General features: G+C 48.6%; 2 protein-coding genes across 2 annotated transcripts; both read left to right on the top strand.

Annotated features, from left to right (window-relative positions):
- The first annotated feature begins 34,855 nt into the window (after window positions 1-34,855).
- TEKT4 (tektin 4) lies at window positions 34,856-41,383 on the top strand. The gene is made up of 6 exons (XM_050317539.1): window positions 34,856-35,374; window positions 36,272-36,342; window positions 37,867-38,010; window positions 38,912-39,134; window positions 39,624-39,778; window positions 41,057-41,383. The coding sequence occupies exons 1-6, from the start codon at window positions 34,856-34,858 to the stop codon at window positions 41,274-41,276; spliced, it is 1,332 nt and encodes a 443-aa protein (XP_050173496.1). The 3' UTR covers window positions 41,277-41,383.
- Window positions 41,384-57,007: 15,624 nt separating this feature from the next.
- C1QTNF8 (C1q and TNF related 8) lies at window positions 57,008-58,510 on the top strand. Its single transcript, XM_050317588.1, has 2 exons — window positions 57,008-57,287; window positions 57,960-58,510. The coding sequence occupies exons 1-2, from the start codon at window positions 57,008-57,010 to the stop codon at window positions 58,508-58,510; spliced, it is 831 nt and encodes a 276-aa protein (XP_050173545.1).
- Window positions 58,511-70,368: the final 11,858 nt, after the last annotated feature.

The following is a 70,368-nucleotide window of genomic DNA, read 5'->3' as shown; positions in this document are numbered from 1 at the left end:
ACATTGTCCTGAGTGAACTGGAGTAAAGTAACATTTCAAGGGATATTTAGGAGGAAAATAGATCCACGGCTTCTTTTGGCTGGTTCCTAAACTAAACCCCTGGCCTGGCTGTGCCAGAGCTGTTGCTTCTCTTCCCCACAAAAAAATCCAGAGTGGCTCTTCAGCCCTTCCCAGGCTCAAACACGAAATTTGGGAAGGGCCAATCCTGCAAACCGAGAAGCTCTGGATGCCAGAGGGGAAGAAACAGCTTTAGTGACTTGTCAACTGAAAGAAAATATCCAAATAGCACCTTCTAAAAATATCCAAATAGCACCTTCTTCAAAAATATCCTCTTGCAATTAAAGCAGAGATTTTTCATGGCCTGAGAATGAAAACAAATGTTATATAAATAATTTGGGGCTCTGAAAAAGCTGTGTGTAAGCAATGTGAAAACACGGCTCACTTTGATGTGGATGCTTTTGTCACTTCTTTATTTAAGCTAAAATTGACTCTTTCCTTTGCCCTACATATTTTCAACTTGTTTTGAACCCTAAACCAAACCGTTTTGTGTTTAAAAAATACAAACCTGTTACAACAGTTTCAGTGCTTTCCCCCTGAAGGAAATGGTTTTGAACTGAGAAATTTGTCAGCTCAGCTCCTACCAACAGTCTGGGCTTCAATAGATCAGCTTTCCTACGGGGAAAGAAACCACAACTAGTAATTCCCTAAAAAAGAAAGAAAGAAAGAAAGAAAAAAAAAAAAGCAGAGCAGTTATTCACCTGGGGAACATGAAGGGGCACACCTTGGGTTGGAGTGACCATGGATTTGACAAAAAGATGAGGAACATGACTGGAAATGCTGCAGGGATCTGGATGGAGACTCCCTTGGCCTCATTCCATATGCTTTGGTCTCCCAAAAGCAGCAACAGCCAGCAGGGCTGGGACCAGCCCTGGTGAGGATGGGAAAGAGGAGGGAGAAGTTGGGATGAAGAAGATGAGCCCTCAGAGGATGAGGAGCAGGGGGTGGATTCAGCTGGATGTTGGAGGAGCAGCTCTTGGAGGCACAAGAGTCTGGAGTCTCTCCTTCCCCAGAAACTCTGCTCTTGTTGTCATTGCAAGCAGAACAAACCCACTCTGAGATCCCTGAATCCTCCAGCAGTGGAAGGGCTGGGCTGCTTCCAGCCCCACTTCTCAGCCCTTTTATGTTTTGCTGGCTGTGAGAAGAACAAATAAATATTCAGGTTGGAAATTCCAAGGTCTGACCTGCCCAGAGGTGCACAGAGATCATCACAGCTCAGGGAAGGGCAGGAAAACAGGGAGCCTGGAGAGGGAAGCATCTCTTCCAGCCCTGCCTGCACAGCCCTGGGCTCTGCATCCTAAATATTCCATGGAAGGGATTCCAGCCCTGCCCAAGGAATGAAAAAAAAAATCTGTTTACTCAGAAAAAACAAGCTGGTGTTGGGTGGAGCTAAGACAAGGTGTCACTGCTTGGGGATCAGGACACACAGGGAAGTCCCCAGCAGCCTCCACAGGCTTATCCTGGAGGGATTCCCTCAGGAAAAACTACTGGTGAGGAGAGGGAGGGACTGCTCTGAGATACAGGCTGTGCTCAGGGGGGGCAAAATGCTGGGCTGAGGTTGGAAAGGTGCCCCAAAGCAGCATGTGGCACATGTGATGGTGTCATTAGTAAAAGAACATCAGGACAACAATTAAGAGAAACACTCTCCATCTGCCTCCTCTGCAGGAGCAGCTTGGTCAGACCTTCCCAAGAGATGGAGCCAAAGGTTGGACTCGATGGCCTTGGAGATCTTTTCCATCCCAAAGGATCCTGTGATGAGATCCAGAAGTGGGACCTGGGGCAGCCTCCAGCAGGACCTGCTGGGCTGGAAACCTGCCCCAATCCAGGTGGGACGGTGCAGGGTGGCTCTGCTGCTGCAAGGCCAGCACTGTCCTGCTCTTGGCTCCATCCCGGGCCCAGCCTGAAAGCTCTGCCCTTGGTTCTTCACCTTGGGCGATTTGCAGGTGGCAGAGAGGCCCCACATTCCCAGTTCACAGGGCTGAGCTCTCCCAGAGTGGCTGCAGAGCTTTTGTTTCATCGACACACCATCCATCAGCTCCTGCTTCTCTGCTCTGGTGGCGAGCGGGGTGACGGGGGTCTCAATTCTGGGAATTAACGGCTTCACAAAATTAATTTCTTGGATCCACAAGCGGGTTTGCAGGTTTGTGGGGTTATTTTTCACCTAAATCAGGTCATATTTGGGCAACAGCGTTGCTGCAGCAGAATAATTCCTGTGAGTGCCCCAAATTGCTGCCTCAGTGGGGGACACAGTCTGTTCAAAATGGGAACCATGAACAAACAGCCCTGGAAAACAGCACATTCCTGGGAATATCAGCCACAAAGTAAGAAGGATGTAAAGCTGTTGTATTTTCCCGGTTTTACATCCCATTAGCAGAAATCCTGAGCAGGGCACTCACCCCCTGTGCAGCTCTGAGCTGCAGTTCCCCTCCACTCTGTGCTTTTCCCTGACCTCCATCTGTGCTCATTTGAGTCCAGGAGCTGCTGGAAATGCCAGTCAGGCTCTGCTGAGATTGCTGAGCTCGTCAGGGCCGTCCTGATGCCGAGGATAACCTTCCTCCCCATCTCTGGGAGTGCTCCTGGGGAACAGGAGACACCAGCACAGCCTGGAAATCTCATTTGGCCCAACCCTCCATATTTGGTAAAGTCATTTTATAAAATTAAAGAGAGGAGAAATCTGGAAACCAAATCTTCCCTTCTCTTGAGGGAAGGTCAGCTCGGAGCCTGAGCAGATGGAGCCCCGTTCCAGCTAAAAGGGAGTAAACAGATAAGGGCAACAGGCCTGAACTGATTGTGCATCTCTGAGCTTGTACCTGACAGGATTTCCTGCAAACTCCTCCCTCAGGCAGGGGCTGAGGAAGGTTGAAGTTGCTCAAAGTGATTTTCCAATTTTCGGTGTTATTTTTTTTTTTTCCCCTCCTGAACTCAGACACCTCCATCCTGATGGATGTGTTCTCATTTTCTGATTTCTCCTTCAGATATTTCCTCCCCCTCCCCCTCTCTCCTGTATTTTCTCTCTCCGCTGTTTGCAGAGGACAAAAAAAAAATTTAAAAAAAAATCCACGATTAAATCCAAATGAAGAAATAACTCTGGAATAAGATGTCCCCAACACCTTTTACCTGTAAATTATCACCAGCCTTGACAGCTCCACTGTGACAGGGAGATCTGCTGGACAAACACTGGGTTCGATGCTCAAGATCATCTTTACCCCCTTCTTTATTTCCTTATATCTTTAAAGCTTCTGCTCTTTGGCTGAAGGGGATCACCTGAGCACAAGCCTAAATTCCCAAGGAGCCTGGAAAACCTTGCTCAGAGTGCTGGAGCTGGAGGCCAGTTGGGAAAGGGCTGGAGGGATCAGTGTGAGAGCTCCCTCCAGGGCAGGGGAAATGACCCCAGGCTGCCCCAGGGGAACTTTAAATTGGGTGTCAGGAAAATGCCTTCATGGAAAGGCTTGTGGAGCACTGGAACGGTGTTCAGGGAAGGGATGGAGTCCCTCACCATCCCTGGAAGTGTTCAAAAACCACGTGGATGTGGTGCTTGAGAAGGTGGTTTAGTGGTGGTGGGTTGGGGGTTGGACTTGATGATCTTGGAGGTCTTTTCCAACCTCGAACCATTCTGTGATTCCATGGAATTCCTCACTGTGGTGGTGGGGGGGGGAAACTGAGGAATCCCAGTTCCCAAGGAGGTATTTCATAAATCCCAACTTTCCCAGCTCCTTTGGAGTTATGCTGGAAATAAAGCAGTGGATTTTTGGAGGAAGAACCCTCCGAACCCGACGTGTTTTTGGGAATCCAGAGTGATCTGAGCCAATCCAGTGGTCACAGCTGGCAGTGCCAAGGCCACCTTCCCACCCCCCTGTGCTGGGCTCGGCCTGTCCTGTCCCAGCCAGGCACTAATGGGGCTGACTTTGGGCTTTGGGGTTTGCTCCACACGTCACCAGGTTTCCCATAAGATCCCCACAGCCACTGTGCCTGATAATTGCAGGGATGAGGCTTTACTGGAATGATGAAATATTGCTTTAGAGAGCGGTGCTTCCACAAATAACAGCAATTGTGTCCAAAAGAGCAATTCTGAGGCTGCTGGGCAGGTAAATTACCCGAAATACCTGCCCAGACAGTCAGATCAAATAACTGCAGCAGCACCAGGGCTGCCACGAGGCTCTGGGGGCACCTAAAAACCCTTTTTCCCATAAATCCTTTAAGTCCAACTTAATGACTTCCTCGAGGAGCTGACAGCCCTCCCCCACAAGGAGTTTTGCTTTAAATGTGCAAAAGAGAACACTTGATTTGGGCTGACAAGCACAAGACAGATGTTTTACTTAGGGCTGGGGATGAAATCAGGGAGGGCCTCCTTGCAACCTGTCCTTGGCTCCTTATTAGAGGAGGAACAGGTCAGCTGGAGTTTGGGGGGCACTCAGGAGAAGGATCCAGGGAGGTGATGATCCCTGTGGGTCCCTTCCAGCTCAGATTTTCTTTTCTGCCTTTGTTTTTATCCAGGGGCAGGAGGAATTTTTGCTGCCTGCACTTTTCTGGGATCTAAACACCTCACACACTTCATTCAGCCCTCAAAGATTGGTGCTCCCCCAAATCAATGCTATTTATTCTGGGCCAGAGTCCATTTCTGCCCTGGACTTTGCTGTTGTTTCTCTTGGAGCTGCCTGGCATTGCAGAGCTTTTCTAAGGATAAGATCACAGGCTGTGCACTGGGAAGATTAAGGGACTTTTTGGTGGGGATACTGTGGTTTTGTTAATGGACAAAAAAGGAGATTTTTGGGAGCTCAACTTACACACAAAATGAATGTACATTACTGGGCTCTAATTGCAAAGAGCTTGGCTGGGGCTTTAAAAGCCTTTCATTCCAAGTCCAGTGTTTGTCAAACGTCTTTAATGCTGCCCATGGTTAGAAAGTGCCCATTATTATTGTTAGTCCTTGCAGTGATTGCCCTGCTCCTGCCCAGTCCAGCACAAACACTCCCCTCAGCACGAGGGACTGGAAACAGGAATTAAAAGGGACCCAGATAAGAGGAAAATAACTGGTTTTTGTAAAGACTGTGAAGCCTGAGAGGACTTTTAAAAGGCTGCAGACCCAGAACTGCCTGATCTGGGGGCAGACACCCCCTTTAGCCCCATCCCACGACGCTGAGCTGGCAGAACTTCACCCTCACCCTTCATTTTCTCTAATTCCTGTGCTTTGTTCTGTATTTTAGATTCAATTTTCACAGGAGAAGTAGCCTCTCTTCGTTTCTCTCTCTGCTTTTCATGCACCAGAAGCGCAGGGGAGGGTTTGGCTCCTCGGGGAAGATTTGGCTTGTCCTGCCTGGCCAAGGGGGGGGCACAAGACTGGATGGATCTGCAAACCCCTGTGGAATTTGGACAGTGAGATCCCCCCAGCCAGGGATAAGACAGAAACCTGGAGGAAATTCAGCTGTCTCAGTCTGTGAAGGATCAGGGTAATGAATCCCACTGACTTCCAGGGAGACTCCAGTGAGCTCCTCAGCACTGACATCACTCTTGAACACACTCCCAAACTGCTGCAGGGCTTTGCAGCGGGAGTGACTTCAGCAAGTTCCGTGGCACGTCCAGGTCCTCTCCAAACCTCCTTTAGACCCTAAAGAGCTCGTTAGTGCCGTGCCCCGAGGTCTGCAGCTCTTTTTCTTAGCACCAGGTTAAGCCTCAGCCCACTGATATCTCCTTAGGAATCATTATCCACCACCAAACAAAGGCAGGAAAGGATTAAACCCCCTCATTTTTATGGGGGTTAATTAGTTTTACAGACAAAAAAAGCGCCCCAAACTTTGATTATCAAAGATTTACCTGGAGAGGGTCGTGTGGACACACAGGAGGAGCTGGGGAGGGACAGAGGGTGAAGGAAAAGCCACTCAGTGATTGCAAACACGGCAGAAAAACACCCACAGTCCCTGTTTGCTCCTGGAACTCCAGCACAGCAAAATTAGGGATGGAGCTGCAATTAAACATGGAATGCTATTCAGTGAGTGTGATAAAATGCACTGGGACAGCCTGATTTTGTCTATCAGCCCTGGGAATCAGGAACTAAAACGCCCAGAACACAACACCAGTTCTGTAGGGTTGGGAGAAAAGAGCAGAGAAGAAGGTTCCTTGTTATGCAGAGCCATCATCTGCTCCTGCTGCAAGAGGCTTGGAGAGAAGAGAGCCCAGGAGAGGATGTCAGTCCTATCTCCATACATTAAATGTGATTTCCATAAATTCCACGCTGGGAAGGATCAATACATGATCTTGTCCCTGCTCCTCCTGTCACCCCAGGAGTGAGCAGGGGGTGAGCTGTGTGGCAGTGCCACGTGGGCTCAGCTGGTGTCACCCCCTCAGCTCTGCCCCTGCCAAGCTGGCCAGGCTCCAATCCAGGTTTGGTTTTGTTTTGTTTTGTTTTTTTCGCCTCTGGGCATTTCCAGACCCTTCTGACCAAATTAAAAAGTCTGAATTTGTGCTTACACCACGCTCTGACACCGGAATCAGGGCCAGAGAGCCCACGAGCTCCTCCTCAGCTGCACAAGGGCAGCAGGGCCAGCTGGAGTTTTCATCTGTTTGCTTTAAGTCAGGAAAAAACAAAACAAACCAAAACCAAACCACCAAAAACAATTGTCTGGGAAATGTGAAACAATGCCAGAAAGTCTGTGATTGGGTTATAAATGCCTCAAAATGTTTGCATGATGTTCCCAAGGGGGGGTTGGACCAGGTGACCCCACTGTGGTTCCAGCCTCACCCATTCCCTGGGATTCTGTAAAACTCCATTCCAGCTTTTTTTTTTTTTTTTTTCCAGCTAAAAACTCCTCCTAATTGGAAGTGGCCTCTGCAAGGCTTGTCCAAGCCCTAAGGAGGGCTGATGAATGCAGCAGGAGCAGAGGGAAAGCTCCAAGCCAGCAAATCCAGTTCTCTCCCAGCAGCCTCACTCAAAACAACCTTAAACCATCAGGGGTTGTGGGGACAGAGGGACTTCAAACTTCCTTCCAGTCCTTCAGATGGACAATCTTGCCTGTCTGAATATTCCCTGCTCTCTGGAGAGATGAACAGACCATTAACCTGCCTGTCAGCAGCTCCTTTGTGCAGAGTGAGAGGGTTTTTTACCTGTTCCAGAACCGACCCACCTTTCACACATGTGGAGATTTCCTCTCCTTTCTGCCAGAATTGAAACCTCTCCTTGAAAAAAGGACTCCCTTGGCCAATTATTTCCCCTCTGTTCCCTTTGTCAGCTGGTCTGGCAACACAAACCCTCAATTTTTCATCCCCCAGCCCCTCAAAAAAAAAAAAAAAAAAAGAAAAAGAAAAAAAAAAAACCACCCCAGATGGCACTGAAATGTCAGTGCTGGTTTAATGGCAAATGTGAGAAGGAAAACAGAAGAGGGAAAAGCAAAGAAATTTTGCAGGCAGTCCCTCTCCACCCAAAGCAGCCCAAGGAAGCAGGTTCTCCAGGGATGCAGCTCTTCTGGAATGGGACATATGGCAAAGAGATTTTTCTCTTTTAAATTCACAAGCAAATGCTGGGAATTCCAAGCCAAAACCAACACGGGGTATTTTTTTCTTTCCACCCAGCAGTACTTTGGGCCTTCTGCTGTGTTTTGCTTCAATGACTGGAAGGGCCAGGAGTGAAAAATGTGGCCTCAGTGAAATCAGTGGAAAAAAAACCCTCCTGTTCAACAGAAACAGGGATCCAGTTTGACCCTGGCAGACCTTCACACTTGGAGCTGCTGCTCATGTTGAGCAGGAAAACAAAGAATCCAATAAAGGACTGACATTGCCACCACATTCCATGACCCCACACCCTCCTCTGGCAAGAAGGAAATGGCAGGTTACTCTGATTTTCGAATGGTTTATTTACTGAATGGATATTCTTGGGATTCAGGAGTAAAACCTTCCCACCTTCAGCAAATGTGCCTCTGCTGCTCCTCCCAAACTGGCCCCAGCCAGGAGAGCTGGAGAGGGACCTGGGACAAGGGATGGAGGGACAGGACACAGGGAATGGCTTCCAAGTGACAGAGGGCAGGGTTAGGTGGGATATTGGGAAGGAATCCTTCCCTGGGAGGGTGGGCAGGCCCTGGCACAGGTTGTCCAGAGAAGCTGTGGCTGCCCCATCTCTGGAAGTGTCCCAGGCCAGCCTGGAGGAACCTGGGACAGTGGAAAGTGTCCCTGCCCATGGCAGGGGTGGGATGAGATGACCTTTAAGGCCCCTTCCAACCCAAACCGTTCCATGATTTTATGCAAAGCCAATTTTTGAGAGACTTTGAAGGAGAAGGAGCTTTAGCAATCCAGAGGGAAAGGAGGTAACCCAACCCTGAGTGAAGCCAGGTCTTGAAGTGTCCCTGCAAAATGCCCTCAGTCCCCCTCAGAGCTGACCATCAGCCCCCAACCCAAAGCCAGGAGCAATGGAATAATATCCGAGAGAAATCAGGAAGATTTGGCAAGTGCTTCCAGCAGTTCCAATCCTGCCCATCTCTGGATCACCAAAGGGGAAAAAAAAATGGTCCAAAGAGGGGTTAAGGCTGAGGAGACTCCTAATGATCCGTGTTTACTGCAGGAGGAGAGCTGAGCCTGTGGAGAGAGCCAGGATTACGTTCCTTGGTGAGGTCACGGACGTGCAGCACAGAGGTCACTGTTAATGGGGTTAATCCTTCTGTTGGGGGGGAAAAAAAGTCAGATGGCAGCACCTTTAAATTGGCTCTTGGCAAGTGCTCAATTATTGCAAGAGAGCAATTAAATCAAATGGGGGTCAGAGTGTCTGGGAAAGGAGGAGAAACAGTTCCCAGCCACGTCTGGCTCGTCGGGAGGTGAGGGGGGTTGGAGGCTGCTGTGAATGAGGGTCGAGTCAATAAACTCCTGCTAATCAGATTCACTCCAGTGTTTTGTTTTCCCTAAAATACATATAATTAAATGAAGGAGAGAGAAAAAAAGAAAAAAAAAAAGTGTGAGGAGAAAAAGCATCCCCTGAAAGCAGAAATGAGGGAGGCGGGGAGGAAGGAGCAGACTGGGAACGCTGCTCTCCTCAGGGATAGATCCCACCCTGGGACACTCAGAGCTGCAGCGAGCTGGGCATGGAATTCAGGCTCTGTCCAAAGCCCTCTGCATCACCTGGACACCTTTGGAAGCCTCGTGGTGGGGCTTTGCAATTGCTCCAAGCCACAGAGGGATCTTTGGACGTGCAGGTTGTGAGTGAGGCTGCCCTGGGAGGCCACTTGAAGGTTGGCTCTGCTGAACACTCCCTGAACCTGAGAGCAAATGAGACCTGAGGGGAGCTCTTTACACTGAGAACACCAGAACTGCCTTGTTTGCATCCAGTCCAAGCATTGCCAAGCACTGCCAGACCCACCAGTAATCCCTAAGTGCCACATCCACAGGGCTTTCAGACCCTTCCAGGGATGGGGACTGCCCTGGGCAGCTGTGCCAGTTCTTATCCACCCTTTCCATGAAGAAATTTCCCCCCAACATCCAACTCAAACCTCCTCTGGTGCAACTTGGGGCCATTTCCTCCTGCCCTGCTGATTGTTCCCTGCTGTGACTGCAGCTCCAAAGCCCAGGGTGGACCTTTGGCCAGTGACCACAGTGATTTGGGCATTGACAGCTCAGGACCCACCTCGTGCTTCAGCTCTTCAGTGGCTGCAAAGCCAGCCCAGAGAGCAGGACAGAGCTGAGAACTCCTGAGAACTGCTCACTTCACTCTCCCAAAGGCTTGTCTTCATCACCTGCTCTCAGACACCTGAAGCTCCTCCAGGTGCCCATTGAGCTGGATTTTATTCTCTAATAGCTCAGGACAATTTCTCCTGGATTGCCTTCACATCATCTCTCTTCATCATCCACATCACCACACATCATCATCATCATCATCATCATCATCATCAGCCACATCACCTCTTCATCAATCCCATCCTGCTGATAGTGCTGCTGCCTTTGTTCCCCCCTCTCCTCTTTTACATCTCCAGGTAAAGAAAATTGGAAATAGCATCTCTCAAGATCCTGGGGAGGGAGGGGGGAAGTAAGATATCCAGGATTAATATTCTTAGCCATTATCTCAGCATCTCAGTGGGGATTGTCTTCACCTGAGTCTTAATTTAGTGCTTTAATCCTTTTCCACATCAGATTTCATAATTCTCTATAATAAATTCTCTCTGTTACAGGGAATTTTACTGTGCTGAAGAACATCCCAATAAACCAGCCTTCTATTTATTTTTTTAAATAGAAAATAAATATCTCAATAAAAACACCGCCCTTCAATAGAAGAAATGCCACTCACATAAACTTTGCAGGACTTTTACGGGTCTGTTGCTTTTCCAATGATAATTGGGATCATTAACAGGATCTGTGCAATCCCAGAGCACTGGGAAAAAGCAGAATAATGACAACTCTTATAACAAATGATAAATAATTGCACCTTCTAATGGATTGCACCAGTGTTTGCAAAGGTGCTTATAAATAGTTTATAATATGCTAATCAGAGATGAAGAGATCTTTTAATAAATAGTTAATCAGGGAGAGCTCTCTGTACACATTCATAAAGTCCCAGCTTTTTACCTTTTCTGCCTCTTTACAGGATGGTTTGTGATCTCCAGGACTAAGCAGGAATATGGTGGGGTTTAATTTATACTATTTATTAAAAGGTACCTTTCAATTTATTAACAGTTTACAAAATAGTCCTGCCATGAGATGAGTTCCCTCTTTCTCCTGCAAACAGAACTAGGGGTTTGTGCCACATATTTCTCATTTCTCATTCCAGTTGCAACAAGAGGCAGTGATTTCAGGTTGGCCATTTTTGTCACCACCTTTCTCAGCTGGGTCTGTGTGGAATGAGACAAACTGAGATAAAAGTGGCAGCTCTGCCAAAGATTGATCAGTACCAGCACATGTTAATTGCTGAGACTGGAAGTTTGGGCTGTTTGGCCTTTGTTTTAAGAGGTAATGAGGGGTTTTTTTTAATATATATCCAGGGCAGGCCACCTGCACTGACCTCCTGCCATGACAAAGCACATTTGAGGCCCAGCCAGAAGAGCCCAGCGAGGTCCCAGCCACGGCCAGGGCTCGAGATCTGCCTTCTGTGGCTGTAATTCCCAAATTAACTGCACAGCCATCAGGCTGCAGAGGTGGTTTATAAGGAACTCAGCCTTTCTGGCCTCTGCACTCCCACTCCAAGACACAATTGCTCTTGGCACCGGCTCATCCCTCTGCCCGCTGCAGTTCCGAGCTCCCGGAGCAGCGGGAGGAACTCGATGGGATGATGATGAAGTTCAGCTGGCACAGACTCGTTCCCTGCTCTGCTCCACCAGCAGCTGAGGATGCAGAGAGCCCAGGCTGGCACTGCCTGCTCCATGAGCTGCCCCTGCAGGCTGGGATGGTTGGGTTGGCTCGCAGAGGCCACCCTGGAGAGCCACTGCTGGTCACAGCTGGCCAACTCCACACGCTCTTTTTGCTGGTGTTGTTCCCCTCAGGGGGTGTTTCACATTTATCTGTGTCCCACAGACATCCTGAGCTCCACCAGGAGAGATCCTGAACCTCACAACCCCCTTTTCATGGACCCTGCAGGTCCTCTCTGGGGTAGAACCCCCCTCTCATCACCTCTGCAAATGGACCTTCTGATCCCACTGAGGTTGTTTTGGTCTCTCAATCCCCATCCCCACCTTTATTTTGTTGTTTTTTTTTTTTTTTAACGTTGCAAAGATGTTGTTTCTCATTTCAGAACCAGAGCTGGCCCTGCTGCAGGTGGGAGTTTTCTCTTATCTTGCACGGAGCTCTTTCTGGTGTCAGTGGGAGGTTTGAGACGCATTTAATATCAAACCCTTGTATTTAAAAAACAAACAAACAAAGAAAAATCCGCCCGAAAAACAAACCCTGGTGATTGTTGTTGCCCGGCTTTGAGGCACATCAAAGGAGCCTGATTTTGGAGCCACGCTGAGCCCCGAAAATCAGCGACCAACACGCTCAAACCAGTTGTTTGTTTTTACAAAACCAGCTGAAACACGGCAAAAAGTTTTTAGGGAAGCAAATGCCCCAAATATTTGTTATCTCTGCGCTGTTTGTAGTGGCAGTTCCTTCTGCTGTCCCTCATTGCTTCCACTTTACACGTAAATAGGACGTTGTGTCACTGGGTGGGTTTATTTCTCCAGAACACACTCAAGGATGTTGACAAAGTTTTGGGGCTCTGGAGCTAAATATTTTCAGTAAACATATCAACCAACACTGGGGAAAACCCTCATTTTGCCACACCAAAGGAAACGTTTGAGGCAACCTGTGCAGGATGAGAGAACTGATGAGGGACAGAAGATTTTTGGTGCAGTTTTGCTGCAAAGAACCCCCCCCCCCCCAACACCAAACCTATCCCAGAGCTCCACGGGCAGCAGGAGAAACAAAGACCTGGGATCCATGAAAAGCAAATGATGGGGGAAAATCCTCCAGTTGTGGGATTAATAAAGCACTTCTTGCCATCAAAGCTGGATTATTTCGACACTAAATCAGCTTTGGAGCACAAAGGGACTCGGGAGCAGGAGGGATTGACGGCTGGAATTCTCCCAGCGCTGTTGTAACGAGGAGGGAGCTCTGTAATCCTTCCTAAAACTGCCCTGAAAACTCGGAGGTGCTGGAAGAAGCCGGGACAGGCAGCAAGGAGGAGTCTGAGCAACAATTATCTGTGCAGAGCTCAGAATCCTCCTTTCTTTTCCGTATGTTCTGTGGTGTCACAAAAACGGGAATAATCCTCCAATCTCCTCTGGGTGAGGCTGAGAGTCAGGGATGGGAGAGGAGAGGGAGGTGCTTTGAAATTCCCACCGAGTCTCTGACTCTGTCAGTGCTTGTGGAATTCCCAAATCCTGCCTTAACATCACCTGCCAGCTTCTTCCTTCAATTCTGCTGCCTGGAATTCCGGCATCTCTCCCACAGAGCTAACACAGATCAACAACTCCCGAAGGAGACCCAAACCCTCAATCCTGGACACCTTCCAGGGGGCAAATGAGTGATTCCAGGGATCTGTTTCTCCCTGCAAACACTCTGGAAGGAGCCTTGTGGGCAGGTTTTAAGGGGGATATGAGCCCATCCAGGGCATGGTGGCTCCAACAGGCAATTCCCAGGGAACAGCTGGGACTTCCCACCTGCACTGGGGGATGGTTTTTTTCCAGAGCAGGAAGCCAGGGAAGGTGGTTTGGTGGCCCAGGCAGCATTCCCAGGCAGAAGTGTGGGGCTGGCAGTGAGGGATTTGCAGGTTCACGCTGTGGAACAACTGCCTTTCCACAGGGGAGCTGAGCCTGGAGGCACAGGGTGAGGAAAACGTGGAGTTCAAACAGCTTCCCAACTTTGCTCTGCATAAATCAGCAATATCCTGATGTAGCATTGCTGATACACCTTCCTGGCAGCTTTTAATGCCTGGTTCTTGCTACTTACATGTTTTCTTTTACTCATATTTCTATTTGAGTCACTTAAATGCTTCCCCTTCTCCATCCTGTCTCGATTTCCTTCTGCATTCCACAGAAATGGAGCTGTATCCCAACCAGAGGGGCACAAAAGCAGTGCCAGAATGCTCACACAAACCAGTTGCTGATGAATCCAAGCTGATTTATTCCCTATTGCCAGATCTGGAGGTGCAAGATGGTGTTAAAACCCAATTTACCGAGACACCTAAAGCTGTGAAAGAGAAATCAGGGATGTTCTGCCAAATCCAGGTACCATCATCCACCCTTTGTCAGGCTGATCCAGTCAATCATCTCACTTAATTCACTGCCTTTGTAAAGGCAATTATTACTTTAACATCTAAATGCCACATCTCTATAAAATGAATATCCATGTTTCAGTGTTGGGCTGGATAAGCAATTCCAGGAGGATTATTTTCCCCACTTCTTTTACCAGGCCACAGCATCAAATTCCATCAGTTTGGCCCAGGAATGAAGTGTAAATAAATGACCTCAGGCTATATAATATTTAGAGAAGGAATGGGAGCTCGGAAGCCGCTGCAGCTGAAGCAGAAACACCAGGCTGGAAAGCGTTTCTGCAGCCAGGCTGGGAGGAGATAATGAATCCAGCCATTAATTAAGTGTGACTGTCGAACACAGGGGCTGGAGGAGCTCAGAGCATCCCCAGCTGAACTTCCCAGGGCACTGAGATTTCCCTCCTCACTGGAATTTTGACAGGGAGGGAAGGGGAAGCATCTGATTTTATGCAAATGCTGGCTCTGAAATGTTTCCCTGGTGTTTGTTGTGGGTATAAGGCAAAGCAGGGGCAAATCCTGGCTTAAAATAGAATTATCTCCTGCTGGTTCCTGGGTGTCCCATGAAAAGGCAGGACCCTCAGTGCTGTTCCACCTCTCACAGTTTGTTTTGGAGACACATTTGGGTTTGATCCACTGGGATCACCAAGAGATTCAGGGAGTGCTGGGTGTTGAGGGAGGCAGAACAAGCCTTTCCCTGAAGATTTTATATTCTGAATAGAAAAGATTAAAAAAAAAAAAAAAAGGAAATGCAGGAAAAGTCTTTTAAAGGGACAATGAATGAACCAGCAGGACCAGGAAAAAACCCCACATATCAGAACACACCTGCCCCTTAAACCCACCACTCACACAGGTAAATCCCACCCACACTGACCAGGAAAATCTGACTTTTACCTTCCTTTGTAATAAATGCTCAATGGCAGATTTTTTGCCAAATGCTCGATGAGTTTGCAGAGGCAAAAACCCCCAACTCTTTTCAAAGGACTGGAGCTGCTCCTCCCACCCCAAAGCCAAACCCCAAGGTGCAAACAAACCTCCCCTGGAAGCTGGAACGTGACGTTGTTCTTGGAGCTCCCCCATCCCCCCAGACCCAGGGTGTTCATTTATTCCCAGGGTTTTCCTCCAGGGAAGGATTCCTGGCCGTGCAGATGGGAATTGCAGCAGACCTTGCAAGGATAAAGCTGCCTTGGTGCTCCTGCAGGAGAAGAAAATCCCCAGCCAGTGATTTCCACCTGGTTGGGACATTTTAACTGGCTTGGAGCACTTTCCAGCTGTGCACAAACCAGCTAGTTGGGATTACCTGGGAATACTGCCTTTAGCTCCTAAAGGGAATGTCAAACATGAATTCAGTGCTATTTAGCAAAGCTGAGCTCAGGGCAATGCACTGGGAAGTTTTTATGTGTGGAGATATATATATATATATTTATGAGTATTTTCATGCCCTCTATACATGCACAGCATTCATTTTAAAGGGATTCATCTCTTCTGGAAAATCTCCAAGCATTGCAGGCTGGCTTTGCAAAGAGTCAGCTCCAGTACCTTGTATTTTAAATAATCCCTTGGCTCTGAGTCCAGGGATGAATCACAGAGCAGTGGGCAAAGGGAGGATTTTTAAAGCACGAATTTCATTGCAGCTGAAGCAAAGAGAAAGGATTTTCCCTTCCCTGTTATCCAGAGTGGTCTTGGAAAGGCTTTCAGCCTCTTGAGTGCAGAGGTTGGGATGGACTGACTGGTTTGGGGCCCTTTCAGGGATAAAGGATGAGGAGCAGAGACTCATGGAATGGGTTGGGTGGGAAGGGACCTTAAAGCTCATCCAGTGCCACCCCCTGCCATGGGCAGGGACACCTTCCAGAGCCCCATCCAGCACTTCCAGGGATGGGGCATCCACAGCTGTTCTGGGCAAAAGAACTTCCAGAGCATTTGAAAGAGGTTATTATTGAGTTTTCCCAACCCAGGTGGGATCCAGAGGAGACTCTGGGCACAGTTATCCCATGGGAATGGGCAGGAATGGCACTTGCTTTGATGCCCAGAATGGTTCAAGTTGGAAGGGACCCCAGTGGATCACCTGGTCAAGCAGTTCCATCCCAGGGTTTCCTGCAGATGAGGAATTTGAGATGCCACAGGGATACACTGCTATGATCCCAAATCCACCTCAATGCCAGAAAAAGACCCAATTCCTCTCCCTTCTGGCCCAGCCTCCTGCCCTGGGACCAGCAGTTGCAGGTTTAACCTTTGTCCCCTCAGCCACCAAGTCATCCAACCCTTTTTTATCCCAATTTAGCTTTAAATACCTGAGCCTTTGTGAGGAATGAGCTGCCCATTCTTTCTCTACATTGTTCTTTGGGCATTAATTAATGCAATTCCAGCAGAACATTTCTCCAAAGTCCCAAAGCCAGTGAGACAATTACTGGATTTAATGGAAATAGCTTGTCCTGGTACTATTTGTTCTACAGGGGGGTAAAAAAAATATATATATTTGAATAATAATAGTAATTTTTCTTGAGTGAAAAACCTGCAGAGCAGAGCTGATATCCAGCTTTGCCAGCAAAAGAATCCCCTTTGTCTGGCTGGATGTGTGAGGATAAAGCCTTTTTCCAGAGCATCCACTGTTTTGGGTGGTTCCCTATTGGATCAGACACCCTGAGGGGGGGTGGCTGTGTCAGAGCAGCCCTGGGAGGGTGCTGGGAGGGGGGTCAGGATCCCTCAGGGGACTGAATCATCCTGGGTGGGATAAAGTTGATGCCACTAAGAGGAATGAGAGGCTGAGAGAGCTGGGGGTGCTCAGCCTGGACAAAAAAAAAGGTGCAGAGAGACCTTGGAGCCCCTTCCAGTGCCTGAAGAGGCACCAAAAGAGACTTTGGGTGAGGACATGGAGTTCTGTTGGCTCCATAAAACCACCCCTGGGACTGGGAGCTTTTCCATGGCTGTAAATCCCAAATCCAACACCCTGGAGTGTGTCAGTGCCCAGGCCCACCTTGTGCCCTCATGTATTGGGGTGCTACCAATCCTTAAAATCTGGACTGGAATTTGAAATCAGGAGTGGTCTGTCCCTCCTGGGAGCTGGGAGTGCCTCCCTCATTCCAGCTGAGTTAAGGACCCATCTGAGGAATCTCCAGACACAAATGGATCAGCAAGAAATGTCCACTTCTTTCCTGGCAGCTGCCAGTTCCTCTCCCATTATCCCAGGGAGGAGAGGGATTTCTGGGAGGGATTGACAGTCTGCTCCTTGGAATGGGGAGGCTCTTGCCCTCCTGCAGTAACACAAGGACATGTTTAAATGGAGCTCTGCTCCTTCCCACTTGGCAAAGTGCTCCACCCAAGCCTGCAGAACCCCCAGCCCATCTGCTGAGGGCTGCCACGCCCCCACTGAAGGGATTTGTGCTGCAGGCAGGATGCATTTTGCTGCTGGAGATTGTCCTTGGACACCAGGAGTGTTGGTGCATCTGAGGGTGGGGCCAGGACAGAGGAATTCAGGTGGGAAGGACTCAACCATTGGACACTCAGAATTATCTCGAGGCCAAGATGTGATGTGTGAGCCCCTCAGCATCCCTGATTTGATCCCACAGTGGGAAACTGCATTTCATTCCTTTTTACAAGGGCATGGAGTGCCAGGACAGGGGGGGAATGGCTTCCCACTGCCAGAGGGCAGGGAGAGATGGGAGCAAACACAGGATTTGAGCCACCATTAAGCTGAGAGTTTTTAAAAGAACAAATGGAGAGGTTGTTGGTGTGCAATCCCCCATCTCAGGGCAGGAAAAGAGCAGAGGGAAGTTGCTAAGGCTGAGATCTCGATGTTTTGAGGGGTACAGTGAATACCCCTGGGCTTGTCTGGCACTGAATCTCTCTCCTTGCATCAGGCCCACCCTCCCAAGGTCTCATCCTGCACTTCTCACAGCAGGGGACCCACTAATTACCCTCCTCTAATTGAGTTTGGGTAATGAAAGTCGCTAAAAATCTCTTTCGTGTCCCGTGTTGTCAAATTTCTCATTAAACCATTAGATTTGTTCTAGAGCCCTTAAAAATAAAAGAAAATAAAGAGCCAGGGAAAGAAAAAAAAAAACAAAAAATGAACAAAAGAACAAAAGAAGAACAATGTGCTAATATTTTCCCAATGTTTCCAGAGAAACTGCACAGTGTAATTACAGCTGCTGTTGCATTATTTAACCTGCCCACACACCCTCGGGGCTGAGAGAGAAACTCAGACAGGATTCTCAAGTTAAGGGGGGGAATCAGGTCACTGGAGGGGCCAGAATTTAAAGGATACTCGAAAAATCAGGGGTTTCTGGGTTAATTCAAGGTCCAAAATGTCAACACCAATATCAGACCAGACTGGGACTGCTCCAAAGGGATGATAGATCTGTTATATCTGTATTTTATTCCCTCACTGCTTTGCTTTTGTTTTTATTGGTTTGCCTTTTTTAGCACATTTTACATCTTTCTGTGCTTGTAATGATGTTATTTACTATAGAAACTGTTATAGCAGGGGAAGGAACTCCCTGGTTTTTAAGGAGAAGTCTCCCTACACACAAATCATCCCAAATATTCTCCCAAATTTTCAGCTCCACTCACACCTGAGCTCTCCCTGGATGGAGAAAGGAGGACCTGGTGTCCAGATAAGGACCTGCTTGGGTTGCAGGTCCACAGGATGGGACATTTGGTGCCAAAAGTTGCTCTCTGTGCTCTTTGCAACCCTAGAATTACCATAAAATATTTGCAGGTGGGCCCATGGTGGAGTCCTGCATCCCAAACTCCTCCTGAGGTTGGATTTGCCAGCCACAAAGCAGGGATGGGGCTTCAGCACCAGCCATGGGAGGTTCTGAGTGAGCTTCTGGCCAGCAGTGGCTCTTTGTTCTGGACAGATCCTGCTCATGGGGGCTGTGCTGACACCCCAGAGACAGGACAGCTCAAGAACCATGGAATCATGGAATTGTTCAGGTTGGAAAACACCTGTGACATCATCAAGTCCAACCTTTGGCCAAACACCACCGTGTTCCTCACTGAACCCAAGGGCCACATCCACAGGTTTTTTTGAACACTCCCAGGGATGGGGATTCCACCACAGCTGTGCCAGGGTTTGTCCCCTTTCTGGGAAGGAATTTTCCCAATATCCAACCTGAACCTCTCCTGGCACAACTTGTGGCTGTTTCTTCTTGTCATGACCCCCCTCTGGCTCCCCTCTCCTATCAGGGAGTTGCAGAGCCAGAAGGTCCCACTTGAGCCTCCTTTTCTCCAGGCTGAGCCTCCCCCAGCTCCTGGTGCTCCAGTCCCTTCCCAAGCTCCCTTCCCTGGACACCTCCAGCCCCTCAACATCCCCAGAACTGCCCCTAGCACTGGAGGTGTAAATGGTTAACCCTGGCACTGCCCCCCACCCCCAGCACCACACAATGTGAATATTTGCAGTGGAACATCACCCAACATCCCCCCATTTACTCTCTTGTCAGACTGTGTTTATCTTCCCCGGCTCACATTTAAATGTCAGGGTATCAGCACATCTAAATTCCTCCTTTCACAGATGGCAAGTGTCGATTTCCAAACACAAAAGGCACCCCGGGAATGTGATGTACACATTCCACTGGCACGGGGGTTTAACCTTTAAAGCCTGTTCCTTAAGCACTTGCTTCAGGAGAAAGCCAATCCCTTGCAGGAGATGATAATTTACAGTTTTTCCGTGGGCTCCTGGACGCTGAGGGAACCAGAAGGGCTTTTTTACACCTTTGGTTGGGGTGGCTCCTTCAAACCCTGCACGGTTTGAGGCTGATTTTGGGAAATGCTTCGAAGCTGCAGGGACATTTGCTGGAATTTGGGCACCTGCTTTCTGCTCCCAGGGTTGCCAGCCCAGGTACCCTCAGTGACAACGCTCCCCTTGAGCTCCTTCAGTCAGAGATTCCAAGAGAAATTCTCCATCCAGTGACAGAACTGAGGTTTAGGACTCATTTTCAGGATATTTCTCTATTTCAATAGGATCTGTTTTCAGTGTATTTCTCTATTTCCATAGGACCCATTTTCAGTTAATTTCTTACCTCTGTAAACCCAGTTTTCAGAATATTTCTACATTTCCATAGGACCCTTTTCAGGATATTCTGTTTTTCCATTTTCAGGATATTCTATATTTCAATAGGACCTGTTTTCAGGATATTTCTATATTTCCATTAGATCTGTTTCCAGGATATTCCTGTATTTCTACAGGACCTGCTTTTAAGATATTTCTGTATTTCTATTGGACCTGCTTTCAGGATGTTTCTCTATTTCCATAGGTCCCATTTTCAGGATATTTCTTACCCCTATAGGCCCAGTTTTCAGGATATTTCTGTATTTCTATAGGATTTGCTTTCAGGGTGTTTCTGTATTTCTTTCTAGAGGACTCATTTTCAGGATATTTCTGTATTTCCATACAGATCCATTTCCACACAGGATGAATTTTCAGGGTATTTCTATATTTCCACAGCACCCTTTTCCAGGCCATTTCCATAACTTTTGGACCCCAGCTAGAGATGTGACAATCAAAGACATAAAATCAGGCTCAGTAAATGAACAGACACTTCCAAAAAGCAGAGCCTGCTTTGGGCATTTTGTGACAATTCTCTGTTTGTGCCCCAAAATTTTGGGCACCAACGGCTGGTTATTAAAACAGGGGAATTTGAGTGGAAATTTGACCACAATTTTCCATTTGTAGGGAGTAGGGAGTAGGGAGAGCAGGAGCAGGGAGGCAGGGGAGCTCAGGGATGTTATTTTAAAAGCCAAAATGTGCTTTAAGTGAATATTCCCTGCTTGGTTGGCTCCTTGTTTTACAGGATTTGGGATAGGAAAGCAGTTTTTACTGGGGCAAAGCTGGATGTTTTGTAAGAGCAGAGCCACAGTGGTTGGAATATTTTCTGTGTGTTTTCAATTCCCTGCCTGCTCCAGTGGGCTTGGACCCTTCCTTGCCAAGAAGCAAACTCCAGGGATGCTTTTCCACCGTGACCACACCACAAATCTCAGAGCCACTGAAGGTTTTGAAGGTAGAAATCCTTTCCTGAGCCCTCCTCTGCACCAACAATCCCAAACATCCCAAAATGGGATGTCCTGATGGGTTCTGAGCTGTTCCAGGGGCTGGAGGGAGGCTGAGCCTACAAACAACCAAGGTAGGACTGGCAGGATCCACCCCTTCCAGACATTTATGCTCATCCAGGTGCTGCATTTTCCGTGGATCCCTGGCAAGTGTTCCTGTGACATTCCTTGATGTCCGTGGGGCACGAGCAAGGGCTCGATTAAATCCCAGTGAAACTCTGGTTGGATTCCCCTGTTAGAACAAAACTCCTGGGCAGGGAAAGGTGGAGAGTGGGGGAAACAGTCCATCAATGCATTACTTTCCATCCTCCAGCACTGCCACCTCCCCCTTGGAACTACAGCACCTTCAAGGCAGAGGTTTTGTGGGATGAACGGGACGAGTAATGAGGCAGCAATCCCTGGGGACAGAGGGTAGGACAGTGCCCAGGTGACACAGTGGCACCACAGCATGCTCAGCACGAGGGCAGAGCTCTGAGCCATCCCAGCTGAGGGGAACAGATGCTCCATGAGCTGATTTGCTGGGACATTTTAGGGATCATCTCTGAAGCGGGGCTGTTGGGCCCTGATAAGGCTCCGACTTCATCTGCGGGAGAGGGTTGGTGTTTATCGAGATTGATTGGATTAGAAGGTCAGGGCCTTTAATTAAAGAGGAGGGTAATCCCAAATCAAAGGGCTGAGCCCAGCTCAGGGGCACCCAGAAAGGACGTGGAGCTGCTGGAGAGAGTCCAGAGGAGGCCACGGAGCTGCTCCCAGGGCTGGATCCCTCTGCTCTGGAGCCAGGCTGGGAGAGCTGAGGGGGGATCACCTGGAGAAGAGAAGGCTCCAGGGAGACCTGAGAGCCCCTGGCAGGGCCTAAAGGGGCTCCAGGAGAGCTGGAGAGGGACTGGGGACAAGGGATGGAGGGACAGGACACAGGGAATGGCTTCCCACTGCCAGAGGGCAGGGAGAGATGGGATATTAGGAAGGAATTCTTGGCTGTGAGGGTGATGATGCCCTGGATCATGTTTTCCAAAGAAGCTGTGACTGCCCCATCCCTGGAAGTGTCCAAGGCCAGCTTGGAGCACCCTGGGCTGGTGAAAGGTGTCCCTTCCCATGGCAGGAGGTGGAACTGGGTGAGCTTTAAGATCCTTTCCAACCCAAACCATTCCAGGGTTGTGGTAGCTGATTCCCAACACTTGGAGTGACTTTTCCTTAAAGCAGCCGGGCTCTGCTGCTGAAAATCCCTCCCTGCTGTCCCAGCTCCACATCCTGACTGGGTTTGTAATGAAATCCATGACATGGAATTCCCAGCTCCCACGTGTGTGTGTGTGCAGCACTCGGCTTCCTGAAGAGGCCACAGCAGCAATTCCACAATTTCCAGGCATCCCTTTGGAAACCACCCCAAAAAAGGCAGAGTGTCCCCACCTTCCAAGAGCTTTAACGAGCAGTGGGAGTGGAGTCTTCAGCCTGAAGAGGATCTGCCTGCCAGCAGCTCCTGCTCTGTCCCAGCACAGCCAAATTCCAGAAGGAGGGAATAGCAACTCCTTGACCCCGTCTGATCCTCACACTGGGGTTTGAGGGCTGCCCAGCAAAGCAAACCAGTGCCTGGCTTTCAAATGAAAAATAGAATGTGGTTTTTTTAAAATGCCTCCTCCTTTTCGAGCAGCTGGAATATTTGAGGCAGTTTCTTTCCTCTTTTTTTTTTTCCTTATTTTTTTTTTGGAATTTCAGTGTTCCAGAGGAAATTTCGAGCTGATTCCTTGGAGCCTGGTAAAGCAGTGAAGGGACTGAGGGGAGGGTATGGAAGCAGAATTCCCAGCTCAGCAGCAGCACTCTGAGGCCCCAGGGCAGTGGGAATCTGGCAGTGCCTTGGGCTGGGATGGCAGGAAAAGCTCTGGGATGTGGCTGTGGAGGTGAGGACAATCCAGGCTGAGGTCACTTGGAGTTTTCCTTTCCCCTGAGCTCTGATGGACACAAAACACCAGCAGTGAGGGCTCCCAAAGCCCAGCTCAGCCTGGGGTGGGGGGACACAATTACAGCCCCAAAACTCTTCTGCAGGGGGAAGTGATATCAAATATGGGATATTTCTGATATCTCCTCAAGCTCTGAAGGATAGAAGGGTTTAACTGCAACATTTTCTTTCCACCAGGTGACAAATTGTACATGACTTTACTGCCTGGGACAGTAAATTAACATCTACCTTGGCTGCTCATCTGCTCTGGAAAGGCAAATTCCTATTAGTAAAGTTACCATCAGCTGCTTAGTTAACAATGAAAGCAGGGATTTTTGACTCCTTCCCTGTCCTCGGTGTAGACAGATTGCTAAATATCAGCTTTTATTTTTACATCTCCAGTATAACTTCTGTGGCAACGGGAATCGAGTGTCTATAAATAAATTGGGATGGAAATCAGAAGGGTAACTCTACCCATCAGAGCTTCGAGGATCAGCAACAGCCTCTTAGTGTGATTAATGGAGCAAAAACGTAACTAGTTTGAAGGTGGAAATTGATAAATATCCCAGAGTTGTGTGACACACTTGGACTGGGAATGTCATGGGAGAGTCCTGTGGTGCTGCTTTGGAATCAATAAAAACATGATTTGGGTTTAATGTTCAGGGAAACCACTTGTTAGGGCTTTTATTTATTTATTTTTTTTTTAATGGGTTTAAGGCATCAAATAATGAGTTTGGAGCAACTGGGAGAGGAGTAACTGAGATATTCCAGGTGGGCTCTTGTCCTGCTGCCACTTCCAGCTCCTGGGAATTAGTGCTTCAGGGGTTGGCTGAGTATGGACAAAGTCTGGGTAATCTGAGCTGACTTGGGCACCCTTGGAAAATCCATTTGTCCCTTAATAATCCTCAGGACACAGGTTTTGGCCAGGGAGTTAATCCCCAACAGGGATTTAAGTTGCAAACTGAGTTGGTCCATCCCTGTTCCCCTCTTGGTGTCATTTGGCAGCAAACTGCTTATTTTTTTTTCCTGAGAGAGTTACGAGGGAGGAGGAGGAGGATAAAATGACATTTGGGATTTGCTGGAACGTTTTGAAAAGCTCTGCTTTGCCCCTGAACATCCCCAGGCTGGGGATTGATTATAGGCAGGAGCAGGAGGTGTGAAAATGTCTGGGATATCTCCAGGCCTCTCCACCAGCCAGGAAAGGTGTTGGAGGGGAAGCAGCCTCTCCTTATGGAGCTGGTGGTGGTGACAGTGCCAGGAGGAGGGAAAACCAGCTCAGAATTGATTTTTAATTGATTTTCTTTGGGATTTTTAATTTTTTTTTTTTAAATTAACCCATTGCAGGGAAGTTTGGGATGAGATTCCAGCAGAGGGTGGATGGAGGGGGAAGAAAAGCTGCCCCAAGTAGGATTTGGTTGGTAGCTTAAGATCCAAAGACAGGGTGCTGAGCATCCCATGAAAAAAAGAGCCTGAAGAGTTAAAAACCCTCCTTCCCACACACACCTGAGAAATACAATTCCAGCTCAGAGATGATCCAAGACCATTTTCCAATAAGAAATAAACCCAGGGCTTATAAAATGCACACACACACAAAGCAGATGAAACTTAAAAGCATTTTCCCAGCACAGGAGTTGAAAATAAAAAAAAAAAAAAAAAGAAAAAGGTGACCTTTAAAGCAAGGCAGGGAGAGTTCATCTGCAGTATAAAATAAATAATAATAAAAAAAAAGCAGCTGGGTTAATCCAAAAAAGCTCTACCTGCCAGACACTCTTGTGTGCCATGGTTTAGTTCTCTTTTTAATAGGTGTTTCAGCATTAGGATTTAAAACTTCATTTCCTTTTAGTGCTGGAATAAATGACAGAGTTGAAATATCCTCTCCTTTCACATCCTGCTCTCTCCATGCAGCAGAGCCAGAGGTGGGGGCTGCTCTCTGTCCTTGCCTTGCTCAGCCCTTCCATTCAGGACTTTAAATTGCTGTTGGCATCCAGGGGGTGAAAGGCAAGAGGTGAAACATCCCCTCTCTTTCCTCTCCCAAAGGACAACTCCAGGGCTGAGAAAAGGGTGGGAATTCTGTCCAGGACTCCTTTAAATTGGCAGTAAATGCCAAGGCCCAGCTTTGCTCCACACAGGGCAGTGCCCCAAACACGTGTTGGGAGCGTTGCAGGGAGATGTTTCACCCTGGGTTAGTTCAGGGATGTCCTTCCTTCAGGAGACCCTCTGTGAAGGTCTCTGTCCCCTCTCTGCTGCTCTTTGCCTTTAAAGGATCAGGACAGACTGAAAAGTCTTCATTGTTTTCAGTGTTGTGAATTCTTGTTGTTAAGAACCGACAGAGTGATGAAAAGTAAAATACAGGTCCAGGTGAGGGCCCGGGCTGGGAGTATGTAAATATGATCCCTGTTGGTAAAACCTGACAAGTCAGAGGAAATCTGGAACAATCCAAGGAATTCCAGCAGGGAAATCCCAGAAAGAGGTGAGGTGATGGTCCCATGTGCATCCCAGTGCTCCCAGTGCATCCCACACCTGGATGGAGCCAGCACATGCTCTCTGAGTGCTGACTGACACAGTCTTTAAATACAATTATCCCTGAGGCCTGGTACAAGTTTTATTCATATTAAAAGCTTTCTGATCTCTTCCAGTTAAGCTTTAATTACTGTTCCTCATTTCCAGCCCGCAGAAAGATCAAAACCAGTTTGGAGGAAGAGGATTTTGATTCCTCACACCCCCTGGCCTGGCTTCCCCAGGGATTGTAATTCCCTTTGCATGGGATCAGGAAGGATAAAGCAGCAACCAGACCCCAATCCCCATCCCCTGTGGGATGGCAAGCACAGTAAATGTAACTTTAGGGTTGTGTGGTTGGTCCTTGGAGTAGTTTCTGGTGGAACTGCTCCTGTTTCCAGCTGCCAGTCATGGAGGGTGCATGGATATGCTTTAAATTCCTGTCTGGAGTGAAAAAGAACTTGGGAATTCACCCCTTTGGGGTGGAGGCCACGGCCACCTTCACCTCACCACAACTAGAAGTGGCTTTCATTTTAAAGCTGTTTTCTCCCTGTCCTGTCACTCCATGCCCTTGTGAGAAGGAATGAGATGATCTTTCCCACCATGGGATAGAATCAGGAATGCTGGGGGCTCTCACACTGTGCTTGGGACACAGAGGGAAGGATCTCCATCACCTCCCACCTCCCTTACTAAGGCTGGAAACAAAAATACCACCAGCAAGACACTGTTAATCCCAGGTGTGATTCCCAGTGACTTGTCTGGGGCTCAGAAACCTTTCCCTCTGTTCTGCTGCTGCCTTAAGATCTCCTGTCAAGGAGCCACAGTTCTTTCCTCTGAGTTTCACCTCAGTCCAACAATAACTTCAAAAAAGAGAAAAAAAAACCCAAAAAACCAAAGAGGCTGAGAAATGTGCTGAGCAAATGCAGGGGGAGATGTTTTTTGCAGCGAGCCTGAGCAGTTTTGCAGAGCCCTTTTCAAGTGCATTTAGTGACATTTCCCCAGAGCCTTCCTAATGGAAGCAGACTTGGAAAGATCCTAACTAAGAGAGGGATAGTCCAGGGCTTTATTAGAGGAGATCAAAGGGAATCAAACAATTACTAGTTTCCAAGGAGCGGTTTTTCCAGGGGCACAGGAGATGAAGGTGATGAAAATGGGTCTGTGTGTATTTAAGTAAGGGGTAGGTCTTTAATTTCTGTGCTGGGAGAGGGATCACCTCCTGTTCTGGGACATTTTAATGCAAATATTAAGAAAGTTTGAGGGTTGTTTTGGCATAGAGGGCTCATCCCCAAACTTACCCTGAGAGCCCAGAGCTGGGCTGTGCAGGGCAGAAACCACTGTCCTTCATGCCATGACATCAGAACGTGGGATTTAGAGCTGATTCATGCCTGGGTTGGAGCCCAGCCCTGGCTCAGGGCCTGTGCCCAGGCCAGACCTCGCTGGGAATGTGGATGTGGATGTGGATGTGGATGTGGATGTGGATGTGGATGTGAGTGTGGATGTGGATGTGGATGTGGATGTGGATGTGGATGTGGATGTGAGTGTGGATGTGGATGTGGATGTGGATGTGGATGTGGATGTGGATGTGAATGTGGGTGTGGATGTGGATGTGGGTGTGGGTGTGGATGTGGATGTGGGTGTGTCCTAGAATCCTAGAAAGGTTTGGGTTGGAAGGAAGCTTCTCAGGGCAACCCATGCCAATGCTTCACCACCGTCCTCAGGAAGAATTTCTTCCTAAGAAAATACATTCAAGAAAAAACAGGAAGAAAGAGATAATGTACTGAGGAAGAGAGAAAACTTTCCTACCTGACTGCTTTTATCATGTAAATCTCTGCTCTTGCACAGTTTGGAAGCAAAAAATTTGCATGGAAAGTGCTGAGCAAACGTCATTTTTATAGAAGAACAAAGAGGGAAAAGGAACTTCAATTAATCTTACAGATATTTAGCTAAAAACATTGGTGACCAATTTCAATAAGCAAAGACTTCAAAATCGTGTTTGACATTTTCCGGAATATTAAGTTTGGGGTTTGGTTTGTTTTCAATTCATTTCCATTAAATTTTCATTTCCATTTATCGAGTCATTCCGTGCAGCTTTCTGTAGGGTCAAGAGTTGCTCCCAACCATTTCCAAAGGGAATATCCATTATTTAGTTGAATGGACTGCAAACCAAACCCCACCCCTGCCATGGCCACGCAGCAGGGAGCAGATCCAAAGCCATCCCTGCTCTAGGACAGACTCCTCCCTCCAAGGAAAAATGGGAATGGCAGCGATTGTAGGAGCCTCTCCAGGGCACAGTCACAAGGAAAACAGGCTTGGTTTGTGCAGGAAAGCCAAAGCATTGCTAGTGGGGATCCTAATAGCAGGCTGTTGGGGGGATGAGCACAGTGGGATGGTTGGGATGGATCCTGGAGCGTGGGCAGGAGGCTGTGCTCACACTGAGCCTCCAGCAGAAGGATCGGGAGCAGATTTGGATTCATTCCCAGGAAAGGAGCCAGGTCTGGGAAATGAAACATTCTGGGGGATATGGAGGGGCTGAGCCACTGAGCCAGGCTGGGTAGCAGGGTCTTGCCTCAGCATTCCCACTGGGAACTCAGCCCAGGCCATGTGGGATCTGTAAATGCTGAGAGAGAGCATCCCACATCCAGAACATCCCACACCCAGAAGATCCCACACCCAGAACATCCCACTCTGCCATCCCCTGAGCCAACTCCAGACAGAGCTGGGGGTTGGTGGAGGACAAACAGCACCAATCTGGGGCACTCCTGGTGTTGGAAAAGGGACCTGGAGCTTTGCTGGCCCCCCATTTCTCCACAGAATTCCACTGAGTTTGGTCCAGGAATTCACTGAATGACTTCACTCCTCCCTGCTCGTGCTTTGGAGCATCTGAGGGACTGAGCTGATCTGAGAACACCCCACTTTTGGTTTGCTCTTTCCCAAGGGGGGAAAGCAGATTGTTGCTGTTTGGTCATAATTATCTGGGAGTTGTGGAAAAATATCCACCCTCTCCTGTGTTCAGGGCTCCTAGATCCGAGTTTTATCACCCAAAATGATGTGCCAGAAAATCAACTGTGTTGATTTTGTGTTTCCAGGACACAGGGTTGGCAATCCAGGGGAGGGATCAGGCACCAAGAATGACAATAGAGAGATGCCATAAACAAATAATTAATGAGAAAAGAAAGAAGCTGAAATGTCCTGATGCTGCTGAGTAAATATTTACCAAGGACAAGCAGCTTTGCACAAGGTCCATTAATGTCAGATTCTCTAATGGTAATAAAGAATAATGTGGGTTATGAACATTACTCAGCCTTAGAAATTTGAATATTTTTTTTCCTAGCCCAAAAACATTATTTTTCCCTTTTCCTTGCAGTTTATGAAGATCAACTCAATGGCTGAGACCAGAAAAGAAACTTAGAAAAGGAACACACTCCAGAAATTCGAAGTTGTTGCCATTTGACCCAAAATACCCATCAGATTGAAGCACATCCCTTTTCACCTCCCAGAGGTGGAGCCTGGCCACCCAAATATAATCAACCACCCACCAAAGGCAGGCAAAATAAAAGCTTTTAGTGCTGCTCAGTCAGAAATCTGCTGTAAATGCCATTTTTATACAAGCACCTGCACTTGGTGACTGTGCAAGTCCTGATGAATCCCTGTGAATTTTCCTAAATAGCTCCTAGCAAGTGAAATGCCTGATGGGGTGATGGACCCATCGTTCTCAGCTGCCCAAAAGTAGTTTGTGGCTTTTTCTTTGTCTTTAAAAAAATGACTTCCAGGTCCCTCTTCATATTCACACTCAGGCTTTTCATTCCTAATTCCCCAGCGCTCGTCTCTCTGCCCAGCCCTGGTTTTCCTGTGAATATTTGAAGGATTCATCCTCTATATTTGGAAGTTTGAGGCAGTTTCTATTTTTTATTTATAAGAAAAGGAGAATAAAAATAAAGAGCTCCAGGAGTTGTTGTTTTGGTTGGAGAGTCTGAGCCTTGAAATGTGGCAAAACCACCGACCACAAGCTAAAATTGAGATTATTTGTGCAAATATTCGGTGCCATTGTCCCCACTGGGTCGTTGGCACCACAATCTGAGTCAGGCTCTTGTGTGACCCCGAGCTCCTCCCAGCTCAGAGCTGAATATTCCTGCTGGGAATGAACGTTTTGGCAAAGCCATTTCCAAGTGACTCACGGCAAGGTGCTGCAGGAGGTGAGAATTTCCACAGAGGGGATTATCAGCTCTCCCTCCTGCTGACTAATTCCCTGGAAATGAAGTGAAAAATTCTCAGCCTTTGATTAGAGAGATGGGAAGCAGCAACATGTCCAGGCTCTGGCAGCAGCTCAAGACACAAATCCATGGAAACCGCCGGCAGCAAAGACGGGGATGAAATTCAGCTTGGAACCACGGGATCAATACAGTTGGAAAAGACCTGTAAGAGGAATTTGGGGGCTCCACATCCCTGGAAGTGTCCAAGGCCAGGTTGGACAGGGCTTGGAGCAACCTGGGCTAGTGGAAGGTGTCCCTGCCCATGGCTTTAAGGAGGAACTTGAAGGTCCTTTCCAACCTTAACACCATCACTGGGGTTTCAGTGACTTTGTCTTCAGTTTATGTTTGAGGAACAATCCTTATTTACCAACAAATGACTCGTAGCAGGGCTAGAAATGCCAAGAGGAAACAATCAAACCTTCAGCTTCTGCTCCCTGTGTGTTTTATTCTTCCAGGATCAGCCCATGGAGGGGTCCACACAGAGCTCTGAGGGGAATCTGAAGGAAACACGGGATTGGGAGGGGAATTACTGAGCTAAAAACCAAAATCCTCTGCTAATTTATGCATTATTTGTGCAGAGCTCATGGCCATGTCCCCCAGGATGTCGACAGGCTCTGGCCATCCATCCCAGCCCTCAAGCCCTGGCTGGCTCATGGAGCCCACAAGGAGCATGGAAGGGGCTCCAAGTCCAAACAAGGCTCTTCCCAGGACATCTCAGTGCAGGATCAAGGCCTTGGTTTGTACCAGACAAAACCCTCCCCAGGCCTGGGCTTGTTCAAACAAAACCCCTGCTTTCTGCTCTGCCTGCACATGTAGGTTTTGGCTGCAGAAAGAGGAGGAAGCTGAAGGGGAGACTTTGTTTTCAATGAGAAAATTGGAAAAAACTGGGAAAATGAAGCTCAGCTCAGCTCTGGTTTCAAACCAGGGCGAAACTCTGGGCTCCACACAGAGAAAGCAGCGGCCGTGGGGGAGGAAGGGATTGTTTTCCTGTTAACTGTGGAATTTGTTAGTGCTGGAAAACCACTGTCCATGCTGAGGGCTCCTCCTGGTATTCAGCTGAAGCAAAAGAATCATAAAAGGTTTCTCTGGAAATTCTTTCCCTCTCTGTTTTAAACAGGAGCTGCTGAACTCCATCAGGTCAGCAGCAAACTGCCTGATTAGCACCACGTGGCTGCTTGAAGCTGAATAAATTAAGAAAAGAGTAAAAAAAAACACCCAAAAAACACCAAAAAGGCAGCCCAAGCCTCGTATTTCTGCAGAAGGGCTCGGTGCAAGCACACACCACACGGGGATTTCAATCTGCAAGAATCACAGGACACCCTTCCCTGACGGGGAGCGATCGTTGGAAAGCGAAAATAAAGGTGTGTGACTCATCACTCCAGCAGGTCTGGGGCACAGGGCACTGTATCCAAAGGCAATTTGGGGAAGGAGACTCAACAGACTCCGAGGATTTCATCAGGATTTCATCAGGATTCAGTGTTGACGCCACCAGCCACCAGTGTGGGACCCACATTCACGTGCCAGGTTTGGGTTGGGAGGAAGGCACCCTCCAAAAAGTGACCTCAGGCTGATGTTTGGAGGAGCAGAAGGGAATCTAATAAAATTATGGATAAAAGGATATGAAAAGGAAAGAGCAGGGCGGAATCTGAAGGTTAAAAGATGAAAAGTTTTTAAAAAGAGGTCTTTTACTTTTAGATCTTGAGCTTGTCCTTAGATCTTAAAGAGATCTTTTATATTTGTAAGTAAAAGATCAGATTTTCTGCTGGGAGACATCGGTGTGATCTCATTTCCCTCCTGGAACTGAACCAGTTGGTTCCACTGAAGGGCTGAACAACCAGATTTTCTCTTTTTAAATAATAAAATAATATAAGAGTTGTCTCTGCCAGCAGCAGGAAGGGACCAGGCAGTGCTGGAGAGGGGCTTGGTTTTGTTTCAGCAGCTCAGAGCCCACATTCCCAAGCCAGAAATCCCCCCAGACACTCCCCAGCTCCCCTTTCCAGCCCTCCTGTCCCCCTGGAGTCTGGAAGGCAGCACATCCCACCCACCCACTGCCACAGAGGCAGCTCCCAGTGAGGTGGGAGAGGAGAGCACAGGGATTGGAGCTGATTATTCCCAACCTCCAAGTGTCCCTGAGGAATAAAGCTGGACATCCCTGCTGTGGGGGCAGAAAGATCCTCACTTTGCCCAGAGAAGTTCTGACTGGAGGTTGGGAATAATCAGCTCCAATCCCATCCTCCTTGGAGCTGCAGGATCTTGGGGCTGCAGGATCTTGGGGCTGCAGGATCTTGGAGCTGCAGGATCTTGGAGCTGCAGGATCTTGGAGCTGCTGGATCTTGGAGCTGCAGCTTTCCAGGCTGCTCCATGAGGACGTTCAGGGGCAGTGTTGGACCAGAACTGTCATGAAAAGGATTTCTCCCACGCTGCCCTGTCAGGATGGATTTCAGGAAGGAAAAACTCCCTGAGCTGGTGGGAATTGCCAACAAACAGAGCACTGGCAGCTGCCACTCCAAGCGCTGTCACCTCCTGCAAGGGTCTCCTCAAACAGCCTCTGCTCCCAGACACCAGGCTGGGAGATGGAGCCATCACTGGGGGGTTTCATCCCTGCTGGAATGACTCAATTTAGGCTTTGTTTTGCTTGTGAAAGAACCTCTTCTTAAAAAGAAGTGCTAATAATGCTGCAAATAATGAATGTTATCTGCATCTATCAAATTCTAAGGAGGGCTGATTAGATTCCAGCCAGCAGAGAGGTTTCTGATCTCGGGGATATGAGATGATGGAAGGACAATTATTCTTAGATGGCTTTTGGTCTCAGTCCTTTGCCAACCATCAGAGCTCCTGAGGCTGAAATGTTTATTGTGTGTTTATTTTTTAAGCTGAAACGCAACACTCTGTTGATATTGAAACAAAAATTTCCCTTCCCAGCTCTTTAATCTCTTTATTCCTGTGCTCTGTCGCTCTCAGGCAGAGTTTGTCAGTACCAGACGCTGCCTTATGGAAAATAATTGTCCATATTTTCTCTCCTCTGAACTAATTCACCACATTTTCGCCCTATTTATCATGGGGATGAATGTGCTGTGTTTTCTTCTCCATCACCCTGTTAAGGTACTCACTGCTGGGGTGTGCAGCCAGCAGATAAAATGGATAACGATGCTTAATTAATGAAACAATATTACATAAAAATCGAATTTTAAAAAACCATGTCCCGCTCCCAGGAAAACTGAGATGAATTCTATCAAGTGGGGCACCAGGAGGAGAATTTGTCCCCCCTGTTTCAAGCAGTTTGAGCCCAGGATTTCTTGTGCTGGTCGGTGTGGATGTGGAGAATCAGGAGCTGCTCTCAGGTGAGTGAGGTTTCCTGTTAGAAGGATTGCAGGCAAGAAAATTCCTAATCCAAAAGATGGAGCTGAAAACATTTCTGGTCTTTCCTTCTGCTGTGTTTTGTCAGCTGGTGCCCTGAGCTTGAAGAGCTGTTAATAATTTATATGTTCTGCTGGCACATTATGAGTGGCAGGATGGCTTTGAAACAGGGGGGGTCTGGATCTGCCCTGGATAAGGAAGGGAATTCCAGAATCTGCCAATGGTGCCAGTGGATTTTGCTTTTATTTCTTGCAACAAAATGATGTTCAGGCTGTCAGGACGTGATGAACGCTTCAAAGAGGGCTTAGACTGACAAAGAACCCCAAACAACACACAGCCTGGTGAAAATATTCCCCAAAATCTGTTTGGTCCTTGGAAACATTGACCAGGTGGGATAAGAACTCTAAAACTGCTCCCTGGAGTAATCCCTGCACTGGATCAGGAAGACTTGACTGATGTCACAAATAAAAGCTCTTTTAAAACCTTTAGAGAAAAAAACCCAAAAACCAACAAAAAAACCCAACATAACAACAAACCACTTAATAACAAATTGTTGGAGACCTTATTTAAAAATAAAGTCTTTTCCATACCAAGGACTTTCACTGTGAATAGCTCAGCAGGGCTTTTCCTGGAAGCTTATTGTACTTTAAAATGCAATATTTGCATAGATCCTCATGCAGAGAAGGCCACGAGCAGGGGAAGGAGAAGGAGAAGGAAGGTAGGGCTGGACTAACACAAGGAAAGCTGAGAGACTTTGGACAGGAGCGACAGGACAAGGGGGAACAGCTTTACACTGCCAGAGGGGAGGGTTAGGTGGGACACAACGAGGTTTCATCCTTTTTATTTTCTGAATCAAAATGACACTGAAGACGGAGATCTGTGCAAGGGCGAGAGTGCCCTCTGTTGTCACCAGCACCTTCCTTGTGCTGCGGGCTCCGAACACAAGGTGTGCCCTCTTCCCTTTCCCTCTTTTCTTTCTCTTCCCCCTTTTCCCTTTCCCCTCCTTGTTACAGAGTGATGGCAACCCCAAAATTCATCCTGATTCCAGGAGCAGCTGAATCTGCTCAGGTGCCAATTAAACAGGTGATGCAGCAGCTGCATTTCATCAACACCTGCTCTGTGTCAAGGCCGAAGTCACACGAGTGGCTTTCAAAATGAACATTTGAGTGTAAGAACACAGTGAAGTGCAGAAATGGATTCAATTGAGTAATTTTAACCCCTTGGATGCCGCAGGGCTGGGACCCTCTAGGGATTCTCTGGGTCCCAGGGCCAACGTGGTGGGGGCAATATAGAGCACTCTCCTTGGCTTCCACCACTTGCTGGGCTGAAATCCTGCTGGGATCTTCCTGGATTTCCAAAAAAATGTGTCATTGTGGGCCATGCATCAGTCAGAAAAGTGGAGCCCCAGGCCCAGGGGTTGCAGTGAGGGGGAACCAGTGTCTTCTGCTGTGCCTACAGTGAGGACTAGAAGAAATGGCCTTAAGATCAGAGAGAGAAGATCTAGATATTAGAAGAATTCTTTGCACTGTTTGGGTGGTCAGGAGTTGGAAGGGGCCGCCCCGGGGAGGTGGTGGACGCATTTTGGTGATCCCTGGAGTTGCTCTAGAGGCGTCTGGATCTGGCACCGGGCGATGTGGTTTGGGGTTTCAGGGGTTACAGCGACACTGGTACACTGATGGTTAGATTTGTTGGTCTTAGAGGTCTCTCCCAACCCTGACTGTTCCGATTCCAGGATGCCGTGATTCCACGTGGAACCCACGACTCCACGGGCCCCGCCCGCCGCCATGACACCCCCACCGTGGTGTCCCCGTCGCCATGGCAACGAGCCGCGCGGGGGGGCGGGCACAGGCGGAGCACTCTCCAATCAGAGGCGCTCTCGGGGCGTAGTCCTCGCTGCGATTGGTCAGCGGAGGTGTCCGTTAAACGCTGCGGCCGCTCCTGATTGGTGTGGCGGTTGCCGCGGTGACGGGCGGACGCCGAGCGGGAGGCGGGAGCGGCGGCGGAGGCTCCGCCATGGCTCTCCCCGACGAGCCGGTGCCTCCGGGCGTGCCCTCCTGCCCCCTGCCCGGCAAGATCTGCGATGTCGCCCGCGACGAGAGGCCCGGCTCGTGCTGCGGCATGGCCATGGCCGGCTTCCGCACCTCCAAGTACCAGCTGCCCGAGTGGCACCGCAGGAACGCCCGCGTCTACAACCAGGCGTACACCGTGGGCGAGGAGTCGGAGCGCGACCGGGCCGAGTCCAAGCACCTCACCAAACATGCGGCCGCCTGCGCGCAGAGGGCGCAGGAGCACTCCAAGACCACCCTGGCGCAGCGCCTGCAGGACATCCACTTCTGGCGGGTGGAGCTGCAGAAGGAGGTGATGGAGCTGGACGCCGAGACCAACCTGCTGGCGGCGCAGAAGCTGCGGCTGCAGAGCACCCTCGATGCCACCGAGGTGCCCTACGGGGTGGTGACCGATAACCTGCAGTGCCGGGAGAGGAGGCAGCCCCCGGACCTGGTCATTGATGAGGTGGAGAGGCAGCTGCTGAAGGTGAGGGGGACCTTGAAGTCGGTGGCAGCCCCCTCTGAGATGAGGAGCAACCTGGGCAGCAGGAGAAGGTTCTTCTGCAGTGCCAAGGCCCAGTGACCCTCCTGGACAGTTCTGTGTCACTCCAAGTGTTAAGAAGGATTGTTTAAAGTCCTTCCTCTATTTAAAAAGTGTTTAAAGTCACGTGAGTGTGGCTGGAGCAGAGCAGGTCCCTCTGAATGCTCCTCTTCGTGGAATGTGGACCTTCTCCCAGGAACCAGCCCCGGGTTGTCCCACGGTGTCCAACAGCACTGAGGGACCTGGATCAAAGGATTTCATCTCCATCCAACACCCACGGCTCCTCCAGCCAAACAACCTGACTTTTTAACTCTTCTCAAAGTTAAGAAAAATCATTTATTAGGAAAATTCCTCCCCCTTTCCTCCTGCTTGTTCCCCCCTGGCAGCCCTGGACTGCCATTAATTAGGAGGAGTTCAGTTCTAAATGTCAGATTTTAATATCTCCTCACCAGGGAATCCACTTTTCAATTATATTTTGGGTCATTCCACGAGGGAATTCGTTCTTTTTGCATTATTTCACTCTTTCCAAGTGAGAGACTTCCATTGCTAAAGGGAGGTTTTTCCATTTAAAAGCTCCCAGGGAGCTGGATATCTTTTTATTTACATGGAGCCTGACTCCCCACCTCAAAATAATTTCAATTATTATAAATGTAACCCTTTAAACCCCTTTTAAATTTTTATTTCACCAGCTCACCCACTGCAGGAAGTGTTCTCCCACTTCAGCTGTGGTTTTATTTTGATTAAGCTCTTTATTTATTCATCCACCACCACTGAACTCACCTTGCTTGGCAGGAGGGCGAGTCCTGCTGTGGATGTCACAGAAATATCCCTGTTTTTCTTTAGGAAGCTGATCTAATCAGGAATATCCGGGATCTTTTGAAAAGAACCATAATCCAAGCCACCAACCAGATCCGGTAGGACGTTCTCCCTGCAACTTCAGCAGCTGATTTAGGGAGCCAAATAATTCCTGGGGCGTGGGAATAGTGGATAAAGACCTCCCCAGTGCTCCTGGGCTGTGGGAATTCCATTTAAAAAGCAGATTTAGATTTCCAGTCCTGGTGTCTAATTGTGGCTGATTTTTGCCAGCACTGAGCTCAGGTGTTATAAAAGTATTACCTGGGTGATTCTTGCACCTTGTGATGAATTTGTGTTACTGGCTGGTTTAAAGGAATGTCACCTTTTCAAAGGGAGGGTTTTTTTTTTGCCACCAGATGTCAGTGTGAACTTTAAATCTGTACCTTCTGTGCCAGCGTGGGTGTCCACTGCTTTTCCAAAGGATTATGTGCTTGGAATTTCCAACAAACCCTTTGGAAAGATGTTACCTGACCCCTAAAATGCGTCAATAGAACGGACCTGACTGCTGGAAACCTTGATATTTTAATTTTAATTTTTTTTTTTAAAAAATCTACTTCTATTCCACCATTTAAAATAAAATACTATTTTTAAAAAGAATGGCTATAAACGCAAAATAATGTAAATTAGCTCTGTTACATCAATTAGAGTGTGAGAGGAGCTTTTTTACCTTTTTGTAATTCTTTTAAGATCATTTTAGTCCCATTTTAGTCGGGTTTTCCAGGAGGGTATGAATTCCTTGGGTGAGAGTGACATCTGCTGTTCCCAGCTGGCAACGACCCGCAGGCTTTTGTAATTAAAATAACGTTAATTAACTGGTTATGTGTGACTAATTGACAGCAGAGCAGCAGTTTGAATCTGAATATCCCTGGACTTGTGTCTTCCAAGCACTGTCTGTGTGGACAGGGTGGACAGGAGAGCTCAGGGAATGTGTGGGGTCACTTTAGGGAGGTCTGAAATGTGAGATTTGCTCCATGTGTTGGTGAAAAGGGAGGATGAGGCTTCCACTGGCACTCCCTGATGTCTCACCGTGCATGGAATGTTGTGCTGGGCAAACCTGCCTGTCCACGCTGTTGCAAAAACCCTATAAATTTTAGGATTATTGTGTAAAATCCCAAGTGCAACCACTCCTTTGTCTCAGGTTGTGAGAGCTCCAAGCCTTCAGCAGGCCCAGAGCTGGACTGGAGGTCTGGGACAGTGGGATCCTGGAATGGTTTGGGTTGGAAAGGACCTCCAGGAACATCCAGCTCCACCCCCTGCCATGGGCAGGGACACCTTCCACCAGCCCAGATTGATCCAAACTGGCCTTGGACACTTCCAGGGATGGGGCAGCCACAGCTTCTCTGCCCAGCCTGTGCCAGGGCCTGCCCACCCTCCCAGGGAAGGATTCCTTCCCAATCTCCCACCTAAATCAGGCTTAGTGCCCTTCCAGGAGGTGGCTGTGGGAGAGAGGGATTGGTAGGATTGTAGAGACAAAAGGGAAGGTTTGTGGTGGCACAAAAGCCCAAAGCTGAGCTTCAAAGTGCCTGTGGTGGGTCTGGGGGTTGGGATGTTCCCCACTAACAATGTGTGGTTTAACTTTGCAGCTCCAATCGGATCCAGAAGGAGTTCTGTGAGCTGGACTGGTCGGACAAGGTGGAAACCTATCACATTGATGACAAATGTGTGAACTACAGCAACGACAGCACCGACATCCAGTCCCACCCCAGCTCCGTCAAGTTTGAGGAGAAGTGAGTGATCCCTGTCAGGCTCCTCCAGGAATAACCCTGGGAAAACACAACATCCTCGGAGGCAGTGCAAGCTGACAGTGGTGGGAATTAAAGGGGGGATTCTGCTTCCTTGGACACACAGAACAGAGTTAATGCCACCAGCCCTGATGGCAAAGCTGGCCATCCACAGGCAGGCTGAGCTTGGAGGGGTTTTTCTTGGCAATAATTGGCTTTGTGCTGCTGAGGGCTGATCTAAATCCTCTTGGGACTTGCTGTTGGACATTGGAAGGCAAGTCATTCCTTTGGGAAAGGCTGGTGCTGCTTCCTGCACACAGACAGGAGTGGTGGAACATCAGCCTGGGGGCTTCCCCCTCCCCTCTCAGGGATGTCCTGTCCCAAGGGCTGTGGTTCCTTCTGCTGCTCCACGTGGCCCAGTGTAACCAGAAATCATGGAGTCATGGAATGGGTTGGAAAGGAGCTTAAAAATCATCCAGTGCCACCCCCTGCCACAGGCAGGGACACCTTCCACTAGCCCAGGTTGCTCCAACCTGGCCTTGGACACTTCCAGGGATCCAGGGGCAGCCACAGCTTCTCTGGGCAACCTGTGCCAGGGCCTGCCAATATCCCACCTAAATTTCCCCTCTGTCACTTCGAAGCCATTCCCTGTGTCCTGGCCCTCCATCCTTTGTCCCAAGTCCCTCTCCAGCTCTCTTGGAGCCCCTTTAGGCCCTGGAAGGGGCTCTCAGGTCTCCCTGGAGCCTTCTTCTATTTGCTAAAGGATTAATCTTCTTCCTTCATGCCAAGTCTACCCTGCAGCAGCAGCTCAGAGGTTGCTGGCACTTTTTGCAGGGAGAGAACCAGCTTCAGGTCATCTCCTTAAAGGGCAACATCCCCATTTTATCCCGTCTTTCTCTCCTTCCAGCGCCTCCACACCGAAGACCTGGGCCCAGTTCAGCCATGACAACATTTACAGTGCAGAGCAGGAAAAATTGGCCTCTGTGCAGCTGCGCTCCCTCATCAACAACATCATCCACGACGTGTCCGAGGACCTGCGGATGCAGCGAGCGACCGTCAACGAGGCCTTCGACAACCACTGCAGGGAGCTGGATGATGCCAAGCTCAGGCTGGAGCAGCACCTGGAGAAGGTGAGTTCAGCACCTGGAGAAGGTGAGTTCAGCACTTGGAGAAGGTGAGTTCTCCTGAGAAGGTCAACACAGTAGATTTGGCTTATAACATGTCGTAGTCCCGGTCTGGTGTCAAACACTCTCAGTCTCATTCAAAATAGCTGGATTTTTATTTTTTTTTTGATCAAATTTACAATTAAAGTAATCAAATTAAGGTAAGATTGACAATAAAAGCACTTTCTGGAGGTGGGATGGGTTGTTATCCCATGGCAGGCATGGAAGAGGCTTTGAACAGGCTGCAGAATATTTCCTGCTGCTTCTCAGAGCCAGGATGTGACTCTCAGTGTAATAGTAAACATAAAGAGGTCCAAACCACTTTTGTACTTTAATTTCTCCTAAATTCTGATCAAATATGAGGTCAGAACTACAGTGTGCTCCATGAGCAGATGTTTATCCATGCACAGGGAAATACCACTTTTTTAACCAGTTCTTTTCCTTGGGTGTCCTCAGAACCTCAAGGACATTGGAGAGGAGGAAGCCAACATTGTTGCTCTCAAGAAAGCCATCAGGGACAAGGAAACCTACCTGAAAGTGGCTCAGACCAGGCTCTATGACAGGTCCTTCAGGCCCAACATCGAGCTCTGCAAGGATGAGCCACAGTTCAGGTAAGGAAACAACTTCTCCAAGTGCCTTTTCTATCCCAAAGTACCAGTTTTCCCACTTTTTATTGGTAACACACAGCCTTTAGCTTTTATTACTCAGTTTGGGTTCTGATATAAGTCACAAATAATTCAACAGATCAGTGTAAGGAATACTTTATTATATATTTTATATATAAAAATATATAAATATATATATTATATGTATTTTTAAATATGTTATTGTAAATATTTTTATTATATTATATTTTATTATATAAGTTATATTATTTTACATTGTATTATATAAAGTATTTTGATATTATTTAAAATATTTATTTAAATATGTAATTTAAAATATTACATTATCTAAATTACAATATTTACATTATATGATATTATTTAAATATTATTAATGTAAATATTTTAAAATATGTTATTGTAAATATTATTATATTTTATTATGTAAATTAAATATGTTGCATCATATTATATTATTTAAACATTATTATTTTAAACATTTTATTTCCAATATTTTATTTTAAATATTTTCTCCTGATGTGTCACCAAACAGAAAATTCATAGGTTCAGCTCTGCTGAATTGGGTGGTTTCTCTTGGATTTAGACAATCTAAAGAATATCTGGCAGCACGTGGATCACTTGCTAACAAAAACCCACCACGAGGGGGACTCTGTGTGAGGGAATTGTGCTCCAAATGCTGGGAATGTGAATACTCTGGGACAAGCCTCAGGGTTACAAAGGAAAGGGCTGCTGGTGGTTGATTTTTCAGGAATAATCTGCTTTAAAAACTGTAGGACAACCAATCCTTTCCAATGAAAAGTCCCATTTTGGTCCCATTAGGAGCTTTGCTTCCAGAAAACCCGATGCACTTGTGGAGTAAAAGACTTTTCTCTCTCTTGAGTTTTGTACCAGAGAGCAGAGCTCCAAACAAACCTCTGATTCACTCAGACTGGGTGATTTATTTACCAATAGTTGCCCTCTAATTCCCAGTACGATCCTAGAGGATGGATAATTCCCAGTACAATCCTAGAGGATGCACAATTCCACTGTGCTCAGCAGCCAAAGACGTTCTTGGTACTGCCTGAATGAATTCTTGGTACTCCCCAGATCAGTTCTTGGTACTCCCCAAACCACGGGAGGCTGGGAATGTGAACTCTGCTTTCCTTGGCCTTCCCTGAGCTCCTCTCTGAGGAATCTCCCGATTCCAGAGCTGCTGATCTTTATCCCCACTCCAATTCCCGCCTCTCTGAGCTCTCCCTCATTCCCTCCTGTAATCCCCTGCAGGTTGGTGAGTGAGGTGGAAGAACTCACGGTGTTCCTTGAAGCCCTGAAGAGAAAACTGATGGAATCTGAGCAGTGCCTGAAGAACCTGGAGGAGACCAGGATGAAGCTGGAGAAGGAAATAGCTGTGAAGGCCAACAGTATTTTCATTGACAGGGAGAAGTGCATGACCTTCCGAATCCGCTACCCCGTGGATTTGGAAGTAGCCAGTTACAAGCAGTGATTTCTGTACTAACTCTGCAAATCCGGGGGAAAAATAGAGCTCCTTCTTTTCTGTTAAGCCCTTGGCAAGCGTGGAGAAAAAAAATCTAGGATCTTTCATATAAAATAAATGGGTATTATTGCTCACAGAATTGCTGGATTCGCTGTAGTTTTGCCTTGTGGGTTTTGAGTCTTCCCTTTAAAACTCCTGTAAAACCTATTTACAGTGACTTTAAAACAGCTTAAAGGTAATTCATTACATCTGCAATATATCTCTATCATATGTGTATAGCAATTTACACTTGGGGGTTTCACCCTAATAATGAAATAATGTCGAGTGAATAAGTCTTGTGAATAATAACAATGTACAGACAGAACATTTCTAGCTTGAAATGAGAGCAACAAAACTGAGGATCCCACCAGCAGCAAAGAAACAGGGGACTGACTTCAAGCTGCTCAAACATCCTTAATAAAACCCCCAAAATTTGCCCAGGTGACAACTGGTCCGTTGACAAATCCACTCCAAGCCCGTGGCACCTGCTGAAATGAGGCCAAGGATTTGGAACCTTCGGGTCAACAAATTGAAGCTTTTTCAGGAAGAAACCAACGAAGCAGCTTGTGAATTCAACCCTGACTTTTGTACTTGCACGTGGAACTGAGCTCCTGAAGTGTTCCAGCCATTCTCTGGCAGCAGGGAATGGGGTTATTACCCCTAATGGAGAACACGTCAGCACTGCAGCAAATGTCACTCAGCCATTAGTAGGGCACTTGGTTAATTGTGTGCCACGCCAAAAACGGGGCAGAGATGACACAGAAAGGAATTTCCATTATGGTTTCCTGTATTACAGAGGGTTTTTTGTAACTGTTAAAAAGCAGCTGGTCAAAGAGAGGGAGAAAAAAAAACCCTCAAAGGCCAAACACACACACACAAAAACCCCAGGCCAGGAACTTTTGTGCCCAGCTCTGGGAGGCTGAGCAGGGCCCATTAAGCTGAGCTGTTTTTCCCCCACCCAGCTATTTGTGTTCTGTTCACTCCTCTGCTGCTGAAAGCTGCTCCCATTCCTTTGAAAACAGGCTTGGCACTCAGGGCTTCCCACCCAGACCTCTCTTTCACAGCCTTTGGGCTCCAAAAATCTGGATTTTCTCTTTTTTTTAATAATAGATTTCCTCTCCGTGATTGTGTTTTTATAGGCCCAGCATTGGATCCTTGTTGGAGAGAAATCAGAAAGGATTGGGCTGGAAGGATCATCTGGTTCCACCCCCTGGCTGCTCAGGGGAGGATGTTCTGCAGCAAAGGGATTGTCTGGAGCCCAGGAACTGTCCAGGGCTGAACTGGTTTTCCATGACCTTGTCTGAGCAGCTGGAAAAAGGGAATAACCTGAGGGTGAACCTCAAAACTCCAGGAGAAACCTGAAAGTGCTTCTGGCAGGTTAAAATCCTGCAGGGAACGTGGATCCTCCTGCTTGGGGTCCTTCCTGCTTGGCTTTTTCCACCTCCTGGGCTTCCTCTGGGTGTGCAGCCCCAGGTGGAGCTGGAGCTGCTCTTCCCTTGGCTGCAGCCTTTGGATGCACAAATCCCACCTGGATGGATCCAGCCCTGGCATGAACAACCTGGTCCATGGAAGGTGTCCCTGCCTTGGAATGGGATGAGCTTTAAGGTCCCTTCCAACCCAACCCACGGTGGGATTCCTTCATTAACACTTAGGAAATGGTTTTTAAAGAATTATTAACCATCACAGCCAAGAATTTCTTCCCAATACCCCATCCAAACCAACTCTCTTTCAGTTTTAAACCATTAATATATAATAGAAAATATGTAATAAGTCACATACATGATATATACATAATGTGTGTATATAAATATTATATATTGTATGAGTATCTACAAATATGGCTACAATCTAAGCCCTCAGCTACTGCTGGAGCAAAATCGATTGAGGTGCTGGAGGTTAAAACCTTCTTCTTCTGCTCCACATTGTATTTAATAAATCATGACATTGAAAAGAGATTAAGGAATGACTGAAAAGGGAAAAACCAGCCCCAATCCATCTTTGCACTGAAAGCAAAATCCCAGCGCTGCTCCCATTGACATCCACGTCGCTGGATGCTTTTAATTGTTCTCCTCTGACATTTCAATTACATGTTTTCTGTAAATAAATGTCAGTTTGGGGGTTGCCCAGAATAGGAGTTTTGTGGGGACTGTCTTCAAACCCTCATTAATTCCCCTGTGATGTCCCAGCTCTGCCTCCACCTCTCCGTGCTGCCAGTCAGGTTTTGCCAGAGGGAGAGGAGATTTCCAAGCGCTGCCAGCCTGGTTTTCTCCCAGCTGCCATTTGGCAGGAAAAATAAATACTTGTTTCAATCAAAATCACTTGGAATGTTCTTCATGGTCCGACCTGGTGACTGCAAAAAGCTAAAAAATCATCTTGCAAATGAAAGTGGGGTTTAGATAAACAATGTTTTCCTCTGGCAAATGGTGGCAATGGAAGCACAGAAAGGTGGAGCTGGAGTTTGAACCAAATCATTCCCGTGGCTCTGGGAAGATTAAGCAGAATTCTCTAATGGAGAGTTGAGCCTGGATCACTGGATTGACTCAAAGGATCGATTCCATTATTCTTTTCCGTGCTGGTAAATGCCCAGCTCCACTTTTCCCTCAAATTAAAGCTTTCCTAAATCAGGGAGAGCAGCAAATCCCCCAAGGCACCCACCCTGTCCCTTTGCCTTCCCAAAGCTCCCAGCAAAGGTGCAAGGCTAGGCCAGCCCAGGATGGATTTGGGAAAGGGAAAGGTGGAGCTCAGGTCTCATCCATGACCAGGCACTCACGTGCTGGGACCAGAGGAGAAACCAACCCCTATCACTGTGTCCTGTCCAAACAGCTCCAGGCAGGTCCTTTAATCCTTTAATCACACTTTAAAGTGCTCTTGGCCCCTCTCCAGCAAAGGGAAATTGTGAAAAAAGCACCACCACAATTGATGGAGGGCAAAGAAAAGCTGTTTTCCTGCAGAAGAAGGAACATGATCTGTCACAGAGATTATTTTTTACAAATTCTTTGCCTGATTATGGTGCTGAACAAACCTTTACATTTTTCTCCCTGGCAGCTCATCATGAACCAAGTGCTCAGGAGCACTCAGAGAAATGGAGCCACTGCTCTCCTGCTCCATCCATCCCATCCCACCCTGCTGGATGGAGAGGAATTAAATTAAAGAAAAACCAAACAAACCCAATAACTACAAATTTTCAAGCCCAGCTGTGCTTTTTCCTCCTGCACACTTTTTATATTTAATTACAGATGCAAATTCACCAAAAAAAAAAAAAAAAAAAAAAAAGAAAAAAAGAATACTGCAGGACACTTTATATTCCTTTTATCAAGAAGGATTTTCCAAACTTTTATGGGTAGGACAGGGAAAACATTGCCTGAGACTTTGCTCCATCTCTCCCCCTGGTTCCAATCAGCAAAGTGTTGCTCCCACACCAAGCACCAGCAGGTGAGAGGAGGGGCCACAGCGTGGGAAACCTCTGCCTTTAATTAATAATAAGTAAAGGAAAATGAAAAAAATGGGCTGGGAAAGAGAAGAAAACCAACAGCCAAACACATTTGTCACCCTCTGCTGATAAGAGGTTTTTTTTCTTCACAGCCTGTTTGCCTTTGGGAAATGAAAGTCTCCCCACCCTCCCAGGGAAGGATTCCTTCCCAATATCCAATAATCCAACTCTTTTTGGGTGGGAAGCCATTCCCCCTTGTCCTGTCCCTCCAGGCCCTTTCAAACAGTCTCTCTCCACCTTTCTTGTCATCTCCTTCAGGTCCTGGAAGGCCACAATTGGATCACTCCAAAACCTTCTTTATTCCAGGCTGAACGATCCCAACTTTTGACCAGTCCTGACCCTTTCTGATACCCCCACTTAAAAAAAAAAAAAAAAAAAATCATTTTCATGGTGGAAATAACATCCTCTGGAAAGATCCAGAAGGGAACATCCTGCAGTGTCTTTCCCCATCAGAGGTGACAGATTGTTTTCCCAGCTGTCCCCCTGGGGGAGTCACCGTGTCCAACCCCCTGATTCAATTCCTGGGGATAAGAATTGATGTGGAGGTAAAAGGGGATGAAAAGCAAAGTGGGCAGAAATGAGATTATTTCCAGGGCACATTTAACTTCCTGTGACATTTGAGAGCACGAACCCTCCACAGAAACCAGCAGGGAGCCTCAGTGTTTAATTCCCAGCAAGACAGACCCAATTTTTCAGATTATTGTGATGGTTTTCGACTTGATCAGTGAAAGACAGGGAGAGAAGCTTTGAGCTGGCATGACAAAAAAAAAGGCACAGGGGAAAAACAGTGGTAAATTGGCTGGAAAACCTGGCATAGCCACAGGGATGGGATTTGGGATGGGATTTGGGCTCCTTCAGCACAAGTTTTGCAGCCACAGGTAAATCTTTCCATCTGGTTGCCTCCCATTCCTGATTTCCTTCCATTTAGAGCATGGCCTGTTTGGCAGCAAAGGCCACAAAGATCCAAGGAAGCCTTTTCCGAGATCAGAGGGGGACAATCCAGCCTGGATTCCACCAAACACGGCAAAAGCAGGCACCCAGAGGGAGAGGATGGAACCAGATCCCTCTGAATTCCCACAGTTTTAGCTGGCTCAGGTCCTCAGTGGGAAGCTTGGAGGCTCCTCCATCCAATCCCTGACCTTTTGCTGGTGTTCCCTGGATATTGGCAGTGTGGGAAAACCCACAGGGATCCGGCAGGATCAGCACTGGAATTATTGCTGCTGCCCCAGGAGAAGATTTCATAGAATCCCAGAATCATTAAGGCTGGAAAAGACTCCACAAGGTCGAGGGTTCCAGTTGTTCCCACGACATTCCCAAGCCCCCTCTAAAGCACCTCCCCAAGTACCACATCCAGATTTGCAGGAGGATCTGAAACACTGGAATTATTTTGAACCCAAACAGCCCTTCCAGGCAATTGGAATTCTTGGAACCTGCTTAAATAGTCCCTTACCCAGAGAGAAGGAGGCACTTCCAGCAGCAGGAATTTGAAGTAATGGCAGCCTTTTCCTTTGCAAGGCAGATGGAATTAACTCTGCACCAAAAACCAGGGATTGCAATGTGGATAAATATGTATAAAAAATAACCCATCCCATCAGAGAAATGATTAGAGCAAAGGCCACCCTCTTTTTTCCCTTTCTAAAATTCAATTAAAAAAAAACCCATTTAGCAGGAAGATGGTTTGAATGTTTTATTAATTGCCACCTTTTGATTATTTTACTTCTAATTCCTTTCTCAGCTGAGCCACAGAAGTGGGGGGGGGTTTGTTGCACTGAGGGTTTGGTTTTTTTGGTGCTTTCTTTGTGAGTATTTGCAGGCAGCTGCTGCAAAACAAGTGCACTGAATAGGCTGAGCAAAAGGGTCAGTTTAATACACAGAACAATTGAGCAGAGAACCAAAAAGAATCAGAAATCCAGGGAAATTTTCGTCCATGTGCAGTAATGAGGGTTTCTGATAAAACTTCCACTCTTTTCAGGACTGACATCGGAAATTCAGACTCCTTCGTAAAATCGAGAGAAAAGGGGAGTTTTGGGTTTGGAAAGGAAGAGGGAGGTAACAAAAATGCACATTTTTGGGTTGGGAATTATCAGTGACCCTTGTGAGCAATAAGATGCCAATGGATCAGCCCTTAGGGATGAGCCCTTGTTGGTTTTGAGCTCAAATCCCTCAGAAATAATCAATATTTCAATCCCTGGCAGGAGCCACAGCCCCAAGATCTGTGGGAACCCCCCAGAAGGGACCTCAGCAGGATCCTGAGGCAAAAAGGGATGGAAAAGCCCAAGAGATTTTTTTCCTGGGGGAAGAAGTTCAGCATCTTCCAGCCAGCTCAGGTGTGGGGTTTCCTCTCTATTTTCCTTTTTCAGAGCCATTTTGTCCATTTTCCCTCACTTTTCAAGGGTTTGGGGGCATTTAACTGGGCACAAAGTGCAACAAGAGCCCAGGTTGGAAAGATAATCTTGATTTAGAAACATTTGGGGTGAGGTTTGAAGCTCTCAGGTGGCACCTCCACCACCCAGCCCAGCGAAACCCCCTCGTTTTTGGGGTGACTCCCATCTATTTATTGGCACAGCACATCTCCAGCCCCATCCCTCCTCCATGCTCCAGCTTTCCACCACAATACCCATCCAGTGTGATTTATAACCCTCTAAATTCAATGTAAAACCTGCCTTTGACTCCAGTGATTTCAGGATAAGCTCCTAATTTCACGCTTTGTCCAAAGAACAGATAAAATTGACTTTAGGAAAAGCTTTTTTCCCCCCTGGAAAATTAATCTTCTTTGAACTACTTCAAGCCTCAGAATGATTACTAAGATGCCCCCTGATAGAAATAACCAGTGTACTTGAAATAAAGAGATTTGGCAGGAATCAAATCCTCCAGCCTGGCTTTTTATCATATTTATGACCCTCTCAAGTTCTCCATCATAAACAGCAGCACTTGGAAAGGCAGGAATAAGTCACTGTCAGTGGGTTTGGAGGAGCTGAACGATGTGCTGGGATCACACAACCCTCTGCTCAGCCTCAACATCCCTGCTGAGATAAACCCTGTTTATCTGATCCAATTGCAAGGTGCACCGAGGGAGTGAAAATGGATTCCAAACACATCCAGCCAAAGGTGGCAGCTCCTGCTGGAATAAATCCCCCTGTTACCCTGGCTGGGTGGGATGAATCCAGGTGGCCTTTGGTGTTTGAAGAGATTTACTTAACTAAAAGCATAAAAAAAAAGAAATAATCTTTATTGCAAAATTCAATTTGCCAACGTGAATTCCACAGCAGGATCCGGAACCTGTGGCCAGGAGTAGCACATCTGGAAAAATTCCCACTGGATCATGGAATCAATCACAGAAGCTCAGCCCCATTTTACCCCTGGATTTTTCAGTGGAAAAGGTTGCCCAGAGAAGCTGTGGCTGCCCCAGCCCTGGGAGTGTCCAAGGCCAGGTTGGACTGGGATTGGAGCAACCTGGAATAGTGGGAGGTGTCCCTGCCCATGGCAGGGGGTGGAACAAGATGTTCTTTAGGGTCCCTTCCAACCCAAACCATCCCATGATTCCATGATTTGATGAGGTTTGAAATTCACATAAAACACTGCACTTCAATCCCAACATTCCTGTGTGTTTAATTAATTCTGCTTCGAGATAAGAAGCAATAAAGGGTGGGCAAAAGGACAGGAGAAAACAGAAGTTGTGCCAGGCTGGGTTCAGGTTGGATATTAGGGAAAATTCCTTCATGGAAAGGGTGGTGAGGCCCTGGCACAGCTGCCCAGGGCAGGAGGGGAGTGCCCACCCCTGGAGGGGTTTAAAAGCCCTGTGGATGTGGCACTTGGGGACGTGGTCAGTGGTGGCCTGGGCAGCGCTGGGGGAATGGCTGGGCTCCATCATCTTAGAGGGCTTTTCCAGCCTGAATGATTCCATGATTCTCTGAATTTCCTGCTGGGATGGGGAGGGTGGGATGGGATCCAGCAATGTGTGTTATGGTTTCACACCTAGAACATGTCCCAGCAGTTCCTTGGGGTGCAGAGCTGGGAATGTGGCCTCCCAGGGTGTCCTCCCTGGAGCCCAAGGGATCAGGGAAACAGGGATCTGAGCCACCTGGACTAGTGGAAGGTGTCCCAGCCCACTGAGGGGTGTTGGACTAAATAACCTTTGTGTTTGGTTCTTGTTGCAAGGCTGAACTTGCTGCAAAGCAGCTCCCGTGGCTCGGCAGGGCTAACGATGTTATTTGTTAATTGTGTTCTAATCAGAAATATTTGCTGGGTGACAAAAGGAGGGGAAAAAAAAAACCCTCTCCAAAGTGTGCACAGGGTGCTCAGGACACACTCTGGGTTGCTCTGTGGGGGCAGGGAGACCCAAATCCTGCCATGTGGTGCCTCCACTGCCCAGGACACGAATGCCTAAAATCCAGAACATTCCATTCTGGAGCGCAGGAGAACTGTGGGACCCCAGGAATGCAGCAACACCAGCGGGGTGGCTGTGGGGGCAGTGGGGTGGGACACGTGGAAAACCTTCTCCCTTCACAAAAGGTGCTGAGCAGGAAACCTGGGAATGGTGATGGATGAGAGGAGATGCCACGGATTTGGTGTTTAACCCAGAGCAGGGGGGGAAGGGTTTTGCTTGGCACGGGTGAGGCAAAGTCATTTGTTTTCCTAGAGCCTGTTTGAGGAGCTTCCAAAAGGAGGAGGAGTAAGGTTTAGCTTTTCCTGGCAGCTCTGGAAAGGCTGTGGATGCATCTCCCCCCATCCCTGCACGGAGCTCCACGTGCACGTTTTTGGGAGGCTTCTGCCTGGCACGTCCTGATCCACATGGGGCTGGAATGGGGGTCACTGCTGGGGGACAGGGATGGGGATGGGAGGCTCCAGGGAGCCTGTGCAGGAGCAGCCCAGCTCCAGAGGGTGACTCATGGAGAGCTGGATGCCAGGACAGCACCAAACCTCTCTGTTTTGCCTCGCTGGTCCTTCCTGAGGGAGCCTCCCAGTACGGCACCAGTGCCACGTGGAAACCCTCCCTCCCCTCTGATGTGGGGCAGCCCCACTCCCCACCAGCCCCCAATCCCTCTCAGGAGGCAGATTTTTGAATTAAAAAAATAAACCATATCTGTTTAATCACCTGCTCTTTTTATTAAATCCAGTACAAACCCATCCCCAAGCAAGTCCCCTGCAAACAGTTTTTCTCCCTTACGTGTCCCAGGTCCACCTACAGTTTTCAAGGTTGGTTTCTCTCTTCCTTAACCCTGAAAATACGTGCAAAACCCCCTTTTCCACGGTGCCACCCTGTCCCTGCCCCTGCTCCAGGGCTCTGAGCTGTGGAGGATGGGACAGTTTGGGCAGTGGGAGGACTGGGAGCTGGGGCAGGGATGGGAACCTCTCCGAGGTGATGTCCCCTGGTTGGATGGCTCAGGAAGGAAGGACATAGACAGCAAACCCACTTTTCCCCTCCTGTTCTTCTCAAAAATTAAAGATTTGCTTTTCTTTACCATCCTTAGGGCAGGAATGATGCTGGAGCTGGCACTGCAAGGGGCACCCAGGTCTTCCCCCCTCCCTTTTGCAATTAATGGGAGCAGCTGCAAAATGGAAGAAGAAAAAAAAAAATGAATGGGAAAAAAAAATAAATTCAGAGCCCAAATCTAATTTTAAATAAAACCACCAATGTGTTCCTTTCCAAGGGCTGGAAATGCCCAAGTGTGTGATTTCAGTGTGGGCACTAAAATCATGGAATCACAGAGTGGTTTGGGTTGGAAGGGACCTTAAAGCCCATCCAGTCCCACCTCCTGCCATGGGCAGGGACACCTTCCACCAGCCCAGATTGATCCAAACTGGCCTTGGACACTTCCAGAGATGGGGCAGCCACAGCTTCTCTGGGTAACCTGTGCCAGGGCCTGCCCACCCTCCCAGGGAAGGGTTTCTTCCAAATATCCAACTTAAATCTTCTCTCTTTCAGCTTGAAACCATTCCCACCTTTCCAGCTCCTTCACAAATGCCAGAGATTTCATCGTGGCTTTGCTTTTCCCCCCCCTCCCTTCTCCTTTCTAAAAAAGATGCCGAAGAAAAATTATTTCCATGTGATCCCAGCGCTTTCCCTCTTGGCTGGAGCACTGGATGTGGTTTTGGGTTCTGTGGTGGAGCCCTTTTTTTTTTTTTTAAATACTTTTTTTTTAAATTATTTGTTTTATTCCTGATTTTTTTCTTTTTTTTATGGTTTTCATTTCCATCCCTGGGAGAGGCTCCGGGGGATCCCCCGGGCTGCGAGTCCCGAGGAGTCGGGAGCGGGACAAAGGCTCAGGAACCCGGCACAAGTTGCTGCAAGTGAAGAAACCAGAAAAAAAAAACACAACAAACCACCCCCTGTTTTTGCAAAAAAAACACAACCCAGCTGCTGAGCTCCACGAGGATCCCAGCCCCACATTCCGAGTTTCACTTGGATCGCAGCGAGGAAGTGCAGCCTCCTCGGAGCGCTGGAGCTTTCATGTGGTGCTGAGGGAGAGCCCGGGAGCAGGGACAGGGGAGTGCTGAGGTGAGTCCAAGGGATGGGGAAAAGGGGGATAAACCCCCTGTTCCTGTCGGGAACAGTGTTCCCACCTGCAGTTCCTTGGGTCGGGAATGGGGTGCTCTGCCCTCGCTGCTGGAATGAGGGCAAGGCAGGGTTAGAGCTGGATTTGTTCCTGTTGACATTCCTTATCCCATTATCCACCCTTAGCATTCCAGGATGATGCTTTCTCCCAGTGGGATTGTGCTCTCACTGTGGCTGAGCAGTGGGATGGGGATGGATCCCGTGTGGATCTGCCACGGCAGCTCCGGGCAGGAAAGAGCCATTTCCTGGCATCTCCCTGGGGAAACTTTCAGGGAATTCCGCTTCCCCAGCTCTTTGGAATGTGCTGCTCGCTCCAAAGAGGGGATGGGATGGGATGGGATGGGATGGGATGGGATGGGATGGGATGGGATGGGATGGGATGGTCCTGCTGCTGCCAGCACCTGTGTCCTGGTGTCCCCAACATCCCCCAGGTGGGACAACCCCACCCACTGCAGGGACAACCCAACTGGGACAGCCCCACATGGACCCTCTGTGGGGACATCTCCTCCTGCTTCACCCTGGCACATGGAATGCTGAATTCCCAGAGTGGCTGAGTCAGCACTGGCAAGCCCCAGGAAAGCTGCCTTTCCCCTGGGAAGGGCGAAGGAGGGCTGGGTGTCTTTTGCTGTGTGGGAGAAGCTGCCCTGGGAATGACTTACTGTAAATTCCCTGTGCTGAATCACCGCCTGCACTCGCCAGGGAGACGGGAATGCTTCCAAGGAGCCGCCCAGCCCGGAGCAGGGACATTTCCAGGACACTGCAGGCATGTTCCTGGAGTCAGAGGTGCAAGCAGGGACAAGGAGAAGGAGGGAGGGAAGAGCTGCTTGCTTAGCAACCAGCAAAGATCCTTCTGCTCCCTGGCTGTGCAGGGCAGGCAAGGTGGGAATATGGGAATATGCAGCTATCCAGGGGCTGTTTCCATCCAGGCACAGCCTCTCTTCCCACAGCACCTGCAGGGAATGCTGTTAAATCTACACAATCCTCCAGGTCTAAGGGTGTGCAGGTAACAGGGAGGGAGGTTTTGGAACCTCATCTCTCCTCATGCAATAGGTGAATTCCCAGCTGGACAGAGCAGTGGGGACACAGCAGTTGCTGCTGCTGAGGGATAGAGGAATTCAGGCACTTCAACATCCCTGGAAACAGGCACAGGCTAAAAAAAAAAGCACTAGAAAATAACCCCCAAACCAGATAATTTAAAAATGCAGCTACAAACTCACTGACAAATGTTCACCCAGGCCATCACAAATCCAGATGCAGCTAAAACTCCATGGCTGGATCCTGGCTCTGCCTCCACTCCTGCCCCTCTCCCATCTCCCTGGGCTCAACCCAGCCCTCCCAGTGGCTCCTGTTCATCACCCCCATCATCAAACCCCACAGGCCGGGGCGTCACCCTCGGTCATCTGCAAACCACTGCACACACAGTGGAAACTCTGAAACCACCACTCCTTTCTGGGATCCAAACATCCTTGTCTGGGAGTTGTCAAACCCCTCCCTGGCTGCAGACAGGCTCCTGATGCTCCAGGGAAGCATCTCCGGGATGTGGGGCTGGAAAGGCTTTCCTGGTGCTGGGAGCAGAGGAGCCCCTGAGCTGCCACAGCCTCACCTCGGGAAAAGCACCAGCTCCTTCGCCGTTCTGGGCTTTTTTTCCCCCCCAGTAATGAAATTTTAGACCCTCACAGGGAAGAAAATTTTCAGAACTTCCCAAACAAATCACTTTTCCAAGAGGAAGTGCAGTGTCCAGACATTGCCCCCCTCGTTTCCTGCCGATGGGGATCCAAGGAGCAGTGAGGAGGTTGAGGCTCGAGAGGAGACAAAGCAGCAGCACTGGAATATTTTCCACCTCTGGAGTGATGACACATCCGTGTGTTTTCCATCTCCAGGAGGGTTTTAATCTGAACTGTCCTCGTGGGTTTTTGAGCCAAGGTTTGTCCCTAACTCCAAGGGGCAGTGGCTGCTGATGTCTGGGGCTTTAAAGCAAGGATAGTCAGAGATTGCTTTTACCCAGTCAAGCCTTAGGAATAACCAGGAAGGAAAATACTGGCAGGAATTGAAAGGGATGCATCCCGGAGCAGTTCCCACCTCGTGAACTCTGGATGTCACAGCTCAGCACAGTTCTCAGTGGGATTTATCCTTCCAGCTGCCCTGCAAGGTAAGGACACACTTCCAGGGAAAAAAGGGATGGGGTGGGTTGAGGCAGATCCACACCTTTGGCATGACCTGTAAATCAATCCCACAGGGGCTGCTTGGGGTTCCAACAGGGCAGGCAAGATTGGGGTTCAACCTGCAAATCCCACATTGTTATCCACAGGGAAAACCTCTGGATGCAGCCTCCAGGCTGGCTGGCTTTGCCTTCCTGCTTCACTCTCTCTGTTGCAAAGTAAATTGAAGTATTTCTTGCAGCTATTTCAGTGATTTCTTATCGTTTCTGTTGCCCAAATGTGTTCCTTTAGATCAGGGCATGGAAATTCTTCAGGCACAGGGGAAGATTAAAAAGCTTTGCATGAGCAAATGTGCCTCAGACAAAATCTACCTTGAGCTCTGAGATTAAACTCAATCAGCATCCCCCAAAAAATCAATCAAGGTGCTCTCTGCAGCTGAAAGGATGTCAAGGAAAGATATTTAAATCAGGACTTGCACATGAGAAGAAAGAATCACCTCACTGAACTCCCTGAAGCAGAACTAATGGTTTCTGCCCTTCTTCAGCCAGGGTTTGGGGGGATCCCTAAAGCCCTGCATGGTGGGAATTGGGCTTTTTTGGCTGGCACACACTGGGAATGCCAAGTGCCACTGGAAAAACAGCCCTTTGGAAGCAGGTAATTCATAGCAGGCTAAAAACATGTAAATAAAAAGCTTGATGGATTAGATTGAAGTCAGGTACTTCCAGGGTCAGTGCAGAGTAAAAATACACTATTTAATCATCTGGTCAGCCTTGGATTTTGCTGGGGGGGGACAGGTGACCCTGGGCAGGGACAGCTCCCACCAGCCCAGATTGCTCCAGCCCCGTCCAGCCTGGCCTTGGACACTTCCAGGGATGGGGCAGCCACAGCCTTGGAGTGAGTTGGGACCAGAGCAGACAAAGCTCAGTTTGTTTTTTGCTGCCTTTTGAGGAAGAAAAACCTCTGCAGCCCAAGCCAAATCCCTCACCAGCATATTTGACAAAACAAGGTCCCAATAATTGGCTTTAAGTGAAAAAAAACACCCAAACTGTTAAAAACAACCCCTCACTTTTCCTCACAGAGCTTAAATTCTGAACCTCATCCTTTTTGCATTTTTTTTCAGGTGCCCAATTTGTCTTCCCCACCACAAGGGTTATATTTGCTTCTCCTCTGAAATTTGGCTCGGACCGTTCTTTCCTCCAGCTCGACATGATCTGGTTACAGGGAAATTCTTACCATGCTTATTTCCTTTCCTGTCCCAGATTTTCTCTGGTTTGAGGTTTCTCTTCCCCTGAGCTCTGCTTTTATGCTGGATGTCGGTCAAACAATCCCACCCTGCTGAATTTATCCCTGGAAGTGTCCAAGGCCAGGTTGGAGCAACCTGGGCTGGTGGGAGGTGTCCCTGCCCATGGCAGGGGTGGGACTGGATGGGCTTTAAGGTCCCTTCCCACCCAAACCATTCCAGGATTCATCATTCTTTCCTTGCAGTCCTCTCAGCCTCCTTCCTTTCCACCTCTTTCCTATTTGACTTCTCCTGTCCTTTTTTATTATGCCCAGGCTGTAAACCTGAGCCTCTGTTTACTCACCTACCTCATCAAGCCCTCACCTGACCACAAAATATCCCAACCAAACTCATGTTTCTGCCACAACAAAGTAATAATTTCACTAAATTTTGAAGGAAATGGTGGTGTGGAGGTGTCAGCTCCAGGATGCCCTGAATGGACTGAATTGTTGCATCATTTGCTTCTTTTTTCCCCACCAATGCAATTTCCAGCCAATAATTGCTGTATTTGTAATTGCTCTTCCTGAATCGTGCAAGTGGCCACAAATCCTTGAGTGGGGACTTGAATTCCTGTCATGTGAGCTGTGCACAACTCTACAGGACACCCCAGAAATCCCAAATCCTCTCTGCAGTCCAACATCCTGCTCTGGTCACACCCAGGCTGGTGATTCCTCACTTTTAAACCGGTGATGCTTTTCTGTTCCTGGCTGGCAGCACAAGGATGGCTTAAGAAGGGAGTGGAAATTAAAAAGGACTTAATGAAAATGAAATTCAAGCCCTGAACGCTGATAGAAAAGGAGTATTGATCCCTCCTGGAATGAGGGACAGCCACGAGCAGGAAGATATTTCAGGTTCTGAGGGATTTGATGAAAGGACTTGCCCTGCTGGCAGAGGGAAAGTCATTATTATGTTGCTGCTAATGAGTGTTTATGGGGTTTCCAGGGAGCTGCATTACACCAAGTAATAAAAGGTGTGAATGACAGCCCTTTGGGGCAGGTAAGAACGAGAAGAAAAAATATTGACACTTTTTTTCCTCTCTGTTTTCCCACCTGGCTCATTTTGTTCCCAGTGAGGCCTTTGAGCAGCTCCAGGGCAGGATTCCCTCCCTCCCTCTGCAGGTGGGACCTGTGTGTTCACAGAGCAATTCCTGAAGTCCAGGACATCCAGACCCCACCTTCCCCCTCTGTTCCAGGAATTAAAGCTGGGAGAAGAGGAGCTGGAGGAGCTGTTCCCAGCCTGAGGTCAATACAAGTCCATCTCACTAATTGGACCTTGGAGAAGCTCCATTAAGGCATCGATCCAGAAACTCTGCCCTGTGTGGAGCACCACTGCAATCAGTGGGATGACACTAATTACACATGGAACCAGGAGGCAGCTGCCTGTCTCCAGCTCCAATCCCTCCCCAGGGATGGGGAGCCAGACAAAAATTCCCATCATTTCATTATTTCCAGCATGTCCTCCCTGTATTTCGCTCAGGGCTTTCAGAGCTCACCAGCAGCAGCTGAAAATGCAACACAAGAGCCTCTCAAAAACCAATGTTTGTGCAGAGCAAATCCCACTTGGCTTTGGTTTTTGGGGTTCTTTTTTTTTTGCAGCTATTTGGCTTTGCATTCCACACACACTGGAAAATAAAAAGGGAAAGTCCACACAGGAATTCTGCTGGGGAGAGCACGTGGGCATGGTCAGAACCACGAGTCTTCTTGGGAAGAGGTTACTGGGAAGAGGTTCCCAGCCAGAGGCTGCAGGAGAACGTCTAAAGAGAGAAACACTTTTTGTTTCTTTAAGTTTCACTTTTCTTCAGGTTTTTTTTTCTCAGGGAAAAAAAAAAAAATCGACTCAGGCTCTATATTTAAATAAAGTTGCATATTCTCCCTTTCATTTTGAACTTTTCAGGATTTGTGGCTTTTTTTTGGTGTGTCTTTTACCCAGAAGCTTTTGTAGGGGCTGTTCCAAGAGCAGCGAGTGCACTTCCAGCAGAGCTGGAGCTTCTCATCTCAGCGGGTTTTGTTTGGTTTGGGGTGGTTTTTTTTTTCCTTCTCTTGTTTACCTGGTGTCTCTTGTCAGCTATTTCAGGTGACGAGGGACAGGGGTTGCCTTTTCCACTGCTTGTAAACAGCAGGGCCGTGGGGCACCGTCCCCACCCGGAGTCTCCCGGTGCCGCTCCGAGCTCCGTCAATAATTAACCCCGAGAAAAGCACCCCGAGGTAACCCCAACAGATGGCTCTGATTGGAATCGCTGTGTTAATAACTCCTGTCCCTTTGCTGGTCCAGCTGGCCCTGCTGAAGATGAGGGTGGTGCTCCTGCTGCTCCTGGTGTCCGCGGGGAGCGTCGGAGCCGAGCCGGAGAAGGGCTTGCCCCGGCGCCTGTCGTGCGTGCGCTGCTGCGGCCCCTCGGAGCAGCCCGTGTCCATCATCTCCTCCAGGCACACCAGGATGAGCAGCAACCCCTACCCTGTGCCCAAAGTCCAGCCCACCATAGACATCACCATCCTCAAAGGTGGGTACAGCCAACCACCCCCATCGCAGCCTTTTCCCGCCTGGCTGCTCCCTCCTCCACGAACTCTTCCCGTATGTCCACCCGAAACAGCTGCAAAAGTTCTCCAATCCATCAAAACCCCAAAGTCCTGGAAGTTCACAGTCCTTAGGTCACGCCAAAACCCAGATTCAAATGTTCTCACTAAATTACTAAGTGGTTTAAAAACTATGGGTGGAAAAAAGGCTTTTTGCACGGTGCATTCCTTGTCTCAGCAAGGCAGACAAGGAAAAGCAAAGTGTGAAATGCAGGAGGTGTTCCAGGAGTCCTGAGAGCAGAGACAAGACCCAGCACTCTCTGCCAGGCCCAAATCAGGCCCTCAGCAGAACCAAAAAGTGGTGTTGCCCCCATCTCTGCACCGAGGGGGTGGGAGATGAACACTGGGTTCATTTACCTGGTGTGGTCAGGCCATGGATCTCCACTGTTGGACATGGAACATCAGCACCACCAGCTTCCCCCTGGCTTCATCCTCCTGAAAAATGGGAAAGTGCTGATGTTTGACCAACATTTTCAGCCTTCTGTGCTGGGAAAACAGTGCCCCAGCACCTTCTCTGCTCGTTGTCTCCCACCAGGACCTTCCTGCAGCTCGGGCTTTGCCGTGCTCGCGTCTCACGAGGTTTCCCTTTCTGCTCGCAGGCGAGAAGGGCGAGATGGGAGAGAAGGGGTTCCCTGGAGCAGCTGGGAAGGATGGAGAGAGAGGGCTACGTGGCCTGAACGGCAGGAAGGGCCAGAAAGGGCAGCCTGGCCCTCAGGGCCACTCCTGCAAGCAGCTCTTCGCCGCCTTCTCGGTGGGCCGGAGGAAACCCCTGCACAGCTCCGACTACTTCCAGCACGTCACCTTCGACACCGAGTTCGTCAACCTCTACCAGCACTTCAACATGTTCTCGGGCAAGTTCTTCTGCTACGTGGCAGGCATCTACTACTTCAGCCTCAACGTCCACACGTGGAACTTCAAGGAGACCTACGTGCACCTGATGAGGAACGCGCAGCCCGCGGCCATCCTGTACGCGCAGCCCAGCGACCGCAGCATCATGCAGAGCCAGAGCCTCATGCTGGACCTGCAGGAGGGGGACGAGGTCTGGGTCAGGCTCTTCAAGAGGGAGAGGGAAAACGCCATTTACAGCGAGGAGTCCGATGTTTACATCATTTTCAACGGGCACCTGGTCAAGCCCGCCGTGGAGGAGTAGCTGCTCTCCGGCTGCGGGCTCGAAGCTCTGGTAGATGCAGTAGTGGCTCCCCCTCTTAGGAATGCACCTCTGGTTCCACCTGGGAGGGTTACAGGTCCATCAGAGCTGCCTGTCCATGCCCAGTGAGGAGGGAGGTGGCTGTTCCAAGGTGCTGCAAAGCTGCACAAGCACCCACAAGGCTTCAGCTCCGGCCCTGTCACCCTGTGCAGACCCCCAGTGATGCCCCTCCCGAGCTGGCAGCAAAAGTTTAACTCCTTTGCTCTGCTTGAGTGAAAAAAAATTAATTATACCTAAGGCCCATAGCATTTATCTGGTGCTAATTAAGGAATGTCGTTATTTCTGCTATTTGGGAATCTTTGAATAGTCCAGGAAGGGTTATAGATCCATGAGGGTTGTCTGTCCGTGCCCAGTGAGGAGGGAGGTGGCTGTTCCAAGGTGCTACAAGCTGCACAAGCACCCACAAGGCTTCAGCTCCAGCCAGGTAACCCAGAACAGACCCCCAGTGACACCCCTGAAGGCTCTGCCAAGCTGGCAGCAAAAACTGAACTCCTTTGCTCTGCCTGAGAGGAAAAAAAAAATTAATTATACCTAAGGACCAGTTATGTGGGTGCTAATTAAGGAATGTGAGTATTCCTGCTATTTGGGAATCCTTGCACTGCTCATCAGGGCCCACCCTCCCCAGGGATGCTCCACTCAGGTGGGCAAGAACACCCCAATGTTATAAGCAATGTTTTGCACAGCACATTAACCCTAAATGACAGTTTTGTGTGCAATATTTCGCTCTGAGAGCACAATTCCAGAGTTAAATAACGGCATTTCCACCTGGGAAAGCTTTTCCAGAGGCACAGAGCTGTAAGAGCCACAGCTGCCCCTCTGTACTAACACCAGTATTCCTCAGAAGAACATCCTGGGAATGTGTGTTTCCCATTCAAAAACGGTGGGATGTTTGGAATTTGCCTAGCTGGAATTCCATGCCTGGAAAATTGCCATCTTATGGCACTATCATTTCTGGGAAATGGAGAGGAAAACTGGGAAGAAAAGGGGTCTTTTCTACCAAAAAAAAAAAAATCAGTGATATTTGATATTTTAGGAGATTTGGGTTCTTTCATTTTTCCTACAAAATTATTGATAGAACAGTGGAAAGGTAAATGCAGCAAAAATCACCTTTTTGTCCCATTCCTCCCTTCCTACTCACTCAGTTTCTCCTCCTGAACTGTTTGCAAGAAGGATCCAGGAGAAGCCCTTGCCAGGCAAACTCCTTCCCACAGCTGTTGGAAAAGTAGCTGAAATAAAGGTATTGCTTTCAGGACCTGCCTTTGTTCGATTTTTTCCGCCCCCAAAACCTTTCCACAGCACCAGAATGAACATGGAATAATCTGTGCAGGCAGTTTGAGTGACTTTAACACCGAAGGACTCCAGAAATTAAACTGGCCCCCAACTCCTCTCCTCTGCAGGCCAATAAACAACCATCACCAGGGGTCAGAATGGGGAGACAGAGGAATTAATCACCCTTATTTTATCAAATAAATACCAAATCTTTCAGCTCTCACACTCTCCCTGCAGACAGGGATTTTTAAGCAGCCCAACTGCAAAGGAAAATCGGGATGGAAACGGGTCCCAAGCCTTGAACCTCCCGGTCTGCTCCTGCTTCCATCGGCAAAGGAAACGCGGGAGAATTGCAGAGCTTTTAAACCCACATCTGAGAGCCCCAAATCTTTTTCTGCCTCTAAATCCCCCCTCTCCCAGCTGGATTTTACAGCTCAGGTCCCAGTCTGGGTGCAGGGCGTTGCTGCAGAACCTCTGGAAGTGCTGGAGCAGGAGCATTCCCAGGCTGACGTGGTCACTGCCTGGGAATGGGAATTCCTCATAATCCAGCAGCTTTCCTGCACTTTTGGCTCCCTCCCATCGTTAAAAAGGAAAAAAAAACCTGATCCAGCTGGAATTATTGCCAGGGAAAAAAACAAAAACCAAAACCAAACCAGAATGCCTTTAGTTCTCTGACTTCAAAGCTGCAAAATTTGCAATTACTGGTCCAAACTTTGGCAACAGGGAGGAGATAAATTCATTTCACACCTTCTCCTTCCCCTCTTTGGCTTGTGTTGATCCACACTGATTCTGGAAAAGTTACTTTCTGCTAAGAAGAAAGCAAAAATCCACCCTCTCTATCCCTTTATCCAGATCTCCAGAACACACAGGGAGGGATATTTTGATTATTGAAGGCACAGGACACATTTAAACCCTCCTGACCTTTGTGCCATCAGCAGGTAAATCACTAAAGCCACGCTGTTTGCAGGTTGCAGAATGACCTTTCAAAGCATCAAAAAGGTTCTTGGCTTGCCTGCATTATTCAAATTAGTCATTTCTAGCATTTTAAAAAAAAAATAATAAAAAAAAAAGAAAATCTCAACCTGGGAGAAAAATTGAAATATCTGAAAAGCTTAATGTACAAAGACATTCCTAATTCCACCTTTTGAAAGCATCATCAAGTTTTTCCAGCTTTAAGGGCTGGGAGAAACATCTCTAGTTAGAGGAGTTTAATGAATCCAATCCAAAGCACAAATATTTGAGATCTCTCATCCCCACACGGGCAGCCTGCCAGGCTCTTTCTTATAAGAACAGAATTTAAATACCTTTTTTTTCTTTTATTTTTTCCCCCATCAATATGTAGATTGGAAACTGAACTTTGGAAAAGCTTTTAAAGTTCTTTTTTTTATTATTGTTTTTATTTTGAAGAGAGGAAAGTAGGAGTTTAAGTGCTCGAATTTAAATGGGGAAGAAAAAAAAAAAAAGCTTAATTTGTATTTATTTTCCCAATTGGTTCCCTAAATTGGTATTTTGCATTTGGTGCTTTGAACTGAACCAGGAGGGATCTGTCAGATCCAGAATTACATTGAAAGGACAAAGCAGCCTCAGCTGCCAGAATTCCCTGGGGCATTTGATTAAGCAATATAAGCCCTCCTGAGGGTCCCTCTCTCCCCAGATCTCGTGGAAGGTGAAGCCCCCAGCTCAAGGCTCCCATAAACCAATTTTTAAAATTGATTTAATTGCCAAAATAACCCCCCTGGCCCTGGGGCAGGGCCAGAGATGGGGGAGGCAGAGGAACCTGGGCAGATGGAAATGGAGAACAGGAGCCTTTAAGGCAACATCCCTTCAGCTTCCTGACTTCAGAGCTGCAAAAACTACAATTACTGCTCCAAACTTTGGCAGTGGGCAGGAGATAAACCCGTTCCACCCCCTCTCTTTGGCATCAGAGCCCCTCCCGAGGAGGAGCTGGGACAGGACCTGTCCCTGTTCCAAAAAGGTGATGGATGGGAGAGCAAACAAAGGACCTGCCCACCTTCACTGAGTGAGGGCAGGGAGAGATTTATGCTCAGCATGAGGAAAAAACACTCGAAGCAGAAGGAGGATCAGACTCCTCAAGTGGCTGCAGATTGAAAGACCAGCTCTCCATCCCAGGAAGCCGTCGATGGGATCTGCCAGCAATGACGGGGGCAGCTTTGCTGGCACAGAGGACTCAGAACAGGCTGCACCGTGCCCTCCAAACCTGCCTTTCCTGCAGATCGAAGTCTGAGGCTGGAAAAGCCACAAGAAGTAGCTCCTACTAAAAATTCCCCCTCTGGAGAAGCTGAGCCGGGGCTGTTTTCCCCTCGCTTTAAATATGCTGCAACTTCCCAAGTCCAAAAAATCCCCCGTGGCTTTTAAACCCCTCCAGGGTGGTGATGGGGACTCCCCCTCTGCCCTGGGCTGGACAACCCTTTGGATGTGGAAATTTCCATAATATCCAACTTCAACTTCCCCTGGCACACCCTGCCTGTTCTGCTTGTTGTGCTCACCCCTTGCGGTCAATGATTCTCCCTTTTTTTTGTTGTTTTGTTTTTTGTTTTCAGTGAGAGTATCCAACAGACCCCACATTCCCATCTTCTTGCAGCCCTTTTTTTTTTTTTTTTTTTTAATTTTTTTTGGTGGTGAAGAGATTGTTTTGGTGAGGTTCCAGCCCTCCTGGCTTTCGGGAAGGTCAGGGTAAGAACAACAGGCACCTCTGCCTTGGGCAAACTGCTTTCTTCCTCTCTCCATAAGGAAACTTTCCTTTTACAACAGGAACAGGCAGATAACATCGGGGCAGATAAGGGAACCAGGCAACAAATAAAGCTAATGGATTGCCTTTGGATGAGTTGAATGGAACTTAATGACTCCGGTAAGGACCTATTCACTAACACAGATTTAAAGCCGCACATAAAACGCAGGAGATAGAAGGGGAAAGTGTTAAAACAAACAGAAACCACTTACAGGGCGGGGAGCGATCCGCGCTCAAAAGGCTGCAGACTTTGGCCCGCACGGGTTGGGCAGCACCGGCTGCTTCCCCACCCTTCTCTACGGTCTGCCCGGCTGGGAAGCTGGGAATGGCATTTCCCAAAGTGTTGGGAAGAGGCTTCAGGCAGAGCAACAGTCAAAAATCTGGGGAATGTTGTATTTCTTTCCTCTGGGTGTGCAGGATGTGCTGTACTTCGAATTCCTTCAGCATTTAATTAGATGATTAGGATCAGTGTCAGCTGTTGAGCTGCACCTTGTAAGGTTTGGGGAAGGAGGAAAAGAGCGAAAAAAAGGAAGATAAACAGCTTTGTGAATGAGCTTTTCGCACAATTCTATTTTCCACGCTCCCTTTTTTTTGTGCTCTCTGCAAATTGCAAATGCTCTTTGCTAAGTGCAGCTCTGACAATGCAGCTCCTGCTCTGGGAACAACACGGAGGTGGTTTAATATCCTACTGGAAATGTCTCCAGGGATTCACAGAGGATGAAATCCTCCCCCAGCCAGCCCCAGGTCCATCCCTGTGAGAGACACAAGTGCTTCAGAGACTTGCCCAGCAGGGAATGTCACCTGGAGTGATCTGGGACTGAATTCCTCCTGGTTTTAGCTGGTTCCTGTCATGAGACCCTTGCAGAGAGTGCCCAGAGAAGCTGTGGCTGCCCCAGCCCTGGGAGTGTCCAAGGCCAGGCTGGAGGAACCTGGGATAGTGGAAGCCAATCCCAAACATGAGATGTGTCCCATTCCCACCCCCCCTCCAGAGCACCTGCTGCTCGTGTGTCCCTATTTTGTAACCCACAGGGAGATTTTGGGCTTCTCCTCCTCCCAGTGCTCCAGGGGTGGATCCCACCACGTGTTTCTCTGGAGGATCTGGAGTAAAAAAGAAAGAAAATAAATAAATAAATAAATTAACCCCCTTCCAGTAAGGTGGCAATTAATTGTGCACTCCCAGAATTAACCAGGCTCTTGTGCTGTCCTGTTTGCAGCTCTGTGAAGCCCTCACACCTCAGCCTGGGCCCTCCTCCTGCAGCCCCCCCACGGGTGACAGCAGCCCCATATGGAGGGTGCCAGACGGGGCTGACGGCCCCGCATCCCACACTGGCAAATATTCCATCTCCTGACGAGCATTTCCCCGGCTGCTGACAGGAATCAGCGCAGCACAGTGGCATTTCCACGGCAGGAACCCCCGTCCCCGAATTCTGTTCGGGTTTCTCCGGCATCCACCAAAATCTTCCATGCGGGAAACGCAGTTCCAGAGGGTTTCTAACCCCGTGTAAATGTGGGGCTGAGCTGGAAAATACACACCGAGCCAAGCAGTGGGAATGATGGAGGGGGGGGAATCTGCATCCCTGAAATCACAGAGTTGTTCAAGTGGGAAGAGGTCTCTGAGGTCACTGAGCCCAACCAGAGTGACACCACCCCTGTCTCCCAGCCTGGGATCATCAGTCAGGGTCTGCAGTGCCAGGATCCTGGAATCCTGGAGTGGTTTGGCTCATGGAACTGGCCCAAGGTCACAAACTGGAGCTTAAAGGCTCAGGGTAGATGGGGACAGAGCAAGTGGAGCAAGCTTTCACCTTCAGTGACTTTTCAGGGAAAGATGGAGAGATAAGGGAGGATTAAGTGTTACGAGATGGCAGCAGGAAAGAGAGAGAGGGAACACAGGAAGCCCAGAGCATCATCCATCTCATAGCAACCAGCCTGGCTTTACAGGGAGTCATTCCAGCAACACCAAAATGGGCAGGAATAAATGTGACATGGAAAAAAAAGTGCGGGTTGAGGTGACCGACCCAGACATTTGAGGTGAGGGAGATGGTGGAGCTGGATAAGCTGTGCTGGGAACAAACCCCAGGGGGAGGAAGGAGCAGCTCCTGCCTGGGCTGCAGGAGGTGATGGGCAGGGGAAGGTGCTAAAATTTGGCCTTGCAGTTTTTAAGGATGCTGCTGCACGGATCCAAGCTGTGCCAGGATGGTGGATCACGGGAAATGTTTGGATCCCAGTGACAACCCCCGGGCCAGCAGGCTCAGGGGAACAGAGGGCTGGGTTTAGCAGATCCTGCTGCTCCCAGGGAGGTTTGTGTTAAGACATGAGCAATATTGATTTGGGAATTCTGACCCCATTTGGCTGCTACTCAAAGAGGGAAGGAGCAAAACCACCACCTGGAGGATTGCAGGATGACCCTGCTGAAACCCAGGGGCCCAGAAATCCCCAGTGGAGCACATCAGTCACTGCTCACCCCTCTGAGATCCCCACCTGGAAGCCCTTTGGAATTGCTGTGTCCTGCAAATGTCACTTTTACAACCTGAACGTGTGACTTTCCCCCTCAATTATCCCTGTTTTTCTTGGAATAAAAACCTGAATCACTTCAAAAGCTGCTCCTGTGTCCCAGCACTGGCTTGTTTGACTTCTACACACGAGCACTTCAGCAAAGCCCTTTGGTCTCCAGCAGTTGAAAATCCTTTTACTGAGAGGTTTTCACGGACCTCAATGAATATTCATAACAGGGGACTCAAACAGAAATTACAATAACCAAACGTGATTTTCAGCCCTGTGAAGCTCAGGTGGGCCCAGGGCAGGGATTCCTTGACCTTCATTCACGTGGGTGTTTGTTTTCAGCAGGGCAGCCACAGAGGCAACATTTGTAATCCTTTCATGAATCAAAAGCTCGGCCAAGAAAAAGCTGAAGAGGGAGATTTTAATTGGAGGAATTGTCTGTCGAGGTATTAAAAGTGTCACTCAATCTCTGGGGTTTCAGTGATTGGGTTTGAAATGTGTAAAAAAAAAAAAGAAAAAAAAAAAAAAAAAGGCAAAAAAAAAAACCAAACCACCAAAAAACCACACCAGTGTTGGGGGGTGTCACTTCTGTCTGCTGCTTGCTGGGAATGGCTGGCTGGGAGGACAGATTTTCCTGGGGGATTTGTCAGGCTTTGTCAAAGGAATGACATGTTTTGATGGGATGTGTTGGGAGGTGCTGTCAGCTCGCCTGGCTCCTCAGGAATCCACTGCCAAGCTGCTGGGGAAACCCTTGGCTCCCCCAGAACAACAGGAAAGCTTTGGGGAAAGAGCAAGCCGAGCTTTTGGAGGCTCAGCTCAAGCCTGAGCGAAGTCTTTTTTTTCTTTGGGGGATGAGAGAAGAGCCGGGGTGGCCACGGCTTCACGGCACTGGGAGGGGTGGTCAGCAGGATCCAGGGATCCAGGGAGGAGTCGAGCTAAAAAGGCCAGGAAAAGAGCTCCTCCAGCTAGAGCTGGGGTCAGGCATTTGTGCTGGCACCAAATTCCTCCGAGAGCTGTTTGCTGGAAAGGTCATTTGCCTGCTTTCACTGGCAATTGGAGCGTTGAAAGCCTCCCTAAATCCGCTGGTTAAATGCGATGCATGGCAGCAGCAGCAGCAGCAGCAGTGGAAATGCTGGATGTGCCCGCTGGAACATCCATTTCCTGGCTGCCCTGATCCCAATCCTGACCCAGGGGGAGTGGGAGAAGAGGTGGGGTCGGTCTGGTCCTTGGTCAAAAGCAGGACCTGGAGTGATCCGACCTTCTCTGCAGATTCCGGTGGTACCTGCTGTGACCCCCACGGCAGCTGGGGATGTGGCAAAGCTCCCGGGGCAGGCCCACTCCAAAAGGATCCAGGATCACTCCAAGGGGCAGCACAGATGCAGTAGGGTTAAGATGAAGACAGATCCAAGGATGAGAACAGAACAGGTTGCCCAGAGAAGCTGTGGCTGCCCCCGGATCCCTGGAAGTGTTCGAGACCACACTTGGAGCAACCTGGGACTAGTGGGAGGTGTCCCTGCCCACGGCAGGGGGTGGCACTGGATGAGCTTTAAGGTCCCTGCCAACCCAACCCATCCTCTGTTCCATGATTCATCCCCCACATGGTCCCTGGCAGTCCTGCCCTCGTGTTTCAGAGACATTCAGCCCTCCCAGGTGACCCCGTGCGTGGGCACTGGGCCTTTCCACATCCCACATTCCACATCCCACTGCCCCCAGAAGAGAACCACTGTGTTGGGGACCAAGTTCCCAGCTGTCCCCAGCAGCTCTCCTGCCAGAGCAGCAGCTGGGGAGCAGAGCAGTGGCCCTACAAGGGGGTCACTGTGCCCTGTCCCAGCCTCTCAGCCTCCCACAGCCGCTTGCCCAGGAGCGGCACCGAGATCTCTGCACTGAGATTTTCAATTAGGGAACACAAAAGCCTGTTTAATAAACTCTTAGAGCCTCGTTAGCTGAGACATAATTAAGATAAATGTTGATTTGGGACTAGAGGCAACAGGGTTAGGAGTGAATGAAAGAGGGACAGAGAGTTTCCACCCTCAGGATGATGCAAGGCTGAGTTTCCCTCCTGGAGCAGTGGAAGGTATCCAGTGTATTGCTGTGCTGGAGGGAACCTGCCTGTATTTCCCTTTTCTGGCAGAAGACAAACATTAAAAGGGACAAAAAGCAATGTTTTTATAATTATTCCCTGTTTTCACAGCAGCTTTGCACACTCACAGCCCAGGCAGGGGCAGGTTGGGAACAAACCTCCACATTTTGCTTGGAACTGGAGGATCTTTAAAGCCCCTTCCAACCCAAACCATCACAGGCTTCTGTGATTTTGGGCTGACAGTTTGGGTTCTGATGCTTCCCTGGTTGCTGGGAGGAAGGATGGTAGGACTAGGAAGCCCACAAGGGTCAGGCACGCTGAACCAACATCTGGGCACCCACAAGGGCAGAGGGAAACACAATCTCTGCCTCCCCTCTCGGGTTTATCAGCCTGTTTTTTAGGTGTCTGATCCCTTCAGAATAAACTTTTATTGGTTAATACCAAATGTGATCAAATTCTGCAGAGGGGGGGAGAGATATGGCCTTTGCTCTGCTAAAGCAGTGCCAGGTTTGAACTCTTTCCCTCATATCTTCATTTATTAAAGCCCTTTTTCTTTCCAAGGAACAAGGTGTTCCTGGCTGGAGTCCTAAATCAAGCCAGGATCAGTGGGTGGTAAAATCCCCAAGGATGCCAGTGGGACAGCCCTGGCACTCCCTCTGAGGTGGGACCCTTGGACAGACCCTATTTAGGGGTAGAGCAGTGATGTCAGACTGTTTTGTGCCCCTGCCTTTCCCTGGGTGCAGTTGTGTTGTGTCCATGGGCTGAAGACTGATGGGATGGGCCCTGTTTTTACTCTTCCTGATGGATTTGGCACCCAAGTTAATGCCAGTCAAGAGTCCTCCCTGTCACAAACCCAAAATCCCACTGAAATTGCTGTGACTGACTCCCCTTTGTTGTCCTCAGGGCCAAATTATCCTTTCTGGTGAGTCCCAGGTGGTTTTCCTGCTGCTCTGGATTTGCATGGATGTAACCTGAGGCCAGGGCTTGATTCACCATGCACTGACTGCATCACCTTTGATGGTTCAGCCAGACCCTGGTCTGTGATCAAAAGGGAGAGAAAACAAGAAAATATTCACAAAGGAGTTAAAAAGCAAATCAAAAACCCCCCAAAAAAACCCACAACAGGAGGGAGGGGGGAGTGTCCATCCATCCATCCCCATCACTGTGCAACCACAGGAGCTGGGAGAGCTCTGGTTTATTGACTGATAAATTGAAAGGTTGAGGCTCAACTGCAAACTGGTGGCCAAGGAAAGAAATGTGTTTTGCTTTGTTCTGCCACTGCAGGGAAAAAGAGAAATAAATAACAAATTACTGTTCCCAACCCCAGCCTTTGCAAGCCTGCTTGAGGGGGTAGTCCTAAACCTGGCTCTTGGCTCACCTGAGCACCCCAGGCTTCAGCTTTCCAGTCATTTCCCACCCCTGAGTTCCAGGAGGAATTCTGACCCCCCTGGCCAAATGGCTGCACTGGATCAAAGTCCTCCTGAGACTTCACCTGGCAGGAAACTGGGAAAGAGGGAAAGGTTGTTTTGGCCTCCTGTGATGAGGAGCATCCCTGTATTTTAGGTCATGCCTGGGCTGAGAGGAGGATGAGTCAGTCCAGCTTAAAGAACCTGCTGTGTCCTCTGCTCAGTCTGTTTAACCTCCCCTAATGCAAATTCAACCAGGCCTAATTTATTAATGTATAGAAAGAGAACTTGGCAAAAACATTTCTCTGCCTTTTTCTGTCATTTTAGCAGCAGAAATAACACATTTCTCACAGCACATGCTGCCACTCTCCAATCCCTTCCTGCTGTGTTTTCACAGCACAGTCAGTCACTTATTTGCCCAACCCCCAGCTGGCAGAGAATAAAATCAGTCAGTACTCCCCAGATAAGGCCTGGTTGGGTATAAATCCCTGGCAGAATCATTCCACTGGCTGTGGAAATCCCGTGGAAAGGGCTGTTTGCCATCAGCCATCAGTCTCAACCTGCCAGGGGCACGTTGGTAACTCCCCACTGCAGGTCTCTGGTTGGAATTCTCCCACTCTGGGCTGGCAGCAAATCTCCCCAAAGGCCAGTGAAAGGTAAAACCTGAGCTGACTTGGGCTGCAAAACCTCTTCAAAAGCCAGAAGTGCCTGGTTTTGAGGGTGGTTTGCAGGGAGGAGGAAAAGAAGGACTAATTTTTTGTCATTTTCATTGTAACTCAGACGAGGTTTTGAGGAGGGCAGAGTGAGATCCTGAGGGAAGAGCTGCTCACCCTGCTCACACAGGGCTGCTCCCAGGGCAGGAAATGTGCCCAGGGCTCAGAGATAGGGAGGGAAATTACAGCCAGGGCTGAGTGTGATTGAGCAGGGACCCCAGCAGATAACACAGAGCAGATAGCAAGGGCAGGTCTGGCTGCACAAGGACTCAGACAGGCTCTGGCAGCCTGGGTTTTGTTCCTATTTCAGCACTCAGGATGTCAAACCCCCTGCCTGATGCTAAATACCGAGCTGCTTCTTCCTGTGCTTCAGGGAGCAATTTCCCAAGGTTTTTACCCAGATTTCATCCTCCCCTTCTGGCACTGTGCACAAATCACCTGCACTTTGGCCATAAATTGTTTCCAGCCTGCACCAAACACACATAGAACCCCTGGGCCCTGGCAGAAGTTGCCTGGTCCATTTTCCACCCCCCTCACCCCTGCTGTGGCTGTTGAGTGTCACACAGGGGGCTCTGGGGACACTGAGCACTCCCCCAGGCTCAGCATCACCATCCTGGCCGTGCCCTGATGGATGGGGGGTGAACAGGTTGGACACTCCAACAAGACCCACTCTGAGTGATCAGTTCATCCTCTTTGCCCCAGGAGGGCCCCACTGAACCCCAATTTCCCCCCCCCAAGTTGTCCCTCTTGGAGAAGGTAATGCCAAACTGCACATTTTTCTGGAGATTCATCGACAAGAGCCACCTGATTGTCCATCTAGAGCTGTGTTTTCCAGCAAAACCCCCAACCTGGATTAGGGAATGGACACTTATGTAGAATAGACACCAAATTGATGCACCAGGACTTCTCCCTTTCATAAAAAGTGACCATTCCTGTGAGATCTTAATAAAACTGTGGTGCTGGCACTTCCAAATCCCTCTGCCATGTAGGTGTGGGAAAAGAAGCACTGGGCTGGTTTCAGAGGTGGAAAACTGAGGGAATCAGAGCCCACCTCACACCAAACTTGCAAGCTTAAAACTGGGAGC

Source organism: Myiozetetes cayanensis, unplaced genomic scaffold (assembly GCF_022539395.1).
Source record: "Myiozetetes cayanensis isolate MyiCay16 unplaced genomic scaffold, myiCay2020 scf20-37, whole genome shotgun sequence".
NCBI lineage: Eukaryota > Metazoa > Chordata > Aves > Passeriformes > Tyrannidae > Myiozetetes > Myiozetetes cayanensis.
This window is presented reverse-complemented; position numbering and strand designations above follow the sequence as displayed.

Excerpts from the sequence above, each read along its gene's own strand:
- TEKT4 (XM_050317539.1), top strand. The coding sequence starts at position 34,856 with ATGGCTCTCCCCGACGAGCCGGTGCCTCCGGGCGTGCCCTCCTGCCCC. Across the intron at positions 35,375-36,271 it reads TGGAGAGGCAGCTGCTGAAG|GAAGCTGATCTAATCAGGAA; the intron begins GTGAGGGGGACC and ends GTTTTTCTTTAG. Across the intron at positions 38,011-38,911 it reads TCCGTCAAGTTTGAGGAGAA|CGCCTCCACACCGAAGACCT; the intron begins GTGAGTGATCCC and ends CTCTCCTTCCAG.
- C1QTNF8 (XM_050317588.1), top strand. The coding sequence starts at position 57,008 with ATGGCTCTGATTGGAATCGCTGTGTTAATAACTCCTGTCCCTTTGCTG. Across the intron at positions 57,288-57,959 it reads AGACATCACCATCCTCAAAG|GCGAGAAGGGCGAGATGGGA; the intron begins GTGGGTACAGCC and ends TTCTGCTCGCAG.